The sequence below is a fragment of the Macadamia integrifolia genome, chromosome 6 (assembly GCF_013358625.1).
Source record: "Macadamia integrifolia cultivar HAES 741 chromosome 6, SCU_Mint_v3, whole genome shotgun sequence".
In the NCBI taxonomy this organism is placed as follows: Eukaryota; Viridiplantae; Streptophyta; class Magnoliopsida; order Proteales; family Proteaceae; genus Macadamia; species Macadamia integrifolia.
Genome location: NC_056562.1, coordinates 4,036,094 through 4,108,182, shown reverse-complemented (window position 1 = coordinate 4,108,182; position 72,089 = coordinate 4,036,094). Strand labels below are relative to the sequence as shown.

The 72,089-nt window shown below is 36.5% G+C and overlaps 2 protein-coding genes, 1 long non-coding RNA gene, 1 other non-coding gene and 1 pseudogene across 6 annotated transcripts; 2 read left to right on the top strand and 3 right to left on the bottom strand.

Moving 5' to 3' along the window:
- The window catches only part of LOC122081664, a 24,618-nt pseudogene extending 9,657 nt beyond the window's left edge, over window positions 1-14,961 (top strand).
- Window positions 14,962-25,173: 10,212 nt separating this feature from the next.
- LOC122082472 (digalactosyldiacylglycerol synthase 2, chloroplastic-like) lies at window positions 25,174-31,552 on the top strand. Of its 3 annotated transcripts, none has more exons than XM_042650068.1 (5): window positions 25,174-25,347; window positions 27,044-27,317; window positions 27,601-27,864; window positions 29,517-29,866; window positions 30,504-31,552. In XM_042650068.1, the coding sequence occupies exons 2-5, from the start codon at window positions 27,087-27,089 to the stop codon at window positions 31,024-31,026; spliced, it is 1,368 nt and encodes a 455-aa protein (XP_042506002.1). In that variant the 5' UTR covers window positions 25,174-25,347; window positions 27,044-27,086; the 3' UTR covers window positions 31,027-31,552. The 3 variants fall into 3 exon arrangements, with proteins under 3 accessions (XP_042506002.1, XP_042506001.1, XP_042506000.1); XM_042650067.1 differs by having other exon boundaries at window positions 27,019-27,317; XM_042650066.1 differs by having other exon boundaries at window positions 26,989-27,317.
- On the bottom strand, window positions 31,430-31,501 carry TRNAP-AGG. Its single transcript has one exon. It is a non-coding gene; the product is annotated as a tRNA-Pro (tRNA).
- A 7,679-nt stretch (window positions 31,553-39,231) lies between the features above and the next one.
- On the bottom strand, window positions 39,232-40,135 carry LOC122080911. Its single transcript, XR_006140956.1, has 2 exons — window positions 39,693-40,135; window positions 39,232-39,512 (listed from the first exon to the last, which is right to left on the bottom strand). It is a non-coding gene; the product is annotated as an uncharacterized LOC122080911 (long non-coding RNA).
- Window positions 40,136-44,285: 4,150 nt separating this feature from the next.
- LOC122081701 (CDPK-related kinase 1-like) lies at window positions 44,286-59,606 on the bottom strand. The gene is made up of 11 exons (XM_042648898.1): window positions 58,280-59,606; window positions 56,426-56,556; window positions 55,274-55,315; window positions 55,073-55,181; window positions 51,920-51,998; window positions 51,545-51,841; window positions 51,343-51,455; window positions 47,783-47,890; window positions 47,633-47,695; window positions 47,365-47,532; window positions 44,286-44,832 (listed from the first exon to the last, which is right to left on the bottom strand). The coding sequence occupies exons 1-11, from the start codon at window positions 58,769-58,771 to the stop codon at window positions 44,695-44,697; spliced, it is 1,740 nt and encodes a 579-aa protein (XP_042504832.1). The 5' UTR covers window positions 58,772-59,606; the 3' UTR covers window positions 44,286-44,694.
- Window positions 59,607-72,089: the final 12,483 nt, after the last annotated feature.

Here is a 72,089-nt window from a genome sequence, read left to right as displayed (position 1 = left end):
CCTATGAAAAACCATGAAAGAATAAGATACGTCACTTTGGTGGAATCCACATCACCTTTCATGGCTCCCTAGAAATACGTTATACAGCTAATCAAGTGTGAAAGCTTACACCCAATTTAATTTCAATATATTTATTCATCATAGGGTGTTCCAAATATGACATGTAAGCACAAAATGCCATTAATTTTCTACCTTTATCATTCATAAATAAATTTTCAATATCATGGTAATGATAAACCAATGTAGAAACATTCATAAATAAAAATACAATTTTAAAATCATTCTGGAACAAAGATAAAACACTATAGTTGTTCCAAAACAGTTATGAAATACAAAATATAAGTCTCATTTTTCTTGTTTTAAATTCAACCTAGTATATTGAACATACATCCACTGGTCGAACCATAAACAACATTTCAGAGTACATAATTACATCTTTCCACTAGTTTGACCAGTTAAGTAATTATCCACAACATCTCAAGTACATGATAAGTGACATCATGAAGACCAATGGTATTTTATTATTCACAAGGCCTTGGGACTCTCAATATAATTGTTTTAAATCTAAAAAACCTCATTAGACATTATGTGAAAATTAACCATTACCATATAAGACCATTTCAAATGATAAAATCCTTCACAATATTAATAACATAGTCAATTTTCAACACATTAATAAATGACCAATTGGTTCTATGACTAAATACAAAAATAAGAGATTTTTTTTAGCAAATACTTTCTCGGTTAACATCGGTCAATATTGATGACTTTTCCCAGTGGGTTTTTCGATAATCCATTGGAAAATCTAAATGGTTCAATTTTCAGGGTCAATGTGTCGGATATCTGAATTGACCAACCTGATCAGTTCAGTCATGGCACAATTTGGTAGAATCGATTCATCTTGATTTTGGGTTGGTTTAGGATTTAATCACTTTAAGGGGACTTGATCAAGACATTGGATTTTATAATTATTATTATTATTGTACCTATGACACAATACCAATGCCAAGTCTCAAACGATCAAGTGTATGATCGGTCTCAACCGATATTAATTCGAATCATTGGATTTAATCAAACAATACTTGAAACATACGTGTTCAAGATTATAGTGGTCTACAATCTAATTTGGTTTATCAAACTGGATTTAATTTGGTTTTTAATTCAGCCTATTTCAAATTAGGCCCATACGCCTCACCCCATTATTGTTCTGATTAAATGAAATCTCCAATGGCCCATCATTTAAAAGTTTTCAATAGACTTAAAACTTTAAATAAAACCAACGACGGGCTGGAACCCAATAGCCCATAACATTATGAAGTTTAACCCACGACCCTTAAGTATCCAAAATAAACATGACCCCTACCTGTGCTGAACATTGTGGCCCAAAACAAAATTAATAATGGGCTTAAAAAAAAAATTAGCTCATTTAAAACGAAAAAGGTCCAGCTCAAAGGTTTAATAAGCCAAAATTTCAAACAATTTAATAACTAATTGGATTTTAAAATGCCAAAACCCAAGCCCATTTCAAATAATATGAAAAACTTCAAATACTTAAGCCCAATAATTCAAGGCTAAATCCATCAACCAATTGCATTCCATTATTACAAGTCCTTCTAAATCAATTAAAAAAGTACAATCTTTCAGCAATTGAAATTGGAATGCATTTAGGAAAAAGAATGAGAAAATGTAAAATACAAATAAAGGTCCTGCCTTGTTTCGCTCTCTATTGTAATTACCTAATGAGAATTAAAATATTCTCATCATCAAAGGTTATTACTATGGTTGCTAGCACAAATATTTATTTATTTATTTTTCTTTACCTCTGATTTTGTTTAAGTCTTCAATTATTTGATGACTTCTCTGTTGTGTTTCAAGCCATTAGTTTTCAGTTCATAAGTCAAAACCAGCCAACAATTGGTGACTAAGTCTATGGTTCGACCTCACGGGTCAATCAAACTTTTTACAAGGTCGGAGCCCATCCCAGCCTGATATAGATCGACCAAACCTAAACTGCAATCAAAGATCAAGTTCAACCTCAAGTCACCCCATCCTCAGGTGAATTCATAAGTCAAGTAACTTAAAACCTGTAAGAACCAAACCCAAAATAACTTAAGACCTTAAAAAAAAATTAAAAATAAAAAAATAAAAAAATGACCTTTTAAAACCAAAGGCAGAAGTACCTTTCAACATTGGGTTTTTTTTTTTTTTTTGAAGATCAAGTCTATAGGCTAAGCCCATAACTCTTTACATAAAAGAGATGTTGAGTTTGAGTCCGTTATTTTCAGTTAAAGTTCTCATTCAGATCTGACCTATTAGATCTAATTAAAAGAAGTTTAATAAGTCCATTAAGAAATTTACTTAGCCTGTTAAATTTTACCTTAAAGAAACCACAGGTCCAACCAAACTAAAAATCATACATGAACCCAAACTTTATTTAAGATCTAAAGGGGTATAAATGTAAAACCACGTTATAATAATATCAAAACCCTAAACATTAACCTTTTTTTTTTTTTCATCACGCCGTCGTTCTAGCACTTAGTTTGCAAGATTTTTTTTTTTAAACAAATACCAAAAATCAAAAACCAAACCACAATGTGAATTCCAAAACCAGATTGCAAAAGAATAAGTTTTAAAAAAAAAAACTTGCAAAAAGTGGATTGCAATTTTTTTTTCTTTAATAAAAACCATAAGGTAACGTTTTAAAGTAAGCCAAAAGCAAAATCACCATTATATCCCATTATCTCACCAAACCAAGATGATAATAACAAATTAATTGTTCAATACGCATGTTATGCACAAAATAATAGAAAATTACAGTCCATCGTCTCCATGAACCGCTCTGATACCATTGATAGAAAATCTATGTAATTGCATGGAGATCAGATAAACATGCAACAACGAATATAGAGTCAGATCTTAGGCGTACATGAATCCATGACTGAAGAATTACAACTCATCAATGTCTTCTCGTATGCTCATTGTACAACACAATCAATGTTTGTCTGATCTACCCTCTTTCACTTTTGTTTTAGGTCATTAACCTTACTTAATGGGTCAGTGATAACTATATATAGGGGTGAGGGTAGGGACCAGCTCTGTAATAAAATTAAGGTTTTCTCCCCATTAAGGAAACAATACTTTAGGTCCAAATATAGTAATAAATATTTCATACCATTAAGGTATGCTAATAGAATCTGTTATCTCCATAGAGATCACTTACTATTATTGGATCATTTCTACTTATTTCATCTGTAGTCAACACCACTAAATCGGTTTTAAAATAAATCTTTGACTATGCTAACCCACCTAATTAGAAATCTTACACCGTAAACTATCAACTTAGCTTCTGGGATTTTGATTTTATCCAATTCTTAAAGAGTGATTACAAAGTAAGCACATTAACCATTTGTTCTTATTTTTCCTCCTTTTTATTTTATTTTATTTTATTTTTTTGGGGATTCCCCTTCAGTTTTGACTTTGTACAGGGGGGAAAGCCTATAAAGAGCAAAACCAAGAAATTGAAAGAGGAAATTAGGCATAAGTTTGATGATGTTGGAGCCGTGGCACAGTTAGATCTGCTCGAGTTGATTGATGACATCCAGAGACTTGGGTTACGATACTTCTTTGAAGAGGAGATCAAGAAAGCCCTGGACACCATAGTGTGCATGGAAGATATAAAGGAGAGTCTCCATGCCACAGCTCTTCGATTTAGGCTCCTTAGGCAACATGGGCATGAGGTAAACCAAGGTAAGAGGTCCCCCCCCCCCCAAAAAAAAAAAAAGGAATGATAAATAGAATCCAATAAATCTCTCTCTCTCTCTCTCTCTCTCTCTCTCTCTCTCTCTCTCTAACATAAATATATCAACTTCAAATTGTGGATTAGATATGTTCAATCACTTGAAAGAGGAGATAGGCAATTTCAAGGCTAGTTATATAGCAGATGCAAAGGGAATACTAAGTATGTATGAAGCTTCTCACCTTGCTACGGAAGGTGAAAGTATCTTAGAGGAGGCCAAACAGTTTACAAGGACAGCTCTAAAGGGAATGAAGGGTAATATAGACTCTAACCTAGCAAAACAAGTGAATCATGCTCTGGAGCTTCCCCTTCACTGGAGGATAACAAAGTTAGAGACTAGGCGGTATATGGACATCTATGAGAAAAAAAAAAAAAACTCAATTCCTGCTTTAATCCAACAAGCAAAGTTGGATTTCAACATTGTCCAAGGAATTCATCAGGAAAATGCAGCTGACTCATCAAGGTATATGTCCATATAATTACCTCCACTCTAAAATAAAATTCAGTCGACACCCACAAACCCAAAAAACATTAATTCTATTTATGTAATATTCATTCTTGTTTTTCCCGTCGATTTTAGGTGGTGGAAAAATTTGGGCCTTGGTGACCAGTTTGAGTTTGTAAGAGATAGTCTGATCCCATGCATTTTATGGCCAATTGGTTGCAACCCTGGGCCTCAATTTAGTAATTTTAGGAAGGAACTGGTTAAGGTTAATATGCTAATAACAGTGATCGATGGTACTTATGATGTCTATGGTACATTGGACTTTTTACTGATGAGGTGGATAGGTTTGTTAATTTGGTGATTCTATCTGATTAACTGAGATTAATATAGTTTTTTAGATTATATTTTATCTCTACTAACTCTACTGACCTTATTTCATAATTTAATGTTATAATTTCAGATGGAATGTTAATATAGTCGAACAACTTCTAGACTATATGAAGATTATCTTCTTGGCTCTCTTCAACACTGTTAATGAAATGGCTTAGTTTCACCTCAAGGAACATGGAATTGACAGCATACCTTTTCTTAAGAAGTCAGTATATATCACAACTTTAAATCCTTTGTTTTCTTAATCCTTTCACTTAATCTTTCCTAAAATCATATAACTTATTATCTACCACTTCAATTTTTTTTTTTTTTTTTTTGCTAAGAATCAGCAAATGTTTTGTATTAATAAAGAATCTGAACTATAAAAGAGATTACAAATGAAAACCATTGAGTTACTCTTCCACCATCGGCATTGCCATCAGTAGAAGAGAAACCCAATCAAAGCAAAGGGAATTTTTTTTTTTTACAATCTAAACCTGGGTCTCTGGTGACCATCCAAGACTACATCTGCCAAAATAAAATTAGGAGTGTCATCCTAGATAGTTGTTTGTCTTGAAGTAGTAGCATGTTTTACAAGCTTATCAGCCACACTATTACCCTCTCAGAAAACATGAGTAATCGACCATGAAGTATTTTGAAGGTACCTTTTGTAATATCTCCATTTCTGCTGAAAAAACCAGGGAATTTTGTTATTTTTAATGCAAGACGCTGCTGACTCTGAATCTCCTTCAATCCATAGGTGGTTGACATTTATATCCCTCGCTTGATAAATACCAGCAAAAAAGGCTGCAAACTTTCATAAATTGCGAAGCTTCTTTTTGGAGTTCCAGTGCAATCACGAAAAATTCCTCTAGCTCCTGTGTAGCCTGGGTTACCTAAAGAACATCCATCGATATTGAGCTTCAAGCAATCCGTAAGGGGGCATTGCCAAATTACTTCAATAATCCTTCTTTGAACGATGGGGGCTATTTTCACTTGAAGCCATCTTGAGATCAACAACTCTGTCACCGTCTTCACATTGACACCAACCTGAGTAGAGAAGTCCACCAAATCTCTCAGCACCACCTTGACTACCTACGAATGATGCCTGTGTAAATTTTCAAACCTTCTACTATTTCTTTCCGACCAAATGTGAAAGGGAATAAGAATCACCAAGGCAAGCCAAATCTTGCGAAGAGAGATCACCCTTGCCTTCCTTTTCTACCAAGAAAATAGTTCTTCTATACAGGGGAAACCATACCACTGAGAATCAAAGAACTGCACCACCTCAGACCACACTTTAGTACTGAAATCACAATCCAAGAATAAGTGATGAAGAGACTCCTGATTTCGACAACAAAGCTCGCATCTGGAAACCATTGGCACCTATCGTCTTGCTACCTTATCATCAGTAGGCAAGCTGCCATAAGAAAACCTCCAACCAAATATAGAGAACCTGGGGAGAAGGCCTTTCATCCATACTAAATGATACCAAGGTTGGATTTCATTCTTCACCTTAAGACCTTCCCAAGCAAACCATACTGTGAATGGTCCCGACTCCATGAGAGACCACACTCACTTATCTGGAAAAACAATTGAAGGAAGCTGTTGAGCATAGACATTATCCCTAATCACTGCCATTTGTGGAGAAGCAAATAAGGGGAAACACCACAGCCCATCCTTGATAAAATCTGAAACCATGGCTGAAAGTCTTCTAGGGACTTGAATATCATTTTGTAATCAGATCTACCACCCTTGAACCCCCCAACCAATGATCATACCAGAATTTTATAGACTGCCCATCTCCCACAATCCATCTATCTGCTTCACTAATAAATCTCCAAATCTTCCTCAGCCCTGGCAGAATTGAAGATAATATAAAGGATGACTTAAGAGAACCATCAAAAGATACCAAACGACCTCGGAGGAATGCTGAAACACCCAAAGAGTCTAATTTGATGTACCATCCCAACTTCGCCAAAAGGGCCAGATTTAGCTCCCTTATCGACGAATGCCCAACCCGCCCTCCTGTTTGGGCTACACAGATTACTTCATTTGACTAAAATTGCCTTAGACGAATTAACCTCCCCACTCCAAATAAAATTTCTAATCCATTTCTCCATTAAAGTAATAGAATTAGAAGGCCACAAATACACGGAGAAATTATGGATCATAATGCTACTCATCACTGACCTCACTAGCTCTACTCTACCAGCCATTGAAAGAAAATGCCCCTTCCACCCTGCAAGTCTTGACTTGAACTTGTCCATTAAAGGCAAAACCAAGTCTCTTTTCACATGACCTTTGAAGATCTGAACCCCCAAGTAACGAGCTAGGAAGCTACATTCAGGAATCTGAAGCACACTCTTAATTCAATTTTTCCTTGCAACCGATATCGAACTAAGATACATTTGGCTTTTATCCAAATTAAAAGCTTGCCCCGAGTAAGCCTAGTATTTATCTAAAAAACCTTTAAGATTCTTCACCCCTCTCAACTCCGCATTTATAAAAACGAACAAATCATCAGCATACAATAAATGAGATGGGATAAAAACTCCTCGTGGGCCAGACATACGTTTAATGAACCCCCTTCTGCGAAGTTCCTGAAGCCCATGACATAAGACTTCTTCTGCTAATATGAATAACATTGGAGAAAGAGGATCACCTTGCCTCAGACCCCTCTCCACACCAAGGAACCCTGCAGGACCTCCATTGATGAGAACAGATAATCTCGTGGAAGAGAGAATTTGATGAATCCATTCCACCCACTTATCTTTGAATCCAAACTCCTTCAGCGCATCAAATAAAAATTGCCATTCCAAAGTGTCATATGCTTTTTGAACATCAAGTTTCAGCCCCATATTACCTCCAAAACATTTTGAGTGCATCATATTTGTTAATTCTGAGGCAACATTAATATTTGAGAATATGACCTTTCCTTTCTGGAAGGCTCTCTGCTCCTCTGATATTAGCTTTGGTAACAATACAGATAGACGAGTTGCAAGAATTTTTTATATAAGTTTAAAAATAAAATTACCAAGACATATTGGGTGAAATTGACCTATCTTTCTTGCATTTTCCACCTTAGGAATCAATGTCAAAAAGTTGCAGTTGATACCCCTAGCAAGGATTAAAGTATCGGTATCGGTTGTCGTATCGATCGGTCAAAATTAAGATACGTATCAGAGGGTATAATCTCGTATAAGAGATACGCTAAGATACACTAAAGATACGCACATAAATGGATAGGGAACACATTTTTATACACTTCTGCATAAAAAAAAAACAGTTAAAAAAATTATATATAACATGTAGAATGTATAAATACTTAAATAGAGGGTATCGTATTGATAGACAAATATATTGAGTTGAAAATGTTCAAAATGATGAAGTTTCTTACAGTTTTTTCTTTCCTCATTGCCATTGCCACTATGATGAGTGCCATAAAGAGTGTCATGGTGGTTCAAATCCTTAACTAGGACCTTCTTCTTCAGTAGGAGCAACTAAGATGATGTTCTGCACTTGTCGAATATAGTCACAATATTTACCCCAATCGAAATATTTATGGTAATGGGTCTCTCATTCATTGTAGAATCTTTTGTACTACTCAGGAGTGGCCAATGTTGGTCCTGTATAAGTCCCATATCCATAGTCTGAAAAAGCACTTGAAGATATATGATGTCCATGTCCGGATGAGGAACCAGCAAGATCTGAACTTCTGTACTACTCTGGATTGGCAAATGATTGTCCTACATAAATCTCATATCTATAGCCTGAAGATGCATCTAAAGATACATGGTGTCCATATCCGGATGAGGAACCAGTAGGATCTGAACTAATGCTCATTGACTCCATGCTACTCATCAATACATCAGTAGCATTCGGATTGTGGGATCGCCTATCCCTCTGACTATAAGACTTTGATTATGTATGAGCACCATGATGACTATCTTGGGTTACATATGTAAATGCAACCTCCTCCGTGAAATGTACTGGTACATAAGTTTGGCCACCACCACCATCATCATCATCATCATCATCAACAGCAGCAGCACCATCCTTGTCTTGGTCATCATCATCACTATCTGGTTAAGTTACACTATATGTAGCACCTGATCTCGTCCCCCTAATATCGCCATCATTGGAGCTATCATCATCCTCTTCCATAGCTGATGGTGCTTGGGTTTTATCCTCAACAATATTTTTAAAATCTTCATTTATATCTTTAATGAGGTCCTCTATAATGGGATCAGGTGTAGTTTCTCGTCGATCTTCAGATAATTTATCCAACACTAAAACATTTTCAGTCTCCTCAATCCATCCCCTAACTGGATCTTCCTCGTCGAGTATATGGGTGATGTCAATTGGGTTGCCATCAATATCATCCCCTGATTTCTCCAATTCTAAATATTTCATCTTCAATTTCATGTTGTAGTGCATATACACTAGCTTCTCCAACTTCTCATAACTCAGACGATTTCGAGGTTTGGTGTGTATCAATCCGAATGTACTCCAGTTACGTTCGCAACCACTTGAGGATGCCGTGCATGATAATATTTTCATTGCAATTGGCCTCAAGTTTGGAGCGTTCCATCCATAGTTCATCCACCAATCAGCTATACAAAGATAATTGCAACATTAGGAGTTTGAAATAAATTTGAAATATAAGGATAGCTGATTAAGCCTAAATTACCAGGGCGTTGTGATCCTCTAGCATGGATAGCTAAATGATCAGCAAACCTTTGAGTGGCCTGTCGGAAGTACTTCACCTATACATGTATTAACATATTAATATGCCACTCAATGTATTAAATATTAATCAATGATTTAATATGTAAGCTTAGTAGACTACTAACCTCTTTAACTGCATCTTTGGCCGAATCAATATTAAGAGCTAACTTGTTCATAACATCCTTTAAAGATTCCATCAAATCTTTCCTAAACCTTAAATTGCGCTTATAGTGTAGATCCGGATTCAAATAATAGGTTGCACATTGACATTGTTACATATTACTTATTGTTAATGGTTAAGTATATTAAATTACTAATAAAATTACTTATAAATTTAATTGAGAAAATACCTGCCCGATGAAGGTCTTGAACCAAATTATTTTCCCATCGACGATTTATAATCTTCAAAAATGCCTTAAATGACTTTGGGTTCACCGCTTCTATTTTTTGTTTGACAACTTCCATACAATGCATTATATTTTTCATCGTCTGTGCCTTATCACCATCAATCACTTTAAATATCACAAATAGTGGTTGCATAATCTTAGTAAATCGGTATATCTTTTCCCAAAATTTTATTGAGGTGATTAGGTCTTGAATAGTTTTTTCAATTTCAATGATTGCATATTTACTACTGAACCACTCATTAGAGGTGAATGACTTAATTAGCCCTTTATTCCATTTTTGAATACTATCAAGTGTAATATAATTTGTTATAAACCTTGTTGCTGCGGGGTTCACCAAGTCACCTTTTGTGTACTTTCTCATCAATACCAATACCCAGTTGTGATTGTAGATGAAGTTGGTGATCATCTTGGTATCAGAAACCAATGTCTGCACTTCGTTCATTTCATCAATGTCCTTGAACATCAAATCAATACATTGGGCTGCACAATGTGTCTAGTATAAGGTGGGATACTTCATCATAAATAAAGTACCAACCTTTTTGAAATTGGAGACATTATCAGTCACAACCTAGACAACATTATCTGACCCAACTTCCTGAACAACTTCATCCATTAATTTAAATAAATACATTGAGTCCTTGATATCTGAGGATATGTTGAAAGACTTATAGAATATTATTTTTCCATCACACATGGAAAAATAAATCAGAAAATTGATGATGGACATCCTCGTCGGTCCACTCCACCCATCACACATGATGGTCACTCTATATTCATACCACTTGTATTTAAACTCTTCAATGTATTCATCCACCTCTTTCATAATAACATCTAAGTATGGCCCTGTAATTTCATGGGGTGTGGATGGCTTCACATTTTTCCCACATATCTGAATCTCCTTGACCATAGCCTTGAAGTGCGGATCTTTAGCTTTGTGAGATGGAATCATAAAACTGTGGAACCACCTAGAGATTGCTTTCCCAATTTTCTTACTCAATGTTTTTGATTGGAAAGCCTCTTCAATCGTTTGTTGCCATTCATCATGATGTTTATATGGTGTATCTCTCATATCTTTAATTTCTAGGCTCCTTTTCCCCTTACCTTTACCATTGGAGGCAAATTTGTCAAACATGCCCTTCACAGTGCCTCCAATATCTATACTTGGACGACTTCTAGAGCTAGAACCTTGTTCATAAATCATCGGGCCACCACGCTTAGGTCCTACAGATTGACTTTTTCTCAGTTGTTCTGCTATCTATTGTTTTTCTTTTGCTTCCTCCCTTGAAATATGCATTGTTCGTGCAAGCTATTGATCTTCATCCTCTGCCTTCATATCAGATCCTTCATAATCCTCATGATCCCTTAGATTCTCAACCAATCTATCATCTTCTTCAACAACTTTTTTTTGCTTTATCTCTACTTTCCCTTAAGTGTTTCCTCATTGCTTTGCTAAATTCATCTGGCCACTTGGTACATTTGGCAATATTAGAAAATCCTCCAGCCAAATATTGTTTATGTCTGGTAATTCTACTTTCAATGTGGATAGTATCACAGTAATTGCATTTTATACACAACCTATTGTCTTGTACTTTCTCGGCTATAGCCCATTCAATATCCCTAAACCGTTCTTTAAGCGTCATCTTCCCACAAAGATACATAATGAATCTTAATATGCATATTTATTGATTTAGTATTTAGTAAGTAATAGCATTTTTTTAGAAGCTAAAATGAGATGCATCCAAAGAAAAAAAAAAATTTGTAATTTTCCAAATTTACATAAACTTGAAATGCACACTTTTTTTGGAAAAAATTGTGCATCTAATTTCACATCATGGTCATTGGCCAACTAAATTATAATTTTTTTTAAAACTAAAATGAACTGAATTTTCTAAAAAAATTTGTATTTTTTAAATATTTTTCTTAATTTTTAATTAATTTTCAAAATTAAAAAAAAAAATAAAAATACAAACTATTTAGAAAAATTAAATGTTTTCTATAGAAGTTGTAGATTAATTATTTTTAAAGAACATATAAAAAATCAACATAGTGTGGACCAATATATTTGAGTAGATCTAAGAAATTAAAAAAAAAAAAAATTTGAAACCCTCACTTTTTGGGGGAAAAAATGTGGGTTTCATTTGAAATCATGTATTTAGTAATTATAAGTTATGAAATTATTTTTAAAAGTTGAATGAACTAAATTTTCTATTTAATTAATTTTAGAATAAAAAATTAAGAAAATACATTTTTTTGAGAAAAATCAAAATTTTCATGGAAGTTGTAAAACACTTGTTTTTACATAACATATAAAAAATCTAAACATTTTTAACTATTGAGCATGAGTAGATTTAAAAAATTTGAAAAAAAAAATTGAAATCCTCATTTTCTTTTGAAAGAAGTGTGTGAATCCTTATAAATCCAAAGATTTCATGTAATAATGATGCACAAAATGTGATTCTAAGTATGATGAACCTTAGATTTGTAAAAAAACTTAAAATTCTAAGGTTAAAGTTGAAAAAAATGAGTAAAGATTCAATAACTTACTATTCAAGACTTTCAATTTTCAAGTTCAAGGTTCTTCTTGGACTATGATTTTCTCCTTGTTTGAACCATTCACTTCTACAATGTTTCTTCAATCTACCATTTGAGTCTCCAAAAAAGTGTGTGAATCAAAGAGAAAGAAAGAAGAGAATATAGAAAACTGTTGGTAAATGGTAAGAGAGTTTGAAGTGTTTGTTTCAAACAAAAAAGACACATTCCACACTTAAGTAGTCGTATTGTACCGTATCGGTACTTATCGGTACGATACTGTGCGATACGGTGCAATACGTACCAATACGGTACCGACACATATCGATACGGTACCGACACGTGCCGATACGGTACCGACACATACTAATACTCACAAGAATTTTTATGTTTTCAAAAGTTTGTATCGTATGTATCGGTATCGATACGGTGCGGCACGATACGATAATACCGATACACAAAGAGGGGCCAAAAATTCCCTGTAGCATATCGGTATGTATCATGCCAATGTTTACTAATACCGATACATATCGATTGATACGGCACGATACGCACCGATACTTAAAACCATGACCCCTAGTGACTACACCTTCTCTGAAAAAGTTTTGAATAGCAAAGCAAACATCATATCCCACAATATCCCAACAAACTTTAAAGAAAGTTCTTGGGAAACCATCAAGGCCATGAGCACTAGAAGAATCCAAGTCAAACACTGCTGATTTTATTTCCTCCCTTGAATGAATAGCCGTCAACATCTCATTATCTTCTGAAGTAACCAGCTTTGGAATAACTGATAAGATATCACCATCCCTCACTGAAATTCCTCGCCCGTGAAAACTTTCAAAGTGATTAACTTGTTGCTCAATCTCTGAAAATTCCGTGTACAAAAATCCCTCGTCTGATTGAAGCTCCCTTATGATGTTCTTTCCTCTTCTTAACTTAATTGACAAATGAAAGAATTTAGAACAACGATCCCCATGCTTCAACCATCTGTTTCCAGACTTTTCAGCCCGTAATTTTTCTTCCATACACTTGTCAAGCTTCACTTTCTCGATCAAAAAGTTCATCACTGAATCCATCTATCTCCATGTGGCGTTGTATCTCCTCTAGGCAAGCCAGAGATCGAGCCACCTCATGATCTACATGAGGAAATGCCGTTCTAGCCCAAGCACATAATGGCCCTTTTTGTCTCTTCAGCTTCTGCGCCACTCTAAAAAGAGGGGTTCCCCTGATGGGCAGCTCCCATGAAGAACGAACCACTTCGTGAAATTCAACATGATCAGCCCAAAACCGATTCATACGAAACGAAATATTCTTTGGGCGTGGCACATCTTTACAATCAACTACTGTGGCTGAATGGTCAGAGTAACTCCTAGCAAGGACCCTTTAGAAACAGCTTGGAAAATTTTCCAACCAAGCCTCATTGCACAAGCTTCGATCTAGCACAGCTCTAACATTTCCCACATTCCTATTATTGTCCATGTGAATTTAATACCATTGGAAGGGAGAGAAACCAGAGAAGATGAATCCATAAAAGTAAAAAAATCCTTCGCCCAGCCCACATTGAATCTACTTGGACCCCTCTTCTCATGAGAAAAAAGGTATGTATTAAAATCACCTAGCACCATCCAATAGCCAGGCGACCATTATCATGACTCGTTACTGACATTGGAGCGGTGGCAATCGTAACCGCATCCACCGTAGATGTAATCGGTAGCACCACTTCCAGAAAGCCCATATCAACCCTGGACGGGTTAATAGCCGAACCCAAAACCAACTCTTGTGCCTCCACCAAATTACCATCCAAGCAATTAATTAAATTACAACCATGCGAGCCGTCCACATGAGCCATCTCTCGTGGAGAAAAATTGGGCCGATCAACAACTGAATTTACCATACCACCAATCCTTTCTTCACTAGCATTGCACGTCACATGGGGAATAGAGTTCCCCTCTTGGTAGGTTTCTTTATTTAAATTATCTCTTTCAATATTTTCTCCTTGATCCTCGCCAATCACCACTTCAAATTCTTATTCCAGTGGCTTGATCTTTGCAAATCATACTTAATAGAGGCAAAGTAGTATTACACAACACTCCAGTAGTACCTAGACAATGGAGTGATTTCAGTAGGATGCAATGTAGTACTCATTCATTCCTTTTCGCATTGCGACAAACTATTCAAAAGGAGGCATTAGACTGCGTATCACAAAATTTGAATCTTTCACATTGGTCATTGTTGATAGTTCGATTTGCTGACGGTCTTGGTACTTCAAAGGTATGTGAGCTTCATTTTTTTTTTTTTTTTGTTAAAAGCAGATTATATTGAAATGAGCCCTGATCCTCTCCATTTGGCTGTATAATTTAAATGACATGTACCTTGTTTTTTTTTCCCATGCAAGCTGAATTAGAGAGAGGTGATCTATTGAAATCAATCCAATCATACGTGTATGAAACTGGTGCTTCTAAGGATATGGCTTGTGAACATATGAGCCATATGATTGATGAAACATGGAAGAAGATGAATACAGATACAATCAATAATGAATTTCTTATGTCTCAACCTTTTATCAAGCCGGCAATAAATCTTGCTCGAATGTCACTATGCATATATTAATATGGAGATGGCCATGGAGCTTTTGATGATGAGAACAAGAATCAAGCTGAATCATTGTTGTTTGAACCTATTCCAATGTTGATGGATGGTTAAGGGCCTTCTTTCCAAGTTCCTTTCTTTTCTTCTCTTTTCAATCTTCCTCTATATCAAAAAAAGAAAGAAAGAAAAAAAAAAGTAGTGTTACAAGCAACGAATTTGAATGAAAATCTGCATGTTGCAAGGAACTTGATGGCATATTGTAGAGAGGAGTATTTATCTTCTATCTATTGTACTCTTTAAGTGGTTCTTATAAATTTCATGTTTAATCTTTTTGTTTTTGGTGGATGATAAATTTTATGACATTTTCTCCGTATCACCTAACAGTAACTTCAAGGGTTAATTATAATCACTCCCTTGCACTTATTCTATATTTACTTAAATTCCTTTACTCCATACTTCTTGTGTTGTTCCCCCCTCTTACAAAACAAAAGTTCCTTTCTAGCTTTTTCCTCCAATAATTAAAAATTCTTTAATTACTAACAGGCAGCCCACCTGCGACCCACTATCCCCTCCTTGCATCTCCCAGCTCCCCTACCTATCCCCCCTCTTCAACTTCCTGCACCCCTTCTTCCCAGCAACTCCCCAGTCCTTCCCAACTCCCCACCCACTCCGCCCTCAACCCCCACACCAACCAAGTTAAGTTTTGTAACCATTCAAATTGGATCCTAAACTCTCTTTTTTAGGTAAAATATCTGACCCTAAACGGAGTACTAAAAACACCCAAATGTAATATATTTGTGAATATTGCTTTTGATTTTGGAAATAGTAGCAATACAATGGGTTAGTATACCATTCCAACAGCGTCTCCAAAAATAACAAAACATAAGCTAGATGCCATCCCACCACTCATGCAAGTGAACCTTGGAAAGTCCTAAGTTATGATACACCAAAATATCATTTCACTAATAAGTGTAAGTCATGTGGCATCCAACCACAGATCAAAGGGTTCTTCACAACTTAAAGAACCTAACTACAATGGTGAATAAGGTATTTCAACCCATAGGGGGATTAGGGCTTCATGTCATCTATCCTATAAAAGAAAAATGAAGTCAATCTCTCTCGGACTCTCTCTGTAATACCCCGTCCCAAGATTTATTAATAAAATATATTTTATTATGGACCTTATAGGGTCAACACCAAAATTTCTCCATTTCGATGGTAATGCGGGATTTTGTGAGGTGTGGATAACATAGGTAATTGAGAATGGCCCTTATGTATTCAATTTAAGTTTTGTATAACAGTGTGTGTACATTATAGAATTGTCAAATGCTTATATCAATAACGGTTATAATGGCCCAATGGTTATGGTTGTTTTTATGAAAACTAAGGTTGTGGGATCAAGTCTCCTTGAGTGCCTTCCACCGATTTTTTTATTTTATAGGTTAGTGGTGGGTCCCACATTTTAATTTCAAGCCAAGCTAAGGGCAAAGCAGTAAATCCACATGATAGGTGACCACTTGATGGGATGACAAGTTTCATCCATACATTGGCTCTAGAAGAGGTGGTCAAGGGGGTAGGAATGAAATTTCACAATTTCCAATCCATTGGTGTAAATAGTTGGACATAATGAGGGTAAAATGGATAATTCGTATTAAATATACTATTTAAGGGTACCATGAGATCAAGTCTTCTTGAGTGCCTTTCACCGATTTTTTTTATTTTATAAGTTAGTGGTGGGTCCCACATTTTAATTTCAAGCCAAGCTAAGGGCAAAGCAGTAAATCCACATGATAGGTGACCACTTGATGGGAGGACAAGTTTCATCCATGCATTGGCTCTAGAAGAGGTGGTCAAGGGGGTAGGAATGAAATTTCACAATTTCCAATCCATTAGTGTAAATAGTTGGACATAATGAGGGTAAAATGGATAATTCATTTTAAATATACTATTGAAGGGTACCATGAATAGTGACATGATAGTGACAATGTGACATGCAATGAACCCTATTGGTAATGAAATAGGTGGATAGTGTATTATGGTCATTTCACCCAAATGGGGTGAGTTGCAATTTTATAAAAGTTAGAGGGTTTAAAGTGAATAAACATAACATGTAGAGGTACCCAAGTCTAAAAAAAATATAAGAATTTTCTTTGGCTTAGGTGGGTGGCAATGAGGGGTAAAATAGATCTTTCATACTTAATTTCTTATGAATAAAAGAAAGGAAAACTCAGATTTGTTCTCTTTCACCTATGTTTGTTTTGAGAGAGAGAGAGAGAGAGAGAGAGAGAGAGAGAGAAGAGGAAGGAAATCAAGGAGAAGAAGAACGGGGGGAGAATAATGAGGAAAGAGTGCAAGTGTAGGAACTTTTCCATACCTTGTTTTGAGGTTTGGAGCTCTATCAAGGTGGGAGTTTCTATTTACCTAACATGTAAGAGATTTTGAAAGAATTAGAAGAGAAAAGAAAGAAGTGGGAGAAGTAGTTGGGATGAGGAGAGTGTATATCTAAATGGGGAAACAAGAAGAGAGTTGAAATCTCATTTGAGGTGGAAGATCTAGTTACTTTTGTTTTTATTTGAGTTATATAACCTATATTCTCTTAATTAGGGTTGAAGATAGGATTGGTGAAGAGATGAAGAAAAGTAGGAGAATTCTGTTTTTCCAGAATATTCTTGGGCACATATCCCATCTTCAAGATGATTTTCAAGGTCTTTACAGTGGATGTCTAAATATAATTTGAGAATAAAAGTTGTATTATGAGTCATTGAACCTATGGATTTTGAAGTAAATCATTTTGACTTGTATCAAAGAAGTTATGTTCGTTTTCTAAGACTACTTAAACCTGAATTCTGTGGACGGCTTGTGCAAATACACTGATTTCAAGCAAAATTATGAGACTCTTACAGTGTATTTCAGAGAAACTAAAGTTGTAGGAATACGAAATAGTGAACCTTTAGCTTTGGAAAGAAGTGATTTCAATCTATGTACAAGAAGTTATGATCATTTTCCTAACCTTACCTGAATTTGTTTATTCTAAACAGACCTTTCTTTAGTGAACTTTAAGAGAGCTAAAGACCAATTTATAATTCAATTTAAGGCCCGATTATTTTGTATTTAAAAATCAATAATTTACATAAGAAACACTGTAAAATTCAATTTCAAATGGAGTTTGGAAATGAAGACTTGTAACATAAGATTTGGGGCTACTCACAACATATGCCCAGAAATTTTGAACCCAATACTTTGGGCATGAAACAAATAAAATCATATTAACTAAATAATGGAATGATCCTATGATGGAATTTAGTATGGAATAAGTATTAAAAAAAATGAGGCCTTAATTGAAATAAGAAGCAAGGGATGCTAATGATGCTAATGCAAATGAGGGTAAATTAGAGGACTTACTAAGTTACTGTTATGAAATGGTAGACTGTTACAAGTGTCAAGTAAGCTTGGACAGTGGAAAAACCTTATTAATTATGATGTTACTCCTATGTAGGACATCTCCATTGTACAAGTGTTATCGGACTTTTGGAATATGCAACTGTCAAGAAAACTCAAGGTGAGTGGGACTGACCTAGTTATCCGTCCCAGTTATATGATGGATGTGTATATGTATTACTTACTATATTGATATGATAAATATCATGATGATAGCCTTTAAGACTATTTATTCATGTATTATGAAATGCTTGCATTTGAATTGTAAAATGTGACGTTGTGATTGAGGTTATTATTATGAGATGAATGAACGTTTGTGGTGATACATTGTGTCTATGAAACAAGAAATGCAATTGTGTCTACATTGTGAAATGATGTGCAATTATGAGTTATGGTTCTTTTTGTATTGAGAATGTGGTTAGGTTATGTACCTGACCTAGTGGGGGATGAAGGCATGAGTGTACGATGTAATGTGATGTGGTGTATCTCACCTAGCGGGGAAAGAAGGGGTGAATGCACAGTGTTGAGATATTGCTAGAATAATATGATGGATCATTGTAGGATCATTGTTTTATGACAATGATATGCATTGCTTGATATACACATGTAAGATGGTATAAGTATAGATATTATAATATTTATTATTATGTATGCTAGTGTGAGTATACATAGGGAGGTTTCTCTCACTGAGTTGTCAAGCTTACCTCATTATTATATATTTTTTTCTACAGATAAAGATCAAGGTTATAAGACCAAGAAGGAACCAACAATGTGGATGAATATTTCATGTGTTAGCTAGTAATTGTTGATTTTCTTATAATTAATAGATGTTTTGTATTTCTCAATAGAACTATACGGTTCTAAGGGAGTTGAATTGTAGTATTGCCACTAAGGGAAAATCTGGACATACTGATATAGTAGAATTTTATATAATATTAACAAAACAATTACATTTTAATGGAGGATATTATGGTTTAGATTTTTTTATGAGTTGTCGCATTTCTTGATCATATGATCGTCGCCCGTGAGGGTGTAACCATACCCTTATCCCGGGTTTGGGGTTGCTACACTCTTCACTGCTCCAACAATTTATTTAATATCTGAAACTGACTTAAGCATCTGAGCCTCTTGGTCAGAGCACCTCTTCGGCCCTTTTTTTGTAGGTTTCTCTCCCAGAACGACAGTCGGATTTTTGCACCAAGAAGTTATAATTTTAGTTTTCCTAGAGCCCCACCTCTTCGACCCGACCCAAGTCTTAAATAATGAAAAATTATATTTTACAAGATATAGTGACGTCTAAAGGTATTCATAAAAAATAAAAAATAAAAAATAAAAATAAAAAAAAGGACTGAAATTGCCACTTATTTTTCACCAACAATGCCTAGAAATCTTTCAAGTTGCTTACTTCATTGAATAAATGATGCCAACTCTCTTTGATCTTATTATCGTGCCTCCGTAATACGGTAATCACTAAAAAAGGTAAGGTTTCTTGAGCTCATCGTTCAATCTCTGTCTCTGAATCATGCTTTTTAAACTTGGATCGGCTTGATCGGTATGGATCAGAACGGATTGATATTGGCCTTGAATGATTCTCAATCCTGATTGATTCAATCGGATCCCAATACACAGGTAAGATCCAAGGGTAAAAACATAATAAATAACTGATTTGAATAAAAAACAGTGGTAAATATATCTGAAAGGATCAGATCCAAGCCAATCCACATCAATATCATATTGAGATCTGCCTTGATGTACCCCAAGTTTTAGAATCTTGCTCTGAATTCAGTTTGTACTACTGTCTTAAGAAAATGAAGGGTTGTTGATCACTTGCCCATAACCTTTGAAAATGGTTGTTTCTCTGGCACGCGTCATAGAAAATGAGGTTTATTATTTATTTGATGATGAGGTCTTTTATTATCCATCTGATGTAAGCTAATGCCTACAGGCTACAGCACTTTATCTGGGAGAGTGGTTTGCTTCACCCATCCCCTAGTCAGGATGACCATGTCAATGGTATATGAGACAATCTATTCGATTTCCATTCCTTGTTTCTGAATAATATGTATCCAAACCTTGTACTTTTCATATTTTCTATCTGAATGAAGTTTCTTATTATCCAAAATAAATAAATAAATAAATAAATAAATAACCTTTGAAATATAGATATCCTGATTTATTTCTATACTCATTTTTTTTTCTTTTTCACATTCCCCAACTTAAAAGTATAATTATTTGTTGTTACCAAAAAAGTACAACTTTTAATGACATTGCACCATCACCCCCTTCACCATTGATGAACAATTTTTTTTTCCTTTAATATTCAGAAAAATATAATTAAAAGATAAATTAGATATAGAATTTACGTCCAAGTATCCCTAGACGACATAATTATAAAAATAAAAAACTACAACCCCAACCTTCAGCATTGCCATCAATAGTGGCAAACATACAGGAATTTCCCACAAGGCCATATTTTTTTCGCTAGGAGCCACTTTTCAACATGGACCACTCTAAAGCAATTACAACAGAGAGAGAGAGAGAGAGAGAGAGAGAGAGAGAGAGAGAGAGAGAGAGAGAGAGAGAGAGAGAGAGAGAGAGAGAGAGAGAGAGTTTTTTTACTGCGCAATAGAGGTAACAGCTCAGATCCAATGCCCTGGAGCGTCTTGGCATGCAACCCAACACATGGGCACATGCCTCGACGTGCTCCAAAGTGTTGGATCTGAGCTGTCACCTCTATTGCGTAGTAAAGAAGCACAGTCTGAGACTAAGAGAGTTTTCACACACTAATCAAATTGAGCCAATCTAAAAAAAAAAAAAAAAAAATTGTGCCAAGATAAGCATAAGAGATTTTTTTTTTTTTAACTGAATTTCATATTTAGTCTCATAAAATAATTTATTATATTTATTCTGACAACGGAAGTGTCCTTTTCTTTAAAAGACAAATATTTCTTGGTCGATTTTTCTCATTTAAATAAGAGAAATAAAAGTTAAAAAAAAAAAAAAAAAATCACGAGACTCCATGGAAGGATGGGTAGAAGTGAGAGACGTAGGAGGAAAGTGAAGGCTGAGTACCATCCTCTTTCCTTAAAGCTCGAATCTGACTACGAAAGTGTTTCATCTTCACAGAGAAATGAAAGAATTTTGAGCTGCGATCACCTTTTTTCATCCATCTTTGTTTTGCTTTCTCATACCACAATTTATCTTGTAATTGGGAGGTCTTTAAGAGAGCAGTTTTTGCGTCTGCTTCTCGGCTAAATAGCTCATTAGAAAAATCGACCAAGAAATAAGAGAGTAGCTTTGCGTCTTGTTATCTTTCATTTTTTTCATTCTTAATATATATTGATTTCTAGCCAAAAAAAAAGAAAAAATCCATTGGCAAGGAGAAGGAGAAGCCAATTTTTGGCTAGAGGACCACCTTTAGTATTAGCATTAGTAAATCCTTTAACCTAAAAACTTAAAAAAATGCTATCTCGCACTACATGAACTTATATCTAGGTCTATACTGAACATCCCAATTGATTTAAGAGGAAACAAAATTAGGAGAGTTAGGCCAAAATTAGGAGGAAGATATTTCTAAAGCATATGAAATATGCATGATTGTGAATGATTGTTGAACAATGTTAGTTTAGACATCAGTTCTGTATGTATTTCGGTTCATTCAGAAAAAAAAAAAAAAAAGTAATCATGCAATGGTGGTCACATGGAATTATCATCTACTAAGCATCGTGATGGATTTGTCACTGGCAAAACTTTCGTTTTAAACATTTGTACAATGGAAGGTATTTTAGGTAATTGAGATGTCCAACTCATGTTACCGTCAAGATGGTGTTTTCTATAATGGTGCTTTATCTTTTCTAGATAGCTACTTGTAACTAGGGCTACTACAACAGACCAGATTGAGTTGGGCTTTTTAAAATTTTAGTCCAACCCTAAGTCCTATTGGATGGGACCAAGTCCATCCTGAACCCTGACTCAAGGCCTAAAATCTTCAATTTAGGCCCAATTCTGCAAGGCTCAGCCCCGCTTGATTGGCCTTGATTGGATAGGGCCAGGTCGAGATGTCCTTGATTGGTCCAGATCCTAGTTTTCCATTAAGGGTTGGGTATACCCTGACCCTGACCTTAACCCTATAAAATGTGAAATAATTAAAAATGCATTTGATTGTGCATCTAAATCCCTTGGAATTGAAAAGTAAAAAAAAATTATATATATATATATATATATATAAATAATTATGGCAAAAAAATCAAGGTCATACTGAAGTCAAGGTTGAGCAGGGCCAAAAGTCAAGGTAGGGCTTAGGGTGGACCGGGCGGGCCATAGACATCAATCCTTACCTGCCCTAACCCTAACTAGGTCAAAAAATTTCAAGGTCAAACTGGCCCTCAAGGCTAGAATTTTTGGACCTAGCCTTATGTGGGCTCAGGGCGAGTTCAGGCTACCAAGGCCAAACTTTCACCCCTACATGTAACTAGGCATGATCGCTATAAGAAATGGGTGCATCAGCAGAAAGGCAGATGCTTACTGACGGTATAGTTTTTACTGCTGCTATATCACCAATGCATACTATATATAATAGGGGATAAGATATTACTACTATTTTGTATATATAATCAGTGGTGGTAATACACCCAAAAAAAAAAAGTGGTGATAGCATGTTAGCGTTACTATATATCTAAAAAATTTATTATATACCCTATATTTATTGTGACGGTAAATTTAAGGTGGTTTGCATCAAAATCAAAACCATGGCTTTCAATCTCCATATCCTGTCTATCCCTTCCAACTAGATGCGAAGGGAATATACTAAGTATGTATGAAGCTTCTCACCTTGCTGCAGAGGGTGAAAGCATCTTGGAGGAGGCCAAACACTTTACAAGGACAGCTCCAAAGGGAATGAAGGGTAATATAGACTCAAACCTAGCAAAACAAGTGAATCATGCTTTTGAGCTTCCTCTTCACAAGTGGACATATATGAGAAAAAGGAGAACTCAATTCCTGCTTTAATCCTACAAGCAAAGTTGGATTTCAATATTGTGCAAGGAATACATCAAGAAAATGTAGCTGATTTATCAAGGTATGTCCATATTATTACTTCCATTCTAAAATTGAATTCATTCCAACACTCATAAACACAAAAAACATTAATTCTATTTATGTATATTCATTCTTGTTTTTCCTGTCCTGTCTAGGTGACTTGGAAAAATTTGGTCCTTGGTGATCAGTTGGAGTATGCAAGAAATGATCTGATCCCATGCTTTTTACAGACAATTGGTTTGAACCCTGAGCCTCAATATAGTAATTTTAGGAAGGAACTCACTTAGGTTAATTAATATGCTAATAACCACGATCGATGATGTTTATGATGTCTGGTATCTTGGAAGAACTTGAATGTTTTAATCATATTTAGTAATGATACTTTGTACATGTAATTTTTATTTTATATATTATAGCAAAGGGTTTTGGATGCAGAGTGAGTGATTGTATAAACTAGTTAATTTTCTAACCATATTTAATAATGATACATTTTACATGTAATTTTTATCTTACATATTATAGCAAAGGGTTTTGGATGCAAAGTGAAGTAAAAATTTATAACTAAATATAATATGATTTGAAGTTAATGTTATAGTCACATTGAGTAATGATTACATACATTTCCTTTTATGAGCTTGAAAATTTTATTTCCCTTCCCTTTAGATTCCCCTTCCAACCAAACAGAGCCTCAAGGTTTAATTACAATTACTCTCCTACACTTGCTCAATAATTACTAAAACTCTTTTACTCCAAACTTCTTGTCTGATTTCCTTCAAAAAGAAACTTCCTTCTCCCTTACTCCCGTGATAATTCAAAATTCTTCGACTATCCTAGTCACTCATATCTCTCCCCCAACAGCCCACCTTCAACTTGTTACCCCCACCTTGCATCTCTCTCCCTGATATTGTTTTAGAGCATGGTATTGGAATGGGTATCAGTCATCCCCAAAATCGTTACAATATTGAAACGGTTCAGTATCAGATTGCCCGTATCAAATCGATATACCCTGCTTTACCTTAAAAGTGATTTTTTTTTATCCCTAATCTGTACCATTCAACCAATATAATATCGACCAAATATCAGGATCAAACACTTGCTAAACCGATACAGATCATCCAATTCGATACCAATACTTAGAACCATGCTCCCATCCTAGGGGTGTCAATAGACCCTAACCCAACTCTAAGGTCTCTAAACTCAACCCAAGTCCTGCCCAGCCCCAGTTTGGGCTGGGATATCTCAGCTTAGGCCCAACTCTATCGTGTTTAGCCCAGCCCAGCCCACTCCTACTGGACCTTGATTGGGCCAGGCTTAACCCAATCTAGCCCAGCTCAGTACTATAGGTTACTTGATTATTTGATCTAAATGAATTGCAAAGGCCAAAGATCAAAGTTTTTGTATATATGTAGATTATGAAAAACAAAAAACTTTTTACAGGCATTTTTTTACAAGTATCTATTTATAATTAACATATTTATATTATTACATACTCAATATACGAGGTTGGTATGAGTTGGGTTGGGTTGAGACTCAACCTCAACCCAGGCCCAATCCAACGCGGCCTTAGGCTTTAAATTCTATCTTATTCCACCCTTTGGACTTAAATCTTGGCCTAGACCCTGTTTGGGCTCAGGATGGGTAAGGCGGGTTTTTTGACACCCCTATCCCAACCCATACCCCACCCCAACCCACCCCACTCTTATAGGAGAAAATATTCTCTTCTGTGTTTCAGCTTGTGTACTTAACTGGATAAGTGACGCCAGCTAATAGAAGGCGTGCAGAGAAAAGTTATCTAATATCTATCCTCTAAGAATCACGTGCCTTGTGGGGATTGAATCATTCATAATTCTCACCTGTTAAAAAACTCCCCGCCCTTGCCCGAAACGACGACTACTCATCGTTCTAATTTTTGAACCTCTCCGTCCAAATTCTTTCCTTTAATCCCTTTACCTGTTTTCAATTCATCAAAAGAGCGAGTTGCAGATTCGATAATCACCGAAAAGGTGAAGTTTCTTGAACACATCTTCCAATCTTTCTCTTAAAATTTCCGTCTCTGAAATCATTTTCTTTTTTTATTTATAAATAATCTGAACTGCTTAGATTGCTTTCTTATGTTATTACTTTCGTATCCAATTCCACTTCGTTTCTTGTTAGGTTTTGTTAAAGTTTCATGAAAAACCGATACGTAATTCCTCAAAAGTCATATGAAAGTTGAATTCGAATGTTCTACTGTCAACTCCTCTGAGGTTTTGAGGCAGCCTTTTGATTTTCACAACTAATTCATATGCCTTGAATTTCATTTTTTGTGAAAAACTGTGTCCGTGAAATTGTTTCTGATTTGGTATTCTTTGTTGATCTTCTTGATGGTTCTTGAGGGATTTGGGGTTCTCGTTCATTACTGGTATAACAAGCAAAAGAACTACAGACCTAAAGTCATGTCAAATGTCAGAACATTCAATTAATACCATGGTTTTACAGGAAATTAAGATGAAGAATGATTACACTCACTAGGATATGCAACCTGTGGTCCGACATAATTTGGGTTTGGATTTCAGTTGGTATGAAGCATTCTATGTGTAACTTCTTCAGGGGATGTGAAGGAGTTCTTTCTCATCGGTTCCTCCTACTTAAGCTCTGTTCTTGATTTAGAACATTGGTTTGCGCTGAATTCTTGGTCCATTGCTTCTGCTTTTTACATGGTTACTTTGTTCTCGAACCCAATTAGAATGTATCTTTTGTGTTATGAACCACTCTACAAATAGTAAGTCTGTTACCTACTTAAATGCTTGTACTATGTCTTTCTTTTGAAAATGAATGGTGGTTGATCACTTGGCCATAATCCTTGGTATACAGATCCTGATTTATTTTCATAGTCCTTATGACTTCTATTTCTTATTTTATTTATTTATTTATATTTTATAACAGCTAGCAGCATTTTAGAATAAGCATATATGATGTTTATACATAGTAGTTGGTTCACCTTTAATCATCCTCAATCCAATTAGGCTAGGTGATAAGTGAATTTGGATGCTGAATTTACATTGATAAACCAGATTAAGTGAAAAGAAAAGGAGAAAAGTAGTAACCTGTGCAGCAGTTCCAAGAACCCAACAAAAGTAGCAGCTCTTGAAAACCCACCATTGGCAAGAAAAGAAACTTTTGGTACCTAATTCAGAACCTTTCCTCCCAAAATTTATCTAGAGGAAGTGAAAATTTTGGTACCTGATGGTTGGTTACTAATCCTCTGAAAGGATGGGCTTACCTGTCGAAACCCAAAAAATTTCAAGCCTTTTATTAAAATTTGGAAGATTCCAATTTGCTTAGTTGGTAAAATCTGTGGAACTTTGTAACATTGATATGGTCTCAGAACCTGTCTTAACTTAATAGCTAGTTTCTTATTCCTTCCCACACACACACCCCTCCAAATCCAAAAAAAAAAAAAAAAAAAAAAAAAAATAGAAGAAGAAGAAGAAGAAGAAGAAGCATACCAGTTAACTTCATACTTTCATGGTTATATCAATGAACTACGCTTTCTAATGATTTCTTCTGTATTCTGTCAATGCAATGCAAATATCAACTTGTGGTTCTCTTCAAGATTTGACTTTCTAATTGCGTACAATTTCCCTTAAATTACAAATTATAAGGTAGCTGACAGGCACATAGCCTTCACACAGTTGAACCTGATGATTGAATGGATAGGAAGCAGCATATTGCAATATTTACTACTGCGAGTCTTCCATGGATGACTGGAACTGCTGTTAATCCTCTATTTCGTGCTGCATACCTTACAAGAGATGGAGAGAGAAAGGTTACTTTGGTGATTCCATGGCTATCTTTAAAGGATCAACAGCTAGTTTACCCCAACGAGATCACATTCAAGTCTCCTACAGACCATGAGGCTTATGTCCGTCAGTGGGTTGAACAAAGGACTGGATTTATATCTGGATTTAATATAAACTTCTATCCTGGAAAGGTAAATTAGAGCTCCACATCTTTTTTTGTTTGATTACTTTTTTCAAGATAAACCTATCATAAATGGTTAAGATTCATCAAATGTAGGAATTTTTTGACATTTGAGGTTTGGATTCAGTATAGTTCCCAGCCATTCTATATACAGTTTTGTCCTATATTGCTTCTTTAATTGTTTTGTTTGCTAGATAAAGGACCTACGAATTTGCCTTTGCAGAATCTCCTGCTTGAAGGGTCCTTTTTCTTCTTTCTTTTGTTTGACATTAAGTTATTTTATCAACTTCCAGTTCTCTACAGATAAAAGGAGCATTCTAGCTGTTGGGGATATTACGGAAATCATTCCTGATGAAGAGGCAGATATTGCTGTCTTAGAAGAGCCTGAGCACCTGACATGGTACCATCATGGACGCAGATGGAAAACAAAATTCCGATTAGTCATAGGGGTTGTTCACACCAATTATTTGGAATACGTGAAGAGAGAAAGGAATGGGATGCAAGCTTTTGTTTTGAAACACATCAATAGTTGGGTTATCCATATCTACTGCCACAAGGTACTTTTCTTTTTCTTTTTTTTTTTTTTTTGGGGGGGTGGGGGGGTGGGGGAAGAGGGGAGTTTCGCTAGGTTCTGTCTATAAAGTGATTAATGCTTTCATACTCCTACAATTGAAGCACAGTAAATTACTTAACTCTATGATTGAGTTTAGTCTGCAATATGTGTTAGTTTTTTTTGGAATGCATAAAGGCGACATCAAATTGTTACTTCTTTTTATTATTATTATTATTATGGTTGGACTTTGGAAACAGCCTCTCCTGAGAAGAGGGGGCAAGGCTGCATACATTGCCCCCCCCCCCCCCGACCCTGCAGTAGTGGGAGCCTCGTGCAGTGGGTTGCCCTTTTTGTTTCAAATTGTTGCATATTGTATTTAGTATGTTGATACCTTTTTGGTATACTGTTATTTATTCATGTTCAAATTTTCAAATCTGTGCTCCTTCAGTTGGTTACTAGGAACTATTACATGATGTGTCTTATAGCTCATTGTTGGAGAACCTTTCACCATTGTTATACTCTTATTTTTACTAGAATTACACTCCATAATCTATATATTCTATCCTACTTCAGCGTTTGTCTTTTTTATAGTTTGTCTCACTAGAATACAATGTCCATATGAGACATCAAAATAAATTAATAAATGAATTCTTTGGTAATGGTACTGTGTTAGTAATTGGATCTTAATTTTCTCAAATCAAGTTATATTGGGGGATCTTGGATTGTTTCGTACGTAATTGGAATTTTCATGATACCAAAATTTAGAGAAAGAGGCAAGTATGGCCTTTACCATTTGAAATGGACTGAAGTACAGACAACAGACAAAAAAACAAAAAAACAAAAACAAAAACAAAAAAACAAAAAAACAAAACAAGACAAAACAAAACAAACTAAGTTTGGACCTAAATTGAAAATTTAATAGTAGCAGCATATTGAAATTAATTTAACTCAAATTTGGAATCTGAGAAATATTAAACACAGAATATACAAGTAGTCTGTGAGACCTCAAAAGAAGATATTTAGAATTGACCTAAAAATATAAACCCAAGTAGTTTGGGATGGTTCTGACATGTGCGAGCAATACCATTGATTTATTTAGTAAGAATATGCGATAGGATGCAAGCTAGAGGTGGTATAAGAGGACCAGGGAAGTCCAAAGATGGTATGAGTTGAAGTGGTATCAAAGAGTTGATAGTCCCAGGACAGGTTTTGTCTAAGCCCGCCTCAAGTAGTTTGGGATAAGATTATTGGGTGGAGTTGGGGTAACCATGTCTTTTCATATTAAATATTTTAAAATGTACTCTTCATCCAGAATAGTCTTCAAAATGATACCAACTAATTGCTTTCACAGGATTCAATTTTCTCTTTGTTGTTAGATAGAATTCATGGATTCCTTGTACTGTTCCTGATTACCAACCTTGACCTTGCTTGACATTACTTTCTTTGCTGGGATTTTCGAGCTACGGTTTCTTCCTCGTCATTCTTGGACTGTTTTCCATAATGATCTCTTTCACACTTTTGGATGATTTATTCTCATATTGGTTGGTTGACAATCATTTTTGTTGAGGAAACCAAATGGAAGACAAAATCCACATATTTCCTTCGGTCCCCCTTTTGCTTGATAATTGACTTACAAAGTAGCTCCTTCCATGACAGGTTATAAGATTATCTGCTGCAACACAGGATCTTCGGAAATCAATCATATGCAACATCCATGGAGTCAACCCCAAGTTCATTGAGGTTGGTAAGAAAAAGCAAGAGCAGCTGAAAAATGGAAACAAAGCCTTCACAAAGGGTGCATACTACATCGGGAAAATGGTGTGGAGTAAAGGCTATAGAGAGCTCCTCGAACTACTTAATGATCACCAAAAGGAACTGACAGGCCTTCAGGTTGATTTATATGGAAATGGAGAGGACCATGATCAAGTTGAAGCAGCAGCCAGAAAATTAGAACTTACCATCAAGGTCCACCCAGGCAGTGACCATGCTGACCCTTTATTTCATGAGTAAGCCCTGAAAACTTCTGATCTTAACTTATTCTTAGCACACCTCCCTTCTCTCCTCTCTTGGTGAAAAGTGGACAGGAAATTTAACTCTGTTGTTGTTATTGTTTCTGAGATATAAAAAGTAGGAAATTTGAAGCGCACACACAATGCGCAGTTTTTGTGATTTAAAGGACAGAATAGAGCTTTCCTAACCTGTGCTCTTTGGTTTGTGTCCCAACTGATTGACGGGGTCCTGCTTATGAGATTATACCCACCCACAGTTAGAAGTCAGTCCTATAGAAGGTTTAAACATTCAGTCAGTGTGCTCAAGTCTTCCCCTCTTGGGAAGTGGGGTTTTTTTTTTTTTTTGGGGGGGGGTGGGGGTGGGTGGTCAGACCATTATGTAATTTGATTGGGTTGCTTGTTAAGCAAAGCAATCTCCAACCTACACACTCAAAATGGTGGTCAGCTCCACAGCGTCTATTCTTCTACCAGTGTGTGTGTAATATTATTTCCTTGCAGGAATACTGTGGAAATAGTCTTAAAACACTTTTTGTGTGTGTGTGCTAACTTTTCTTTAAATTAGATTGCTTTATCTTGTATATCAGAATGCATGAGGTTGGTATTTCTAGTTCATTTTCTTTATCTTTTCTCTCAGTTATAAGGTGTTTCTAAATCCAAGCACAACAGATGTTGTCTGCACAACCACAGCTGAAGCACTGGCAATGGGGAAAATTGTCATTTGTGCCAACCATCCCTCAAATGAATTCTTCAAACAATTTCCAAATTGCCATATATATGATGACGCTGAAGGATTTGTCAAAGTGACACGCAAGGCACTGGCTGAAGAACCAGTCCCCCAGACTGATGAAGATAGACATGAACTCTCGTGGGAGGCTGCAACAGAGCGGTTTCTGAAGGTAGCTGAGCTCAATGTGGCCTCCACAAGAAAACCAGAAAAAGCCCCAACAAAGAATTTTATGTCATTGTCATTGAATTTGAGGAGGAAGATCGAGGATGCTGCTGCATTTGTGCATAATGCAGCTTCTGGGATTGAAGTTGCACGTAAAGCTTTTGGTGCAATTCCTGGAAGTCTAGAGCCAGATGAGGAACAATGTAAAGAGCTTGGGTTGGCTGTTTCCAAAGAGAAGCATGGTTCAAAGCGTGGTTCAAGACACTGATACAGTGGATGTGCTCTAATGCAACTTAAAAAATTAAAAATTAAAATTCATCAGGCACGCTGCAGAATACATGTGTATCAATCTCCCCAGGAAATTCTGTGTATAGGAAGTTTCAAATGTGATATCAGGTATGAAAATGTAGGACTAATGATTGTTGTGTGCAGGTTGGTGTTGCTGTAATTGATCATACTACTTGAAGTGATTAGGGCATTTAACTGTAATTACATGTATGATATCCTGATCATACTGTGGCTGAGCTAAGGTAAACCTCAAGGCCCCTGGAAGAAAATTATTGGTCTGTGCTAGTAGGTGAACCTCAAGATCTGGGAAAGTAGATCTGATTAGATACATGTGATGGCTCTTGTATGAAGGAAAAAATCATTAAATAAAAAAGGTGGTAAAGGGGGCATTCCGAGAATTGAACTCGGGACCTCTCGCACCCTAAGCGAGAATCATACCACTAGACCAAATGCCCAACTTTGATTTGATGAGAAATATTATAATACTAATCTTAAATATTTTTTTTTATTAGTAGATCGTCTCCCTTCGCCGACTATGTCGAGTCCTATAAATTATTAATTTTCTTAATTTGGATTATAATGTCGCCATTGATGTATTAGGAAGAACAACACAAAACATGAGACAATTAACTCTTTGAGCATTCATGACAAAGTTTCAAAACTTGGAATCAAATCGGTCGATTGAGGCACTTCCGAATAGGTCAAAGAAAAAAGAATATTTTTTTTTAGCCATTATCTTCTTCCTTTGATCACCAAAACACATACAAGTGAAATAATCCCAATAGTATGCCCCACAAAAGAGTGAAAACAGGCCATTGAGAAGTGCAAATTGCCAACCAACATAATTTAGAGGGCCAAAAAAAGGTAGACCTTAATCTGTGGAGGACTACAGACCAATTAGCTTTTGTAGAGTAGCTTCCAAAATTATATCAAAGGTTATGGCTACTTGTCTTCAAGGTTTGCTCTCTGATATCATTGACCCTTCACAATCGGCTTTTGTTCCAGGGCGATCAATTTCTGACAATGTCTTCTTAGCCCATGAAATGTACCACTACATCCGCTGTAAGAAAGAAGGGAAGAAGTGTATTATGGCTCTTAAGCTGGACTTAAAAAAAGCATATGATCGTCCTAAATGGGAATTCATTGAGCAAGTTCTTCTAAGACTGGGTTTTCATGAACACTGGGTTCAGATGGTTATGTCTGGCATCTGATCTGTTAGTTTCAGCTTCCTTCTTAATGGGACGATCAATGGCGTGACTACTCCCACAAGAGGAATAAGACAAGGCGATCCTCTGTCCCTGCCATCTTCTCTCTCTGCTCTTAGGCTCTTATCTCTGTCCTCTCTAATGCTGAGCTCAGTGGTCTTACCAAAGGAATTAAAAAAAGGAACAGAGGAACCCCTATTTCCAATCTTTTATTCGCCGACGATTGCGTTCTTTTCACGGAAGTTCACCCTGATCAGATTCACAATCTTAAAGGCTGCCTGGAGCTTTTCTGCGAGGCAAGTGGTCAGTCTATTAATAGGCATAAATCTTCAGCTACCTTCAGCCCCTACACAGCTCCTAGAATCCGACGATGGCTCTCCCGAACTCTTCATATTCGTTGTGGAATTGGACCCCAAAAATACTTGGGTTTGCCTTTAGAATTTGACGCCTCTAAGGCTTCCCTCTTCAAGGAAATCCGAGATAAGACCTTTAACCGAATTCAGGGGTGGAAAGAACGGCTGCTAACTTATGCTGATAAGGAAATTATGTTGCGATCCGTCGCTTTTTCCATGTCAAGCTACGCATCCTCTCATTTCAAGCTGCCTCAATCTCACCATGACTTCATTCGTAAGGCAGCTACCAGGTTCTACTAGGGACAGGGTGAAGATGATTCTAGGATTGCTTGGATTTCATGGGAAAGGCTCTGTCGCTCCAAATCTACAGGAGGACTGGGTTTTGAGAATCCCAAATTTCAGAACAAGGCTCTTTTGGCAGAAGTCGCATGGAGAATTTGAGCTGAGCCTGAGTCTTGGTGGTGCTCCCATCTCAAAGCCATTTACTTCCCTCATTGTAGCTTCCTTGAGGCTGGAACAGGAAATCGCCCTTCGTGGGCGTGGCGGAGCATTTTGGAAGGCCGTGAGCTGCTTTACAAAGGTCTAATCTGGATAATTGGCAAAGGTGATCAGATTCGCATTTGGGAGGACAGATGGATACCTTCTTCTAAGGATTTCAAAATTCAATTCCCTCCTTCTCCCCATTGTACCTGCCACTGGGTTTTCGATCTCATTGTGGAATCCTCCAGAAGTTGGAATTCATCTCTTCTTCAACAATGGTTTCACCCTTTGGATGTGGCGGCAATTTTGAAAATTAAGCTAATGCTTATTCCCTGTGATCGTTTGGGTTGGGGGGCCTCCAAATCTGGGAAATTCACTGTGAAGTCTGCCTATCAGATCCTTTCCAATGAGCAAGCTGATCTGGGCGCTAGCAAGGCTTCCTCCTCCAGACAATCTATTGCTCGGAATGTCCAAGATAGCACAAGGAATTTCATTTGGAATTGCCGACCTTACCTAAAATTTGCTCTCTGTTATGGAGAATGTGGTCTTATGGCCTACCTTCTGCTGAGGGCCTTCGAACTAGACAAGTTCCAGTAGATCCATCTTACCAACGATGTGGTGCTGCTTCTGAGACTGTTGAGCACTGCTTTTTGTACTGCCCTTACGCAAAATCTGTCTGGTTTGGCTCCTCTTTGTGTCACCGCACTCCATCTGATGAGCTTAATCCAATCCACCTTTGGATGCAACAGTGATACTCTGATCTGGGCCTTGACAAAAGGCCTTCCAGACTCTCTTTCGCCCTCTGTTCCTTCATTTGTTGGGCGTTATGGCTCTCTCGCAATGATCTCATCTTCAACCATAATGCCTGGTCTCCCGCGGAAACTATTGATATGGCTCACTCTTTATCACCAGGAATTCCTTACTGCTCAATCCCTTCAATTCAAGGATGCTTCGCCTGTTGCCCCTTCGCTGGATGCTACCCCTACTACTAAATGGTTTGCTCCGCCTCTCGGCTTCATCAAAATCAACACTGATGCTGCGTTTAAAGCTAATTTGACCCTGGGGAGCTCTAATGGAGGTGTTGGTCTTATTTGTCGCAACCACGAGTGCATTATGATTTTAGCTGTCTCGGCTCCAGCTTATTTTCCTTCTGCCCTTGTGGGTGAGGCCATCGTTATTCGCGATGGAATCTTCGCTGCTCTGTCTAATGGTTTCTTCCGTCTTATGGTCGAGTCTGATTGCCTTGAGATCATCCATAGCCTTAACAATCCGCTGCATGGAGCTTGTGCTGAAGTCACTCCCATTTTGGAAGATATTCTTTTCATGACTGCTAATCTTGTAATTTGCTCCTTCGCTTTATTGTCATTTAGCCTAACATTCTTTTGTCTCATTTCCAAAAAATCATAAGAAAATGGATGCTAGTTCTTTTTCATTTATGCTTGTTCATTCTGATGTTTGAGGTCCTGCGCCTATTGGCTCTAGATGTGGCTACTCTTATTATGTGACATTTCGTTTATTGATGATTTCTCTCGTTGTACTTGGATTTATTTACATTCTAAGGGCTGTTAACGGCATTGCCGATTCCCTTGCCTGAAAAGGTCGATCCTTAGGTTGTAGGACTGTGTGGCCTTCTTCCACTTCATGGCTCCTCAAGCTGTGTAGCTGAGGCCGCTGCTTTTTCTTCCCTTGGATGAATTAGCATTTCACCAAAAAAAAAAAAAAAATTAAGAGGGTGGGTGACCTCTGCCAGGATACGTGGCTCCCTTGCAGAAAGACACTAGGAAGGTGGAATGAACATCCCATCTGCATGAGCCTGCCCCTATTGGATGCCTGTACAGGTATTCCTATTGGCTTCCATGCTAGCACAATGCCACTTAATCAGGCAGCCCTTTTTTTCAAGCGGAATGTGTCCTCTGTCCTGAAGTGCACCCTTGCGCCTAGACACAAGGGGGTGTGAAAGAACCATAGCACCTCTTTTGGTCGATGCCCATGTGAGAACTCTCACTGACTGGGGCGCTCGCTTAGGGGGTGCACTCCTGGACAGAAATCAGTTTCCCTGAAGAAAAAAAAAAGGAGGAGGCAGGTGAGCCACCAATTCACTTGAGGCTAGCGGCTCAACCAATGGGAGAGATGGGATGGGAGGGGTAGTGGAGACCTTTCCAAAGGGAGGGGAAGAGAGATAAACACAAAGGTGGTGGTTTAACCTCCCTATTCCAAATGAGCTAGGCAACAGTAATTCAAGTTTGATCTCAAATGAGCTGGTTTACCCTACCCCTATATGGGTTTAAATAGCTAAGTTGTGATCACTTTTGGAATTATATGGTTGTGAATGGTATATAATTAGTAGTTTGTATTATCTAAAGTTTAAGCAAATATAAATAATGGAGGTAATCAAAGAAAGATTTTTGGATTGTTATTAATTGTAGGAAATGCTATTTATGGTATCAAAATAGGTAGATGGATTTACCCAAAAAAAAAAATAGATTAAAGAAAAGATTTTATTGGATTTGTGTGGTACGTAGATGCTATGAAAGGCATGGATAGATATTTTTAGAAAACTTTTGTTGTAGGCAAAAGAATATTTCTCCTTCTTTCGACATAATTTCAAAGATCAAATTTTCCTTCAGCTACACTGAATGAGAATTTATTCTTGACAAAGTTTCAAAACTTGGAAACAAATAGACTAATTTAGCATATTTAAATAGGATTAATGGGTGTTCATTCCAATTATCACCAATTCTTTTTCTTTCTTTTTTTTGGTACAAATTATTATCACCAATTCACTAGGCAAACTAAATAGGTAAAGATCAAGAAATTTTCAACTCTTTTTTTTTTTTTTTTTTTTTTTTTTTTGGGGGGGGGGTGGTGTTATCTTCTCCTCCATTGATCCCCCAAAGCATATACAAGGGAAGGGAACAATATTTTCTAGTAAAACTCAAATTTTACATTCAAATTCAGATTTTCTTGAGCTAAAAATCCAAAATTAATCTAAGATCTAAAAGAATTCTTCACTTCTTTTCCCCAATCCTTGCTTCACATGCTTTATCATGAAGTCAAAAAGCCACAGGGGCAAAAGGTACATCAAAACAGACAAGGTCTGTAGTTGGAAAAGAAACAAAGGATAAACTTTAAAGTGTGTAGTCTCAACCACCCACTTAAAAGAGAAGATCCTGTTCATCACAAATCACAGACCTAGGTATTGGTTTTTTTTTTTTTTCTCTCTCTTTTCTTTTTTTTATGAAATGCCATGAACAGTAATTCAAGCTTGATTTCAAATGAGCTGGTTTACCCTACCCCTATATGGATTTAAATAGCTAAGTTGTGATCACTTTTGGAATTATATGGCTGTGCATGTTATATAATTAGTAGTTTGTATTATCTAAGGCTTAAGCAAATATAAATATTGAAGGATAATCAAAGAAATAATCTTGGATTGTTATTACTGGTAGGGCATGCTATTTTGGGTATCAAAATAAGAAGATGGATTTACCAAAAATAAATAAAATGGATTAAACAAAAGATCTTATTGGATTTGAGTGGTAGGTAGATGCTATGTAAGGCATGGATTAATATTTTTAGAAACTTCAACTTTTGTTGTGGGGAAAAGAATAATTTTCCTTTTTTACACAAGGATCGAGATTTCCTTTGCCATGATGAATGAGAATTTATTTGCTATATTAGGAAGAACAATACAACACATGAAACTATTAACACTTAGAATCTTGACAAAGTTTCAAAACTTGGAAACAATTCGACTGATTCAACATATTTAAATAGGATTAATCGGTGTGGATTCTAATTATCACCAATTCACTTCAAAGGCAAACTAAATAGGTAAAGATCAAAAAAATTTCAACTTTTGCGGTGGGGGGGGGGGGCATTATCTTCTCTTCCTTTGATCTCCCCCCTCCCCCGACCCCCGAAAAAAATACAAGTGATGGGACACAATATTATGCCCAAATCTACAAATTTCTTGTGCTAAAACTCCAAAAGATCTAAAAGAAATCTGCACTTCTTCTCCCCAATCTTTGCTTCACGTGCTTTATCATGGATTTAAAAAGCAACGGGCAAAAGATACATCAAAACAGACAAGGTTTGTTATTGGAAGAGAAACAAAGGTTAAACTTTAAAGTTTGTAGTCTCAACCACCCACATAAAGAGAAGATCTTTTTCATCACAAATCTTTGTCAAACCTGTTATATATATATATATATATATATATATTAAATTCAAGAAATTGAGTAATGATGAAAGATAAAATGCCAAGAAAGGATATATATGTAACAACATGGGTCTTGTGTGGAGATGATCACTAAAAGAATTTCCCCTTACAAAGAGATCAATGTTCATGGCATTTCATCAATCTTTGGTTATACTGAATAATTGATGAAGTGCCATGAACACGATCTGTTTGCAGTAATTCATCAATCTTTCTACGGAAGGCCATGAAGAGGATCTCTTTGTAACAATTTGGGTCTTCTGTGGAGATGATCACTAAAAGAATTATTCTTTACAAAGAGATCAATGTTCATGGCATTTCATCAATCTTTGGTTACACTGAACAATTGATGAAGTGCCATGAACACGATCTGTTTGTAATAATTCATCAATCTTTCTATGGAAGGCCATGAAGAGGATCTCTTTGAAACAACTTGGGTCTTCCGTGGAGATGATCATTAAAAGAATTACTCTTTACAAAGAGATCAATGTTCATGGCATTTCATCAATCTTTGGTTACACTGAATAATTGATGAAATGCCATGAACATGATTTGTTTGCAGTAAATCAAGGCTAACCTCGAATAAGCTGGTTTACCCTACTCATGTGTGGGTTTAAATAGCTAAAAATAGTGATCACTTTTGGATAATAATCAAAGAAAGATAGTCGGATTATTATTAATGGTAGGACATGCTATTTAGGGTATCAAAATAAGTGGATGGATTAAAGAAAAGATTTGATTTGATTTGATTTTTATTTTGGATTTTATTGGATTTGTGTAGTAGGTAGATGCTATATAAGGCATGGACATGTTATTTATGGTATTAAAAAAAAAATCTAACAAGGTAAGAAACCTTTACTCTTTCTTTCCCTTATTTTACCTTTTTTATAGAAAGTTTTTTGTTCATCTTTGTGTTCAAATTGTAATAAATATTCTTATATTACTTCACCCTTGTGTTTATCACAATCTTCTTAGATTGTACTATTAGCAATATGTAAATCATTTTCCTTAAAATGAATATACATGGGCTGTGAAAGATCTTTTTCTATTGTATTAGATGTAATCCATCTAGCAAAATATGTTCTTCCAACTGTCGGATAAGGTTCCTTTACTTCAGCTTCCACTCCTTACACCAAGGAGCAAGTTGGCATGTATATCCGAATTTGGATCTAGATCCTGGGAATCGTACATGTGAGGACCTAACACTTATCTTTTTTTTTTTCTTTTCTTTTATATATATCCCTCTTCACCCTTGTAATGATAGAAAGTGGGACAGGTGTTGAATCATCACAAGTGCAATCAGATGATCATACATGCAGCGGATCCAAGCTCTATAAGCTTGTGCTTTCTTAATCTAAATATACTCCCACACCAACACTCCCCCCCCCCCCCCACCCCAAAAAAAAAAAAAATAAAGACAGATGGCAGGTGGACCATTATTTGAACCAATGTCTAACCAAAAAATATCACCCCCGAAATATGGGATTTGGGATTTATAAATGGGCATTTATCTAATAATTCCAAGCTCCAAAGCCAAGGCCATAAACTTTTTTTTTAATGGGAAATAAAAAATTCATTAATTAGTTGAGATAATTTAGAACATCCACACTAGTTCTTTTGTCAAAAATTCCAATCCTCCTATGCATACAAGATAAGCAATGTGCTTAAATAGTAGCACAAAAATCGTTTGAAAATCTGAGAACAAAAAAAAAAGGAAAGTTTTATAAACATCCAAAAAAAGAGGGATTGTACTCCAAGACCACAAACAAGTGCTAGTATCTTAGATCGGGTTATAAATGTTCTCTGAATCACTCCAGACTTCTACCATGTTCTACCCTTCTTCGTTAGGCTTCTTTATACCATAGAGTAGGCTTCGAGATATAGCATCAATTCGTTACCAAAAAGAGACATTGCATCAATATTTTTCTTGCCATCAAATAATCTACACATAATAAAAAAAATTCTCTAAAAAATACACTGCAAGCCCGTTTGGAGCAATTTTCTGCTCTATTGGGAACACCTATACAAATCAAAATAGTGAGGTAAAAAAGGGTGGGAATGGGGGTTGTTTAATAAAACTTCCATGGATTGAATAGAGTCCGAAGAGTCGAAGCTCATGCCGATGTCAAGGAAAACTGATATCCATCTGTTTATGTTGGCAACGATGGTCACAAAATTTGGTTTTGCCTTGGAGTGGACAATTTGATTTCTATGAAACCAGATAAAGTAGAAAAATATAATTAGAATACCAAAAAATTGAGTTTTATCAGATTCAGGAAAAAAATATCTAATTGCCGAAAAAGAAGTACTAATAAGATTCTCAATTCGTAATCCCAACAAACTAGCAACCCAAATGCTTTTGGAGAAATCACAGGAAAATAAAACATACCAAAAAGTTTCACAACTGGAATGACAGAGATCATAAGTATAATCAATGTCCATCCATTTCCTTAAAATATCCTTGGTAGGAATGCCATCATGGACAAGTCTCCAGAAAAAAGATCTTAAATTTGGGGTAGAGTTCCATTTTCCAAAAAAAATCACCACCAGTGCTGGTAAACAGAAGAGCATGAAAACATGTTGGACAATCCAATAGAGTTAGTAGAATCGACCTGTTGCAGCAAAAATCGTCCTAGTGTTCTTCCACGCTAGACCTGCATAGAAAAACAGACAAGGGAGAGCCGGATCATTCTAACGGGAGACTCTCTAATGCCTAAGTTAGAGAAATCACAAATGATTCTAGATATCAGGAAATCGATCCCCATTTCTGGGGGTTTGTCGTAATAATTTATAGGAAATAGTTGATGCCTGTGGTGGTTCATAGAGAGTCCTTTTTTGGTTAGTGGTTCAATCTAGGTAGGATATCTCCCGGGATGAGCGTCCCATTAGGAAACCTATTCCTTGTTTGGAGAGTCCATGGTCGGACGAATCTCTTTGAGAGATTGCTTCCTTACGTCTCAAGAGATAAGCTATAGATAAGATCCATTGAATTGGATGGTCCTTCATATTCAGGACCACCCCCGCAAACGTTGGGATCAATTTGATCCCCCGATGACTGACCTAAGAGGTTGGTACTTTAGTGGGAAACTTGGGAGATCGGTCCTTCGGTGGGTGACCTGGGAGGTCAGTCCTTCAGTGGATAACCTGGGAGGTTAGTTCTTTAGTGGGTGATTTGGGAGTTTAGTCTTTCGATGGGAGACCTGAGAGGTCGATCCCTAAGAGGCTAGTTTTCAGGGGGCTTTATAGGGACCTTGCCACTTGTGAGCATATGATTTGCCCATTATTTGGCTCATCACGACTGAATAAAAAATTTGCAACTACTTCTGTAGTCAACGGATCCCTTATTTGATAGAAAACACCACCATTTGTCATTCATACAGGAAATATGAATTTTAATGATCTTATTAACGACATTCATAGATAAAGAAGAATTCAAAAGGGGAAAACTCCAAGAATTACATAAGGCCCTGTTTGTTTAATGGAAAAAAGTGGAAAAGGTAAAAAAAGGTGAAAAAATTGTACTTTGTTTCCTACAAACTACTACAAATATGAGTGTATGAATAAGTGGGGTGAGAAACTTACAAAGAAGGGGTGAAATGACCACTCTAACCTCATGGAAAACAAAAATCAGCAGTTGTTGATGCTTCCAGATGTGCTCCTATTGGTCCTCGCATCGGTGTAGCAACCACACTGCATTTTAGGAATCATCTTGTTATAATAATCTAAAAAACTTTTGTATGCGGGAGTGTCATCTTACCAAAATACATCTGCAATGCTTTTCCTATTTCTATAAATAGGACATGGTTTTACTTTAACCCTCCAAAAAAACAAGAATAGGACATGGTTTTTTAATCCAAATCGGCCTTGTGTGGAGAGTAATGTTGCGACATTTTTTTTTTGGAAATCACCAACAAAAGAATCACATAATAATTTTAAAATATGCGGAAGTGTCATCTTACGAAAATACCTCTGCAATGCTTTTCTTAGTAATGTACATAGGACATGGTTTTACATTAACCCTCCAAAAAACACAAGAATAGGACATGGTTTTTTAATCCAAATCAGGGTCCCAATTGGCTTTGTGTGGAGTGTAATGTTGTGACATTTTTTTTTTGAAATCACCAACAAAATAATCACATAATGAACACAAAGATTTACTTAATTTGGTAAGATTTTCTATGCCCATGATGAAATGAGATTCGGCTTCACTATCAATGGAGAATAGGGTTACAATCACTAGCTCATCCTCATACCTCTTACATTACTTACAGCGGAAGAAACCTCGTTACAAATATATAGCAAATCCTATACAAAAATTTACCAAAATACCCATATTGTCAAAGTACCACAACATTTCAAGATAAAGCATTTTGCAACTATAAAATCTATTGTTAAAGGTGATAAATCTTATATATTTAAACTCAAGGCCTCCTGGTGAGCATGGGTTTTTTGTGCACCATAATTCACCAACTGGACTAGACAAATGTTGTTAGAGGTGATAAACTTAATTTGAAACCATGTTCGATGAGGACTTAAATTTGGAATACCTCAAATGCATGTGTTAGAAGCATTTTAATGTATGCTCATTTGTCCACAAGACCTAGTATTACCTTCATAGTGGGAGTATTGGAAAATTCCATTAGGATTTTTTCACTTTGAAAGTAAAGGTTGTAGCATGCTATGAGGTTGTCTTTCAGGCATTATCATTAAGGTTATTTTTTTGGGGGGCTCACAAATCCAATTAATGGTTGTTCTATATATGGGGAAGCCCAGCAGCAGTTATAACAACATTTGTTCATTGACTCGACACATTGAGATAAAGTAGTTGTTAAAAAAAATTTCCAAATTTATCCAGTAGTAACATAGCATGTCGACACTAAGGGGCCGTTTGCTAACGTTTCAAGAAACGCGTTTCTTCCATTTCTATGTGCAGAAACGACAGAAACGGAACAAAAAGCGTTTGATAAAACTGTTTCATTTCACTAGTTTTCAAAAATAGAAATTGAAATTTCTACTTATTTATGGATCAAGAAACAACCCAGCCGTTTCTGGAAACGACTCGTGGCCATTCTTTCGCTGGTTACTATCGACTTCCAGAAACATGACTTATTAAACAGCTTCAATTCCGTTTCTATTTCTAGAAACGAAAATGTATGTTTCTGCCATTTCTTGAAACAGAAACGGCAGAAATGTTATCAAACGGACCCTAAGGGCCCACTTGATTTTGTTTCTGTTGTTTCTGTGTCTAGAAATAACAGAAATGGTTTTTATAGTTTCTATGCTAAAAAACTATTTTTAGAATTGCAAAAAAGTGTTTGATTTTTCTGTTTCCCAAAAAGTTTTCAACAGTGTAGTCGAGTTCAACAAGTGAAGGCACGACGTTGTAGGAATGCAATCCACGAGTGAAGGCATGACGTTGGAGTTGCAAGTATGTTTCATGGAGATGAACTTCAAAAGGATGAAGGCAATCCGAAATTGTGAGCTTCGCACAATCATGTTAGAATTGCTACATTTGGATAGCGAAAATTTTCAACAATGGGTTGGGGGTTTGGGTAGGTCGAGTGAAGTATCAGGTTTTTTACAATTTTTGTCGCTCCCACTTGTTTCTAGAAACAGAAAAACAAGTCCATTTCTATTTCTAGACACAAAAATAGGCATAAATTTCTATTTCTGTTAAACAAAAAAAATCAAATAGTTTTTGGAGTGTTTTTCCGTTTCTGAGCATAGAAAAACGGAAAAACCGTTTCTAGAAACAAAATCCAACGCATCCTAAGGAAATGATTGCTGACCCTTCTACAAAAGTATGTATGTATGCTCAAGAAACTTATGGATTAGGTGGATCACATAGAACCACGGTTTCAAGTATCGATATCGTATCGTTCTTATCATATTGATATTGGCTAAGACCGATCCCCGATCCTTAACTGATCCAGATTGGTTACTCGTATCATTTCAGGGGAAAAACAGTATAAAAAAAAAAAGTGCACATTTTAAAGAAAATCTAAGGGCAAAACCAATTGATACTCACTGATCCGATATCGATACTATCCCCCAAATCCATGCGTGGAACTATGTAAATCATTATGTGCCTGGTATTCGTTAGCAACAATTGCTATGCATGGTTGATGATTCCAACATCGAGTATTTTTAACATTAATTCCTTGACCATTATTAAGGAATTCATTTGCAGGAAGAGGTGAGACTAGAGAGTTTCAGTCAGAAAACTTGGCAATTACCCAGGAGTTCATCTGCAAAGGGCATCATTGCAGATGGGTCATCCCCAGACAGCAGTTCTTGCTTCTGCTGCTACTGATGATAAGTGGGCAATGGAATCTCCCACAGCTGAATAGTTATGAATGCGAAGCCATCGGAATCATAAGGACTGATTCCTGTGCATCTATTAATCCTGGCTCTGATTCCAAATTAAATGGAAGATGTTTCAATCAGACCTGTTAGGTTAGTTGGTACAATATATAGAAGTAAACAACATTGTTCAAACTACCTCTCCCTGGAATGGTAACAGCACTCACATGGAAGAAACGCCTAAGCTTTCTCCTGTACCAATATACTTGGGTGGAAATGCTGAAAAGGCAGGGACTGTACTAGATGGCTGAGTTAAAAAAGATTGTAGCTTAGAGAATGTAGTTAATTCTTCAGAACAGCTCCGTCGATCCCATGTACCTTGTACTTTTTCTCTGACCTCTCCTTTGAAAGAATGTGCTCACTTTGAATGTCATGTGGCATAACGCGAACCACTGAAGATAATTCCTGAGTCTTTTGTAGCAGTCCCAGAACCAAGGAAAACAGAAGCTCATGCACTTCCAAACACTTCATATCCCAAGATTACTTTTCACCATTTTTTTGTCCAAACTGAACTTCATTGCTTCTAACAGAGCCACAAGGGCCCAAGTCTGAACAAGAAGAAGAATTGGTGTTTTGATGTAAAGGAATATGTAATGTCAAAGCAACAGTTTATGCCATATATAAATAATTTGCTAAAGGAATTTATTAACAAAACAATGTAATGGGTACAGGTGGAACAGACACATGAAACACAAACTCTCTTCATTTTGGAACTCCCCATAAATCCTAAAACATTTTGATCCTACTCTCATCTGTACAATCCTCTAATAGCTTAATGCACAAAACACGGGAAAAAATAAGAAACAAAAAGTACATACTGCACATGAGAATATGCCAGACATGGCTTAAACCCCGGCTCAGGCAGGCATCAGCTCCATTCTTGACTCAGTTGTTCTCTCCAGCAAGCCTAGAGGTTAGACCCACATGCTTTTCATCGACTAGCACAAGCATGCGTCCGATTAGACTTCTCATCAAAGGAGAACAATAGGGTTAACATAATGAATCCCCGTACCAGCTGGAGTTCTATTTTAAGATTTCTGCAATGCTCGTGAAGACAGCCCGTGCAGAAGTCTGACAAAGCCCAAGAAACTAAGCTTCCCATCTGAATGTCTAATCCAGTCTTGGAGAACCACATGAACCGGTACTGATGGGCTCAGGCCAAGTTCCTGATGAAATATATTATAAAAGGATTGAGTTTGATACAATTAAGTGGGGTAATAATAGGGCTGATAAGGATTCAAATAAACACAAGAAAGAGGAGCTTTCCAACTCCATCAAACAAACAAAATCAGCATGGTGACTCACAAATGTTTAGGAAATTTCCAGGACACCATGTACTATTGTCCAATTACAAGTGGCACGTGGCTATTACTTCATGGAAGAACCATAAAATGCTGGTGGCAGCCCAATGGGCTGAAAATAAGCTTTGGGAAGTAATGGTATAGGTTGGGCATTTTACTTTCTTGGTTTTCATTATATCGGGCCTAATTTATATGCCCATAAAGTGGGGAATAAATATAGGATATCGGATTTGTAAGTAAGATAAGTGTTCGACTTAGATTAGGATACTTAAAATGTTTCACTTTTAAGAGCTCTGTTTGAATATATTTACTTTATTCACTATGTGAAAGTGATTAAAAGACCTTTCATGAGTCAATTTAGCTATTTCAAAAGGTATTTTATAAATGTAGGGAAAGATATCCCTACGCACAACGCCAGTGTAGATTCCATCTCACACCCTCTCCCATGATGAGCTGTGGGGCTGACACTAACACCCGCTTTCCACAAAAAGTGGCCCCTAATGGACGAAGCCGTGTCCCGCCCTCTCATTAGTGGGTTTCCCATTCTAGCATCATAGGAAACCACTGCCCATATATGTAATACACCCCCTATCAATTAAGGTTGTTTCAAGTGAAGAATGAGTTTTTTTAAAGGGTTTTGGGGTTGTTGAGCTGTGTATACGGGATAGGTATTACAGATCAGACCTCCTGCTTCCCTACTTCCCTACTTCCCTTCTTCTATCCTTCCACTGTCTAGAGATCAAATCAGCTAATTATTTCTCTCCTCTCTCTAAATATCAAATCATAGTTCAGGCTATATATCTGCTGAATAGGGCAGGCCTCGGCACAACGGTAAGGTTGCTTCATTGCGCCTAGTGGTTGCGGGATTGATTCGGTAAACAGCCTCTCCGTGAAACAAGAGTAAGGCTGCATACATATGACCCTCCCTAGACACCACAGTTGCGGGAACCTTGTGCTCTAGGTACACCCTTTGCTATATATATGCTAAAAATAAATTTCTTCTTGCAAATCGAAGTTTTGAAATTTATTAGATTACCCCAGATCTGTTCCATAGATTTGATCTGATTTTCAATATTTTGAGATCAATTGATAATCAATTCTGTCCATATCCCGATTCTATGAACTTCTATATTGATCCTGTTTGTAGTTCTTGCTTCTGGATTCCTTCCAGAACCTTGAACTGGATTAGCAGCACACCTTGACGCCCTTTTCAAGATAAAATAATACTGTTTGCCTTCATATATATGCACTAAACGGAATATCATACAATACGTTTGTATTCTAAGAACTACTTGATATTGCGAGTAACAAAACAGACAGCACAACACCAATACATACACCAACAGATGTACTAACTAAACATGCACAACAGTAAAATATACGCTCATGAATGGAATAACTTTCCTATAAACAACTAATAAACTAAATTATTTTCTCATATCTGTAGTAAGCAAGCAAGTTAAAAACACAGATTGATTTTGCTCCCTCACAGAGGTAATAAGAAGTTCTTAAACAATCAAAATTAGCATAAGACCCAAAAACATAAATATGCGAACTTATCTGTGAACACTGGAAAGAATCTTTTCAAAGATGTTTAAGCTTTTCTCCAGTTTTAATACTTCTATCTAATGATGGAGCAAATATCTTAATACAGTAATCAGAACTACTCAGTGCATTGGGGGGCCATTCATAGGCAATGTCCAATACCCTGTACTTGTCTGACTCCAGACAACCATGTTAATTTTTATTCCTGAGCTGACAAACAACATCAACTCAGCCTCATCCCAACTAAATGGGGTCGGCTACATGGATCTTTGTCCTCCAATCAGCTCTATTCAACGTCATACTTGATACAAGGCCTAAGCTATGTCTTTCCTCACCACTTCTCCTAAGGTCATTTTAGGTCTGTCCCTAGCTTTTTTAGATCATTCAATCTGAAGCAAACCACTCCTCCGTACTAGAGCATCCGAATGCCTCCGTTTAACATGGCCATGCCACCTCAAAACGACTTTCTCACAGCTTATCATATATTGAAACGACTCTCAAACCAACTCTAATATGATCATTCCTTACTTTATGCTTCCTAGTTTTGCAACTCATCCATCTCAACATCCACATCTCCGCTACATTGAGTTTATCTGCATGATGCTACCTGTTCAACATTCTGCACTATACATCATAGCCGGTCATATGACTGTTCAATAAAATTGATTATTCCTAACTCACATAAATACAAAAATTGATTATCCTATATTTCTTGGTTTGCAATCTTAAAGCATCGAAATAATGGTATGAACAGTAATTATCCTATATGCTTTTGAATTCAGTCACAGTGCCCGAAAGCAGCAGACAAACAAATGCACACTTGCATTCAAGCACCACAAAATTAAAACATACCGAGGCAAGTTCCTCAATCATGATTGGTCTGTTCCCATCCTTCTCAAAATGCTCATATGCAGAAGATGCATGTTGTTCCCAGCTGTCAAGTCCTTCCAGCTGATACACACTTATTGCAGCAGCGCAAAATTCTTCAAAGTCCAATTTTCTGTACTGAAGAGAACTGACCTGCAAATGAATGTCAAATGTTCAAGATTTTTACCAATTTAGGTGTGACCCACCGGCTACAAAGCAAAAGGTAAACAGCTGAGAAACCTGGGATCACTACCATGGTAATATAATCAATAACCCGAGAATCCTTCATGGCATCAGTGGAGTTCTTCATCAGGGCCTGGCAATTCTAGCATCAATTAGAATGACGTATCTAGGGAAACAGAGAAACAAGAAGACAAAGAAATGGACCAAAAGTAAGACTTACTGTCTTAAAGTTCTGCATAGAGATGAATCCGCTTTTATTTGGCCCCAACATTGTGAATTGTTCACGAAGATAAGTTAGCTGATCCACTGTCAATGTCTTTGAAAGAGCCTGTCAGAGTAGTTGAATTACATTCAGTATGACATTCTCCCCAGGATAATTTGAAGACTATTTTGTTATAAACATAAGAAAGATAAGATCCATAACCCAGTGCAAGTCCTGATTCAAGGGTGCTGAGAATAGTTGGTAAGTTCAAGTACAAAAGAAGGGGGGGTATGGATATGTACAGGTATTAAATGGACTAGACATCATTTTTTTTTTTTTTTTTTTTTTAAGTCAACACAAAAGAGCGGTACAGAAATAATACGGTATGCGTTTAATATGTATGTAACACGGTTTTCTGTAAACATCCGGGAGCAAAAATATGGGTATATATTCACTATGCAATAGTCGCGTACATCACCTGATAAACAGAATAATAACATATAGACTATGACTTTATCAAAGAAAGCCCGAAGCCTCACGACTGAAATAAATACAATATAATAGCTGACTACTTAATCCCTTGCATCCCATAAGATTATCATAAAACAACAAAAATGTGTCTGGCATATCATCCCACCAATAATTGTGTGACATTGTTGGAAAGCTCGCCTTCTACGCCACCATAAACCATATTTGGATCGAGAGGACTCTTCGTAGATGGACCTCCAACTCTAGTTTGTTTGACAAGGATGCCATCTATTTTGACATCTCATCCAAAATTGCATCTCAGCATTCCCCCCTATCAGAAATACCCCAAGGAACAGGCTTATTGTTGTATCCTGAGGCCTCCCCTCTACCATTCTTTCCCCCCTCCCTCTCCCCTTAGTTCTCCTAGTCCCTTTTTGGTTTGTTGCCTTTGTGCTTAGTTTTGTCCACCCTTCCGGCTTGTCAGGCTTGTTCCTTCTAGGTTTTCTCTCCCCCCCCCCTGCCTCTTATTTTTATCCCCTTGTATATTATTTCTCCTCTTGGTAATGAATTTATTTATTCATAAAAAAAAATAAAAAAACCCATGAAATCACACAAAGTATTAGACACAACAAGAAAAGGTATATATGATCCATCACACAACCCATGAAATCCAAAAACATATAATTCCTAAGTCATAGGAAGAGAAGACATCATTCGTTCACATCCAATGGTGCTTGTGTCTCTGAAGTCTGAACTAAATGGGAAAGGAGCACTGGCGATATCACACAGAATAAACTTTTATATGCAAGAAAGTGACCATTGACTCTATATACTGTGTGTGTGTGTTTTTGTGTGTGTGTGTGTGTGTGTGTGTGTGTGTGTGTGTGTGAGAGAGAGAGAGAGAGAGATAACTGGTTTTACTCTGGCAATTGAAGCCAAGTGACCAAGTTCCAAGAGGCGAAGAAAGGGAAGAAGGATTTGCATTTTGCAATGACAGAATCATGGGGATGAAGGGAGGCTTAGAGGATCTGGTTTTACACTTTTACTCTGGCGATTAGTGACCCATCAATTGCAGCAAAGGGGAGCTTGGTTTGAAGGAATGGAAGAGTTTGCAGTGGCGAAGGAATCAAGGGACAAAGGCCTAAGGGTTTTTAGTATTTGGTCGAGAAAAGGGTTGGCCGAAAGGTTTTTGGTCATCTCGTTTTTTTAAACAATTAAAGCGTGTGCATATGGTATAATATAAAGTGTGTGTATTTTTTTTAATACTTTGGAAATATATGGAAAAAATACATTTTTTTAATCTAAAAATATGAGGACACGTAATCCGCGTATCAAAACATGAATTTACTAACTATTGTCATAGGAGAGGTGGATAAGGATTGGTCCTAAACTTTGGCATGTTTTGCACGAAGTTACCACAAAGTATACATACCCTTAAATGTGGGAAAGAAGAATCATTTCAAAACCACCCTCAGAGAATTCAATATCCTATCGTCATTTTAAGCAGGTGGGTGGGTGGGTGGGGGGGGGGAGAGAATGTAGATATAACTGAAGATTCTTTGGGGGGTTTATCTTGGTTGAGATGTGAAGCTAATAGTAGAGATTTGTTTAAACAACACAGAACCCAGATGTGTAGCCAATTCACCCTTTCTCATGCAAAAACACTATGCAAATTTGGATCCAGCATGGGCAGGTTGAAGTTAAGGTCTACCATAAGCTCAAACCTTAGTTAAAAAGCCAAACCATAACCAATCAAATTGAGATGCTCAACCCAACCAAAATTGGTGCTTCAGCAGGCTAATCAGGTTATTTTGGATAATAAGTTCCTATGAAATTTAAATGGTAAAAAAAAAAAGGGAAAGAATATCTTAATAACTGAAACTCAAATTTTCATTCAAAGTTGTGTTGGGTCTTGGGTTTGTGTTGGGTCTTGGGTTACCCAAGCCCCAACTGAATCCAAACCCAAATTTCATACTTTCTTTCTTTTCATTTGTCACCCGCTCTTCTCCTTGAACACAATCCAGATGGAAATTACCTCAAAAAAAATAAAAATCTTACTTCCAGCAAAGAGCTCCCACCTACCAATAAAAATGCCTTCTGCCCCAAAACCCATGCTTGAAATCTTAAATCTGCCAAAGGGTTCCAAGACTAAGGTTATGGAGCAAGTTCCCATAGATAGCTTTTTTCATTCTCATACACCACTCTTCTTTCTCTACCCTTCCAGAACCAAGAAATAGCAGACATGGCTGGTACTCTGGCCATCTCAGGGAGCTGAAGAACCTTCTCAACAGCTCAGTTGGTGTTGCTAAACGAGGCTTCTTTCATGCCAGTTGTTCTTATTCTCCTCCTGCACATTCTTCACTTTCCATCTATTTAAGGGGCAGCCATCGTGGATAAAATTTTAGGGAATCAGGGCTTTGGTGCTATCTTCATTTTTAACAGCCATTTAAGAGTTGTGCTTGAGTACTTCAATTGATGGGTTGATTTCATCAAAGAAATTAAAGTAGAGCCTACTTATGAGTACCTTGTCTCTCTCTTCCAGCACTCCTATTTTGTCGACCCCACAGCGAGAAAAGAATAGAGGCAGTGAGAGAAAATTTTGCAGATATCAAGGCAATTTTTAAATTTTAATATTTGAATCTTCCATTGCAGCAGTGTAAACCAAACGGCGGGAAATTTTTGAAGAAAATATGTACGGTTTTCTATTCTTTACTTTTCTTTTCTTTTCTATCTAACCAAACACAGCTTAAATGCCATAAAATAATTTTTCCTGTTTCTGTCACATTAGAATGTCTTACATATTACAATGATAGATACTTACATATACACATACTAACGGAAACAGGAAAAAAAATATCAAAATGTTCACTCTTATTGTTAAGATGATATCAAACAGTACTGATGAAATCTCCACAAAAAAAATTCTTAGGCACACAAACAAATTAATGCAGCCTCAGTGAAACCATTTTTCCATTTTGAAAACATTTTCTTTCATGATATCTTTAAAAATTTATTACCAGTTGGAAGCTATATATTCTGGACACAATTTTCATTTCTTTCCTTTCTATAACCACATATGACAATTATTGCCCATGAACAGAGTGACATACCCTCAAAGCTGCTTTCCGGAGAGATGATGAGCATACATAAGCTTTCACAAGCTTATACACGAAAATATCCAAAGGGATCTTTACGTCTTGATGATTGGACAGCCATGGATGACCTAAGTGCAGAATCAGGCGGCATGCTTCAGAATTTCTGAACCTCAAGAATAATTTTCAGTGATTACTTAGAGTAGTAAAATTAACTTACTCAGAGCCTGAGCAGCAGTAAATCTCTTACGATAATCCTTGTTCAGCAATCTCTTAACAAAATCTTTTGCTTCAGATGACAAGGAAGGCCAGGGGGCTTCTTCAAAGCTGGGATCTGCTTTCAGGACAGCTCGGAAGATGCCAGATTCTGTTCTGGCCCAAAAGGGGCGGCTCCCACATAAAAGAATATAAGCAATCACACCAACACTCCACATGTCTCCCTCAGTGCCATATGATCTATGTAGAACTTCTGGAGCTACATAATATGCACTTCCTACAATATCATTCAATCGTTCATCTGCACAAGGCCAAAGAAGTCAGACAATAACTCAAATTCAGGATTAGAAAAGAAGAAATTCCATATAGTAAAACTAACCTGGCTTTACATAGTCTGACAATCCAAAATCAATGGCCTTCAGTGGAGACTCGTCATCTTTCATACTAAAAAGAAAATTCTGAAGCAGAAAATATAGTACCAAGTTAAAGATAAGTAGAAACATCATGATAAGAGGGCCAATACTGCAAGAAAGAATTTCATAATTATTTTCATGGAAGGAGGATGATATATGTAATTTTTTAGGATCACCAGTAGAAAGTAATTGTCAATTTGAAAAACTTTCAACTACCACAATTATTTGACAGGTACTAAGTGGATAAGGATAAATTCAGTATCGAGCAGTAGAGTTGAGTCCATAACATGGGAGTCAAAACACCCACCTATGTTGCCGGAGATTTCAATCCCTATAAATCTGCAAAATTCCCATGATGCATCTTAATGCACAGGATTCAACATAAACTCAAGCAATTCTTTACAGTTTGGGTCTTGAATCAAGGACCTTCTTCAAGGGATAAAAATCGCAATACGGACCCTAATAGAAGAAGCTTCTAGTGGAATTTGACTCAAGTAACCCAATAGTGGTGGAGGGCCCTTTAGGAGATGGGAAGAACTGAGATGCGACCAAGGGTTGCAGGGAGGGGAGGGAATCACACAAGAAGAAAAGGGAGAGGGGGTGAGTTTGGCCACACAGGTACTCACAAACACTTCACTATTCCATTCTTAAAATCTGAATTCTAGTTGCACGGTAACATAGTATAAATATAAAAGAAACCCAACATGAAAAGGAAACCTACTCTAATTTGGAAACTCAAATTAATTAAGAAACTAAATCCTAATAGCTATCCCCTACTTAAGCTAATAAAATAAAAGATTGCATGTTAATCCCAAAATAGAAAAGAAAAAAATCCTACAAGATCCTACTAGCCAAACACCTAAATTGGACCAGATTCATCTCCGTCTGAATACCCAAATGGGTTTGGATCGGTCAAAGGTTGTGCACCAGCATCGATTTCCCTAGTGTTGAGAAAAACTCGACCAAAAATTTTGTAGAATGGTAAAAATAAAGCTCACAAGCAGGGGTGAACTACTCCTTATCTATAACGCGAATAATATCCATAATATGAAGTTTTGGGGTTGCGTTCAGGTCTGGAAAATCATGGGGAAGAACTAACTCATGATGGAGAATGGCTTTCACTACACTGACTTCCATCGAATAATAGAAGGCTGAAACAAAAGGAGGAATGGTAACAAAAAGTAAGTGAATAGAAGTTTGAAAGAGGATGGCAGAATGGTAATAAGTTGAAAATCCTGTGAGAGTGGCAGTAATGTAAGTATAAAAATTCAACTTGAAAACACAAAAGAATAAAACAGATGAAGGTAGAAGGTTGTAAACATGGAAATAAATAAAAGAAAGGTTAATCAGAAAACACAATCGTAACATGAAGAGAGGAGGGAAAAATTTGGAAGCCAACAAAAAATAGGACAAAAGAGAATAAGAATAAAGTGGTGGGGGTAAATAGGGAAAAGAGAAAAATAAAGAATACTGAAATCAAGAAAAGGGGTGGGTGGGGTTTAATACCCATAGAGGAAGAATCTCTCCTTGTTGGAGACGGAACCAGCAAAGGTAGTTTCTCAGAGGAGTTCTCCAAATTGGAGTAGTCTTCTTTGTTGACCTAGAGGAAAACAACAAAAAAAAAAATGGCGGACGCTTGGGAGTTGACAACCAGCGGTGGAACCGTTCGGAGCTTCGACGACTCATGGTGGTCTTCTGGACCTCGAAGGCAGTGTTTATGATTGCAGTCGTTGGAACCAGGTATGAGGTTCCTTCTTTTTCTTTGTTCTATACCTCTCGCTCCCTCTGCTCTTCTCTCCTCTCTTTTTCTTATGGTATCTGGCAGAATCTTAGGACGAAGGGAGGGGACCGATTGAAGTTGTGGGGTGATAAAAGGGGGTCGGTGGGGTTTGCTGGGGAGGAATCAAAGGGAGGGTTGGGTTGAAAAAAGGTGGGGTGGGGAGGGAAAGAAAAGGAATCCTTTGGCTGCTGGTATCATTCGACAGAATAGTACGGGGAAAAGATATTTGGGAAGAAGAGAGGATGATGGGGAAAGAAGAGGGATCCTTTGGCTTTGATACCAAATTGGTGGAGGGCTGGTTAGGAGATGGGAAGAACTGGGGTCCGACTCAGAGTTGCAAGGGAGATGGGGAATTCCACAAGAAGAAAAGGAGGGTGGGAAGAAGATCACACACTCACTTTTGGTCACACAGGCACTCACAAACACTTCACTATTCCATTCTTCAAATATGAATTCTGCTTGCACAGTTACATGGTATATATAATAAAAGCAACCCAACATGAAAAGGAAGCCTAGTCTAATTTGGAAACTCAAATTAATTCAGAAAATATATTCTAATAGCCATCTCCTACTTAAGCAAACAAAATAAAAGATTGCATGTTAGTCCCAAATAGAAATAAATAAAATTCCCAAAGATCCCACTAGCCAAAGACCGAAATTGGATACCCAAATGGGTTTGGATCGGTCAAAGGTTGTGCACCTTCATCAAATAGCTTGGACATCTGGAAGAGAAAAAGAGTTGGGAGACTATCATACCAATATCAAGCACTTTTAGAAGCTATCATCTATGGGGAAGTTCTCAATCCCTAGGTTGACATTATCTTCTAGCTAAAGAGGTTTACAAGATTGATGTTGTTTAGTGATCCTATTATTCTATCATAGAGGTATCACTATCATTTCTGTTGAAGCCTCCCTCTCCTCCATTAATTAGATTATCTCCATTACCAATCAAAATAAATTTGATTTCAGTAAGCTTCTATTAGTTCAAGAACAATGGTGGAGAAACTATGTTGTACAGGATATACTGAGAGAATAGATCTAAAGTGGAGTAACAACGATGAAGTAGGAGAGAAATAAGCAGGAGCTAAAGAAAATTTTGTAGAAGCATAAAGCTGCAAGGATTTCTTCTATTACACTGTAAACAGTCTAGGTCACATTTGGTTGAATTATATCCACAATTAAAAGCCACACCAAGAAAGAAACTCAAGTACAAACATATTATGATATAAAGAAAATACGAATCATTATTTGGATAAGCTTGTAGCCGACCCCATTTAGTTGGGAAAGGGCTATCTTGTTTGTATTTGGATAGGCTAAAAGTCAAGCTATGGGCAGTTACCTCTGGCTTGAGGTCACGGTGAACCACGCCTTGAAGATGACAGAATGAAACTACACTTAGAATCTGAATCATGATAACCTTGGCATCTTCCTCTGAGTATTTTCCACCCCTGAAAATATTAATGGAGTTTTTATTTCACATTAGAAAGTGGTGGTTTTTTAGTACAAAAGTTTAATATCAACCCTTCACAACCAAAAGTACCTTGAGAGTATCCTATCCAAAAGTTCTCCTCCCTTGCATAACCTGAAAAATATTCGACAATAAGAGCTTAAAATTAGTTGTTGACTCCCAAAAATATCATTTAACTAATTCAAAAGCCTAAAAAATTGCAAGAATCATATTGATCTCTCACACTCCTTTGAGTAGAAGGGTCCAGAGATTCCAGGAAGTTAAGAGAAAACAGAGTGGACGGCTATGAAAAACATGAAAATTCAATTTACTCCATTCATTGGTTTTAACACAATTTATTTATAAATTAAAAAAAAAAAGTGTTAAAAAATAAATTCCATCAACACTTTTCAACTTGCCTTAGAACTGACGGGATCCCCATATTTCTTCATATTCCGTGAATTCCAAGAAGAAATAAGGTAAAACTCCAAAAAACAATTTAGTACCAAGATTTTATCCTTCTTTTTATTTTGCCTCTGTTACTTTTACTCTTTCTATATATTTTCCAATTCTAAGATTACACTCCTAGCTTCTCTCTAGTTTATTGTTTCACATTTCGTCTCAAATGTCTTATTCTATATTGCTTCCATTCTAATCACTTTGAAAAATAAATAAATAAATTTGGAATTAAATCAGAATCAAGATCCTCTTTCCAAAGAACATTCTCACTTGAGTCAGTATGCACTTGCCCAAACCCCTGCTGGCACATTGAGAAGTCTAAATCCCCTTGTCTTCCTTTTTTTCTTTTTTTTCTATTCTATTAATGAAGAGGAAGGGATTGATACCAACAGAATGGAAGCAGGACATGGTTAAAATTTTGAAGTTACTAATAATATAAGTAAACTAAGAACAATTAAGCAGAAACAGTAGAATTCCATCAGAACTGTACTCTTGATTTTGAGATAGGCAACTCAAAAGAATAGGCATTTAAAAATACATTTTTATTTTCCGTTTGCCAAGTCACAAACTGAAAAACCAAGTTTTAATCCTTGACAGATCCCTACGACCAGCCCTCCAACCCTGTCTCCTCTCTTTTTTCCTTTTTATCTTTTTTTTTTTTCTTTTTTTTTTTCTTTTTTTTCTTTAATATCATAAAATCATGGCATTGGAAACTTCTACGCCTAGGTCCTACAGCATCAAATTTAACTCTACAACAAGGCTGCGGCACTGAAAGAAAACACTTACTCCATCACTATGTACACATTATCATCATCCTCATAAGCATCATAGAACTGCACCAAGTTCTTATGACCTGTTAAAGCACGCAAAATTTTCACTTCTCTTCTTACATCCTCTATAGCAATAGCTGTGGTCATCTGCAAGAACATCACACACACCATATTAGTTCAAAGCTACTCAGGTTTCTTTCCCGATACACATTTGCAATAATAAGATGCATAGTAATAGATGGAAGGATGATGCAAAACGGGAAATATAAAAGATAATTCTCTCTCACTAGACAGAATAACACATAATTTTTATAATCTAGAATCTAGTAACCAAATAACTCAAATCTCACAAATACCTTATTAGTTTATCTCAACATAAAGGACACACCTTTAGTAAGAACTGTATTCAAGTATTAATGGTTAAAATAAATGGAAATACACCATTTAATCCAATAATCCTCCTACTCTCAACAATTGGATCCTGACAAATGCACAACTGAAACAAAACTGGCTACTGCAGAATCGATCTCAAACCAGGGAAGAACCAATGGGAGATATTGATAAACCAATATTGATAACAGAATTTTCTAACACTTAAAAAAGAGCAACCCAGTGCACGAGGCTCCCGCTACTGCAGGGTCCACTGAATTTTTTAACAAATTTTTATTAAATATGAAAGAAGAAATAAAAGATGAAGAGAAGAAAGGGGGAAGAACCGATATGACCCGGCTTCACACCTGGCCTGCAGGAATGAAACCACCACCATACCCAACCTATTGCTTCACCATAATAGGGATGTAGTTGCATCACCACAGTCCAAGCAACATCATCACCACTGACCCAATGAGGCAAATGCCAATTTTCTCAATCACTCAAAATTGTTGGAGGTTGTGCCTACTTTGCTTTATATATATTTTATAATGTATTGTACTACAAAATAAGCAACTCTGCTAGAAAGAAGATCTAATTGCTATTACACAAAATTAAAACCAAAATAGCAACTCCTAGATTGCTATTTACTTAGGAACTAAATCTATTACAGAATATTCCAGCCAGCAATCTCCTAGATAATCTCCTCTGCACGCAAATCACATGGGCTCCAAGCAAATTTTCATTCAATCTTCTAGAATATCGTCCATGCAAATCTCCTCGATACCTTCTAAAGCAAACAATAAACACCAGAAAATAAACTAACTACTTAATCCCATATAAGACTCAAATCCCTAATATTTGGGCTTATAGGATTGCCCGGCTCATTACAATAGTAAACCAAAAAATACTAAGCCCATGGCCCATATACCCCACTGGGCATTCAAATTAAGCCTAACTTAAACTTAAACCATAGGTTCAGTTAGACTCAATAAACTAAGCCAAATCCATCTTCTCTTCTTGCTGGAATTCCACATTACTGGCTAAATACAAAATTCCTCAATCTTGGAAGAAGACAACTCCCAAAATACATGACAGTACCAACATAATCCTAAACAGTTAGACTAAAATGCAACGCAAACACAAGCAACATTGGAGACCATTAGATTAATAGTCAAATTTAGGAACAAAGACCATGACGGCATGACCAGATTTTACCAAAACAACAAAATTATTAGGTCAAATCTTATCAATAGGTGTACAACAAAATAAAAACAATTCGAACAGAAAATTGGCTGGATGAGAAAATTCCCAACCAAAATATCTCAGAATAACAAACAACCAACAGGATGAACAGCAGCACTCAGAGTCTCTGAAGCAAAAGTCACATGCTCCCACGGTGAACCAGAAGAAATTCAATGATAACTTACATTGGGCATACTTTCTAAAACAGTAGATAAGATTACAGAGCAACATTAGAGTTGGGAAATAAAAAACAAACCTTTGCTTTGGGAATAACCTTGACCGCTACTTCTTGCCCCTTCAATTCCCCTTTCTTCACCTTTGCAGAACAAGTATAGCCGAAATGCCCACGACCCACCTCCTCTCCAAGCTCATATTTTGTGGAAACCTGCTTCGAGAACTCGAAATTCTTATCCAATCCAACTTCACACTCACTTCCTTCAGGGATTGTGGCTTCATTCGGCTTCACAGAGCCATGCCTGCGAGCAAGCAATGCTTTGATGTGCTTTGCAGGGGAAGGAGGAGGGAATGGTCGCTTAAAGAAGCGCAAAGGGGTTGAACTCACACTGGAGTTAGCAGGAGAGTTCTTGAATCCACTTGGCAATGGACTTGGGCTGTAGAAGGGGAACTTTGAAGTTTTTGTGGGTTCAGAATTGATGGGTTCAGAATTGGTACCAGGGACGGCATCTTCAGGAATTACAGGATTATCTAAATCGTTTTGAGGGATGGGTCTTCCATGACAGAGTCCCATGGAAGCGAAAAATCAACAGGAAGAAAAGAAAAGGTCAAAAAGCTCAGAAATCAAAAACCCAGAAAGGAAGAATAAAATTCTAGGTGAATATTTAAGTCAGTAAGAAGAAGGAAAAGAGGAAAACCAAGAAATCAAAAAAACCCACAAACGAGAAAACTTAAATTCGACCAACCCTAAGCTCCAAAGAGAAATAGCAGAGTGGTTTCCTACACTTAGAAATAAGCAAACACGGGAATGAGCTAAAATCAGGGGAAAAAATAAAAAATAACAGAGAAGAAAATATATAATTCAATGCCCAAAGAACATCAATTCTGCGAAAGAAACCTAGAGACAGAAAATACCCACTCACTAGAACTCCCAAAGGATTCAAATATTACAGTCAAAACAAGAACTTCGAACCAAAAGAACTTAAAACAATAGAAAAGATAATAGAATTTACTGACCAAGCTGGAAAAGCCGAAGAGAAGGAACCCAACAAAAATCTCTGATAAGAGAACCGGATTTAGTAGCAACAGAGACAAAAAAACCAGGGGCTGTAAGCAAGTATAAGGAAATCCAGAAAAAAGTCCACCAAGAAAGAAGTAAAAGAGATGCCTCAAAGGTTGGGGTGGGGGGAGATGCTTAGCAGGGGCTGCAAGGAAAGCAAATAAAGCAGGAAGGAAGCCCGAAGCTCCTTCCTTTTCTTGCTTTTTAGCTTTTCTCTGAAGGATCTTGGCCTCTTGGGTGGAAAAATTTTAGCTTTATTACAGCCCCTCTAATAATGTGAGCTTTGAAGTGGATGCTCAGATGCTCATCCAGCCTGTCGCTTTGATCCCAAAGAGAACCTTACTAAGATTTATATTCTATATACCTGAGAACATTTCACATTTATTGCTCAACCTTTATACGTCTCTCTATTCTCTCCCTCCAAAGTTTGACTTGCTTTAGAGCTTGAGAGGTCCTTTCTCACTTATAGGATTCCACTTCTAGTTTATGCCCTTATATTGTAGGGCATGGTGCCTTTGATATATAGACATTTAGTTGTTAAAATAAATTAATCATGATTTTTTTTTTTTTGGGTAGAGAAAGATTTTTATTCAAGCACTGTAGAACGCATGGTAGGAGCATAACAAAACTTCTGGATCCATGAATCGAAATTGATCAAACTATCGTACACAACACTGATAGGATCCTCTTAATCAGAGAGTCAGCCAAGCTAGTAAGGTCTCATTAATATATTATGAGAATGGTGTTCACTTAAAATAATTAATAATACATGTTTATATATTATAATTTAAATAATTTAATATGATCATCAATTTTATTAATTAGCAATCAACTACTCATGTTCTCTCCCAACTAATTAGATGTTAATAAATAGGGTCAACTGAAATAGGGTCACAAAATGCATAGCTAGGAGCTGTTTTTTCAAGCAGTATGGTGTGCTTTCCTGTGCAGGCTGGCAATTCACCCAACTGTTACGAGAAAATTGGGTTACCTACAAGAAACTGACAGCTTCGGAAAATGAGGCCAACCTAAACTCCTAAGCATATCTTAGCAAATAGAAGAACTTGCCAATGATTAAAAGCTGAATAATGATGACTCTTATGGTGGGTTACCTAATTAAGATCCTCAATGATTTGTGCTATAAGTTTGAATAGTAGTTGAAGTGTGCATTCTAATATGGAGTGTAGTTAGTGTAGTTATTATAGTTAAATTTTTTGTAGTATTCCATACAGTTGTCTATATATATATGCGGACCTCACCCCCCACTTCTCTTCTCAAACCCTAATTTGATGATTTGTAAGAGAGGTTTCCCATACGCCTGAATTAGTACTTAGGTTTCATGACTCTCCTTACGTATACATAGGACAGGGTTAATTTGCTGACCGGCAAACCATGGGGATTTGAGGACATGGGAGAGAGGAAAATGTACCAATTCTTCGTCAAACAGGGGGAAAAATATTCAATTTCTTTGGTCTTGTTCTCCAAGCCATGGTGTTAATTATTTGGCATGATTCAAAATTTTAGCAAAATATTTCAATTTAAACAATAGTCAAAATGAAATGACTATCAACATTTGTATGCAAAATTTAACTGAAGTAGTTTGATTTCAACATGGATTAAACTCCCACCAAGTCCGAAAATCTTTAATCTTGGCCATTATTGGTATCAATTAACATTGATATGGGATGATACAAGAATGTTGATTCCCCTTAAGCTTGGATCAATATATCATCAAATTTACGAAAGGAGAATGTTGATAATAACTTGACAGTGTCTATCTTGCTACATTCATCCTTTAGCAAAAATTTACTTAAGCACTGGTCTTTTAAAAATAAATATGCGGAATTAATAAGTGCATTAATGTTCTAAGTTCTGAGAAGTGCATAGAAAGTTCCCTTCAATGAAGCCTTTGTTATATATAATGCCTAGAGGTACAAAATTCAAAGTTCTACAAGAAATTCTCACACCCACGATTAGGGGAGAATAATCTCCACAGGGTATTGAGAACAATACAAGAATATTATCAACCTTATACTATAGAATAGGAAGCAAACATTATGACCATTGATGACTGTATTTTTCTTACAATCACGGTATAAGAGAACTTTTATCAAAAAAATTATTAGAAGACAAACAAATATTATATAAAACCTTCTCTAGCTATGGCCCTCATCACTAAATGGTGACAATTTGGTTGAGAGGGAAACTTTGAACCATATGAACCTGACCAAAGATTTTCTGCAAGGTCTTGTTTTGGCCCCACCAAAGATATGGACAACCTCCAAACCTTTTATTCTCAGCATTTAAAAAGTATGATGCCCCTTTATGAAAGGTTGACAAAGATGGGAGATAAGGAATACAATTCTTTGATCCCTTGTTCCATCAGTACTCCACCTTAGTTTTTCTTCTTCCATGGAATAAAGCTAATAATAACAAAGGGTGGTTGAGCATAAAAGAGGAAAACCATCTTTTGTAGGAACAGTTGTGAATAAAAAAAGATTTTTGTGAACATGCAAGAACATGGGATACAGATATTTTCATGCTAATTCAAGGAGAAATCCTTAACCAAGAGTTCTCTATAGCCATAGATGTCAAAGTTGACGCAAATCACGTTTAATGGCTGTCTAGCTTTCAATTACTTTGTTCTCCAAGGAGGCTGGAGTTGAAGAGGGCAATCTCTCTCTCTCTCTCTCTCTCTCTCTCTCTCTCTCTCTCTCTCTCTCTCTCTCTCTAACACAAGGTCCTATAAATTCTGTTGTAAACATAACAATGAAACTTATAGAGATAGACTTATCTTTACATCACAGAAATTACTGTAATCTATTGATGTTTCACAAAGAGTCCTGTACATGTCTACTGCAACCAGAAACTATTAATTGTTAGGAAAGAATGATGGAGGTGAGTCATGCCATTGGTCACTCTTTTAAAATTGTAAACACTTTCAATGGTGTAAGCCAGAGCATGCAAATTAGTCTCTAAGATGAAATAACCTTTATATGCTTCTTCAGTAATTGTTGCACTCACTTACTAGGACACATGGAGACACACTTGGGTTGCATTCAATCATAACAACAGGAATACAGATCCAGTTTTCAAAACGGTAAAAACTAGAGAGAGAGAGTTTAAGCGTATATGAGAAAGAGAAATAATGTAAAACACTCCTCTATTTATAGATGAGAGATGTCCTTAGAAAACAATTGTCCAAAAGAGCCTGAAATATGTCTTTCAAAGAGAGAATACAGAGAAAACTAACCTACTTATTTTCACACATGCCAAAAGTAAAAGAATATTTGGATAAAAGTTTGGCAGTAAGTGGAAAAAAAAAAATTCACACCAAGGCCATGCCACCCTATAACATGACCCAATTTGGCTTGCCGCATATGTGTGAAAATAAACCCGACACTCAATGCACAAATCTTGCACCAGAAAAAGTCCTATCTGATATTGATACTAGCCAAAGGAAAACCCAGATCGAATATAATATTTTGATTTAGAACAAAAAGACAATTGACACACTCTAAGCCCTGGTCTAGATCGGAGCACACATGTCGGAAAAACCTAGAGCCCATTGGACACAAGAGAGGAGAGTCTTCTTTTCAAGGAACTATACACCTATAACTCTCATAAAATTATATGAATTGTACGTTCTTTTATTTCATAAGCAATGTGGGACTAAATATTTCTCACACATTTTTTTATTATAAAAGCAACATGAGAGGCCATGGGTCGGAAGTGGAAAAAAAAAAAAAAAGGTAAATATAAAAGATTATTTTGAATTTATTTTTCCATTTGAAATTCATTTAAGACAACATGAGTTCAACCATTATGAGAGGTACAACACTACAACAATCAAACCCTTTTTTAAGAGGGATGGAGATATTTTGAATCTATATATAATTTTATTAACGGAGAAAGAATGCCGCCCTGTTGGTGCAAGCATACACCAGTGTTCATGCCAATCGAAAGGCACGCAGGAGCATCTTTAGTGTATAATTGATAAGGGTAGTACGGTCTTTCAATATCTTACTATTTCTAGACGATTCCTATGCCAAACAAGGTAGCATTCGTTTTCCCCTTATAAATACAGACAAGAGTAAAAATTGGGATCACTGGTGGCGTGCCCAGCCTGTGACAATCTCTGCTCCCTCCCCTTTGAAAATTTTTTTTCCATCCAGTGCCCCAATTTGTTGAGCCACCAGGCATCTCACCCATTCAACAAATTCATGTAAGTACACTTGCATCCATTTTTAATACACTTTTAATACAAATGAAGAGATGATGGGACTGATCGAGACTGTCCAACTAATAAGAAATGCTATTTAATTGGCGATGTGGCTGATGGCGTAGTTTCTATGAAGAAAATAGATAGCTTGTACTTTGGATAATAAGGTTTGTTTAAAGACAAGAGCATTAAAATTTAAGGAAAAATGTTGGGTATGCCACCGACATCAAGTATGCTAGCACCCATTGTGTCTATCTATCTTTTCCCTTTTTTTGAAATGACTTTCATATTCTTCCTGAATGATACTCCATCATGTGTTCCTATTGGTGTTATCCGCTAGCATACTTGATATCGGCGGCATACCTATCCCTCTCTCAAAATTTAAACAAAAAAAAATTAGAAATTTACAACATAAGAAAAGGATGATATGACAAATGTAGTCCTTAACAACTTTAGTGGTACTCCACATCCAATCATGTAAAAGGAAAGAGCATCTAAACGGTGTTTGGGTAAATTCATCATTGACTAATTGATACCAAGCCCACTGATTCAGATGAGCCCTTTGAATTAATAGATACTTATACATCATCTCTTAAGTTAATTAGTCTTTGACATTAAATCATGTAAAAGGGAAGAAAATCTAAATGGTGTTTGGTAAATAGTAATCTTTGACAAATTGATACCATATCATCACCGGCATATTCATTAAAAATTAGTTTGATCATTTAGGATACTTTCCCTTTCATGTGGACTTTAAGCTTCACAAAACCCTTTTTTTTTTTTTTAAACACAAGACTAATTAATACTCACAAAGAAAATCATAGCCGCTGCCACTTGAGCCACCCACAAGTAATATATTACTTTTTGTTTCTCCGCAAAACAATGTAAGATTTTACAAGTTTTCTATAACCCTTTATTCTAAGTATTGCACGAGACTTTCACCATTACAGAGTTTGGGGAAGGTCATAATGGTTGTAGTCTTATCCTTGTTTCTCAAAGAGACTATTTTCTAAGTGAAATCTGTGATCACTTGGTCACAATGGAATAACCTTATAATATTTAGATATCTAGACACATCAATTTAAATATTGATTTTTTTTTAATAATTATTTTATTTTAACTTGATTGGTATTGAATTGTGTATGAACCCACAATTATTTTTCCTTCTTTCAATGCTTTGAAACTTGCTTGCATTTCTACCCAAAACAGAAAACCTTGTTTGCGTGTGCTTATGTGCTACGGCTGCCTTGAAAAAACCTACCCTATGTGTCAGTAATGGTTATTGATAGCCCCACTTTATCCTTTATATGAGAAATGCCACCACTGTTACTTGTTAGGTGACCCACATGAGCCTATAGTCTATGGAGAAGGTCTGAAAAGGTCTAAGCTTTCTTTGAAGCAGTCTTCCTGCATCAATGGTAAAGGAAGAATTCTTTCACCAATGAGTTTGGGTGTCTTGAGATAGGCATTGAGGACAGTGGGATAGCATTATCCACTTTGTATAATAAAGGAGTAGAGTAATTATGATATTAAATGGGTTTTTTTTTTTTTCTTTTCACCCAAAATTTTCTCCAAAAATGAAAAGAAGTGCAGAGAGAATGAACTAGTGATGAGAGTTCTTGAAAATAAAATTACACCTTTTCTTGGATTGGGATCCATTGGGTAGTATACCACATGATCATTTTAATCGGGTAGTTCAACTATTCAAGTTGTCGGTTTTCTCTTGGTGCTATAAATGAGTAACAGAAAGGTAGCAAAATGTTTAGTAACCAAACTTTTATTTAGTTCAACAGTTATTTGATTTTCTCCTAACACTATAAATGGGTAACAATACAGTAACTAAAGAGTTTGATCTTCTCCTAACATCATAAATGGTAATAGTATTACTTTTTAGATTGTCGGATTATTCAATCCAAAGCTTTAAGACATAAATGTAGATAGCTTCTAAGTATACGAAGGCATCAAGGACAAGAGCCAACCAGTGTGGAACTATAATTCTATAACTCTCAATATCTAAATTCAAATACTTCTATAGAATATTGAATTTACCAATGGTGTAATTTTTATATGTTAATTGTATGCGATAAAGAGGTCATATTGATGGAAATGCGGAATTGATAGTAAACTAAAATTTGATCATCAAAAACGCGTCCTCGCATGTGTTAGGGTATTTATCAATTAAACATGGAGAGTGGTTAGGGTTACCTTTGTGGAGCTAAGGTTGTTGTCAACACTGTTTGTTGAAGCTGTGTGCTGTGGTGGTTGTTGCAACACATGGATATGGTTAAGAATAGCTCTGAGCTGAATGAACATGGGCTGATATAACTGATATAGTTGATCAGTTGTAGATGGGCTGAGAAGAGATGTGCTTGCATGGTTGAAACTTTTTTTCTTTATTTATTTATTTATTTATTTATATTTTTTTTTAAACATGGTATAGGTAGAGCACAATTGTATATTTGGACAATAAAAATGTAAAATCAGGTCAAGATTCATCATACATTAAAAGGATCTCAAAGTGATCAACATAAAAATTGAGGGCATTCAAGTCAACTATCAACATGATTTTGGATTCACTTTGATCAGATACTGAGTGTGGAAGATATGGCTCAAACAGTGAGCATTGTCTGTGCTGCATGCCCAAAACCTAGGGCCCGTTTGATAACGTTTCAAGAAACGCGTTTCTGTTTCCAAAAACAACAGAAATAAAGCAAAAAGCGTTTGATAAAACTGTTTCATTTTACTTATTTTCAGAAATAGAAATAGAAATTTCTACTTATTTATGGTTCAAGAAACGACCTAAGAACTTGTTTCGCCGTTTCTGGAAACGACTTGTGGCCATTTTTTCACTGGTTATTATCGACTTCTAAAAAAATGACTTATCAAACACCTTCAATTCCGTTTCTGTTTCTAGAAACGGAAATTTATGTTTTTGTCGTTTCTTGAAATAGAAATGGAAGAAACGTTATCAAACGAGCCCCTAGTTTTTATATATAACACATGTTATATAGCAAATATTAAGAAAAATGAAAATAAATCAAGACAGATCCACACAACACACAGAGATTTAACGAGGTTCACATACCGATCTGGTGTGCTACGTCCTCGGGCAAAGAAGAAAATGTTTCACTATGCAGAAAATATATTACACCCAACCCCTCTACTTCCACCACAAATCTCAGAAAATTTCTCATTCAGGTCGCCACCAAAATATGTCGGAGCGGGTCAATCTTCAAACCGGATCAAGAATTCGAAACAAACTTAACAACACATTTTCAAGGTCTTTCTCACTTCCTAGCTAGGTTGAAGCTCAGAATAAATAAGTTGGAGAGCTTCAAGTTTATTTTCATATGCTTAAAGAATCAGCTAAATCCGAGTCTGATAGAAGAAGTTTTGATCTCAAATGTGAATACAACAAACCGTGACTAGAATACTATTGATGCAAGTTAGTGCAAATAATTCACATTAAAATAATATAGAACGACAAATAATGGCTCACACCAATCAGCATACCTAAAATAAGTGTAGTGTGAAAAGTTTGACGAGTCCCCAGTAAAGTCACCATTGTGAGAATATTGTTCAAACTGAAGAGGCTTTGAGCCTCATTGACAAAGAATCAGTACCTAGATTAGTGTCTAGGACTACCATACATAAAACTATTGATTCTACTTCATATTGATCCAACCAAGGATTGGGTTCATGTCAGGTTGCGGAAAAAAGTGCTAGGAACCTTAGCCATTTGGTTGAACTGAACTTCAGTAACTTGTATACTAAACAGTCTAAATCATATATGCATTATGATAAACAAAAATGAGAAAGAAGGAAAGAAAGAGACTCACCTAAGTGCATCTGCAGTGCAATGTTAGTATATCAAATTAGAAAGAACATATGCAAAACTTTATGATCTAAACATAGCAGGTTTAGTGACATGCTGAAAATTACGATAATGCCATTACTCATGCAAATATGACATATCATCATAAGAACACAAGGGTTAGATCTCAAACATATGTTGGAGATGAATGACATGATGAATAAAGAATGACCTGAACAAAAATAAAATAAAAAATTTTAAAAAATTTGCGTACATGCAAAATTATCAAATTGAAAGAATGACTGTGACAAAAAAAAAAAAAAAAAAAAAAAAATTGTATTCGTGCAAAATTATCAAATTGCCCCTATATGCAAAACTAACATAAGCATATGTGAACATGAGAAAACAAAGGGGAAAGCGCAATCATGAAAATCAGCACACACATAAGGGTTTAGAAACTGTTGAGGCTGATCCCGATCTGATACCCGAGATTAGAATCCTTGATTGTAATAGACCTCATTAGATTTGGTGGCCTATATCAATTATATGTCCAATGATTTAGCATTTTTTACCTTGGTTTTTCAATTAATTTTTTTTTTATTATTTTAATTATCATTCTTATTTAGTTTGTTAAGTATGTCTCGAATTATTGACCCGTTTTTAAGAATGATCTGCTCCGACAAATTTTGGTGGCAATCTGAATGGGATTTTTTCTGAGATCTGTGATGGAAACAAAGGGTTGGGCCGATAGGCCCAAGCCTAAAGCCCAGCATTGATATTGTATGGGGGTACGGGGCCTGATCAACCGTGACCTGATGGATCAACCCACGATTTGGAGGAGTATATAATGTACTATTATCTTGTTCAGCAAGTAGTTGTAATTTGGGATTTTTCAGACAAGGGTTTTAAGGAGAGTTTTTTCACCGCTGTTTGGATGTAATCTCTCTTTTACATAGTGAAACTTTTTCTTCTTCATTCAAGGACGTAGCATACCACATTGGTGTGTGAACCTTGTTAAATCTCTATGTATTGTATGAATCTATCTTTATTTATTTTAGTATTTGTTGGTGTTTTCTATAACATGTTCTAACTCACTTCATATATAGATTTATTCTTTTATCAAACCTCTACGATACATAAACATACACAATGGATCTGGGATTTTTAGACTTGATAGACTATAATGTGCTCAACTTTTCACCAATTTTGGACCCAACTACACTACCATTTGGCAATTATGAAGGGCACAATGGTCCGAATGGGAGTGGGTTTTAGGCTTCTAGCTTTTAGTACCACTATATTTTAGGTTTTCTCTCTCTCCCTCTGGGTTTGGTTGGGAGGGGAAGGGAAGTGGAGGGTAAGATGCCATTTTCTCATTCTATATCTAGTTTGTATTCAAAATTTTGTTTAGTCCTTAAAATATTATAATCTTACAGTTGGTGGCAAGGAAAAAGCCAAGATTTTCACTGTTCTGTGCTTAGTGATCTATTGCCCAAGTGTTTCTATATTGCTGGGGTCAAATATTCAATACACAGAGACAAAAACTTGGGTCATGCTTAATTTATATTATATGGGACTCCATGATTTAAGGAACTGTGAGCATAAATCTATAATTAATTGTAAATAACCTATATAGCTTGTCAACTATATAAATATCTGATTTGGCTAATGTTTCATGGGACCCACCCCAAAAGTAAGGATTCCCCTTGGATTGGGAGTAAAATGCGCTTCACTCTTGTCTCTTTTAAGCAATTTGTGTTGTCTGAGCCTTACATCTACATGAGGCTTCTCCTTAAATTAAGAGCAAATGGTGATTTACTCTATCTCCTTTCTAAGCTGAAGAAAAGAAACATGTCCTTTCTAAGCTTAAGCTATATATTCCTCTCCTTTAAAGCTTTCCATACTATCTTTATAAGAGAGGCTTCCCCCTCCCCCTTTGGATTAGGAGCAAAATGTTCTTCATTCTATGAAACACATATCGACTACATTCTCTTTCTTCAAGAGTTTTAGCTTCTCCATTAATGGATTTGGTAGCATGTGAAAGCTTTGGTGTTGCTTCTTATGTTAGTGCTCCAACAAGTCCTGGGAGAGCTACTTTAAGCAGTGGTGTTTACTTTTATAGTGTACCAACTAGTCCCACTGGTGCACGGGGAGGCGATGTTCAATATAATTTGGAATCAGAGCCGAAAGATCTCAAAACAGGCATTGGGATCATTTCTTCAGATGCTGATGGCTTCGAATTCAGAACTAATCAGCAGCTACAGCAGCAGAAGAAGAAAGAACACAAGTGTGGGGAAGATCCTTCTCTTGCTCACAAGACACACAACCCATGGAAGGTGGATCCCATATGGGGACAGTCCCCACGTGGGGAGAGAATCCGGACTCGTAATACCGTGGCCTTTGCAGATGAACTATTCTGTAATGGTAAAGTACTACCACTGAAACTCACTCCCCATCAAACTGAAGATGATAAACTCTTTTGTAACAGTCAAATACCTCCATTGAAACTCCCTCCGCGTCTTCAACAAGCTGAGAAGGTGAAGGGGAGCAATCGAAGCTCAAGTAGTAGTACTTCTTCCCCTAGATCCCAAAGTTCACTTCTAAGATGGCCCCTTTTGTGCTGTAACCTCAGGAATGAAGATTTTGATCCTTTCCTGGCTGCTCTAGAGCACGTAATGGAGGAGAAAGAAAGAGAAGTAGTAACATCCACTCAAAAGTGTACTAAGAGCTTGTCAACACCAAGAACTTCTCCACAAATCATCCAGCATCAAGCACTAATTTCGCGAGAGCCCACAGAGATAGTGAGATTGGTCTCTGCTAGACTGGTTGGGAACTCAAGGTCAAGCCATGGTGGTTGTACCAAGGCTACCTTCAGAACATTTTCTGCTTCAACAGAGAAGAACAGTACAGAGCCCCTTGGCCAGTTTGGAAGATCTCATCAGAAGGCAAAACATAGAATCAAGAATTTTCTTTTCAGTTCCTTTCAAGGATGGGTAGGCAAAAAGGAAAAGCTAAGAGATCACAATACCACAGTTCTAAGAAAATCCAATTACCTCAGGAGATTCAGCTTTAGATCTATTTAACCAACTCATTACACTGCAAAGAAGGGAGTCTATGAGAAGCTTTAAAAACCATCAGACCTTACAAGCTTGGGTGTTAGTTCCAATGTGATGAGGTGAATGATTGGATTGAACTCATTGGTTGATTTGTAATGGTGCGTGGCATTTATTATAATTAGCCATAACCTGTTTCGTCAATCATTCTGCATGGATTCTTGTGTTTGTCCTTACTTAGAACCTCCATGTAGCTGACCCCATTAAGTTGGGATAAGGCTTTGAATGTTATTTTTATTGTTGTTGATCGAATTGAATATGTTGTAAGAACAAGGAGAATTCTCTTAGTATTGTACTCTTTTTATATATATTATGACTGTAATTTCTACTATTTGGTGTATTTTTTTTTATAAAGCTATGATTACACGTCTCTCTCTCTCTCTCTTATAATGACAATGATATTACTAGAGTTTTATTGTTATTTCAAAAAAAAATTAGAAGAAAAAAGGGGGAGGAGTCCAGAGATTCCAATTTTATGGAGATAGGAATTTCCCAATTACCTTTATATAATATTCTTTGCTTCTCAAACTCAAAAAGCGGCTCTATGGACATTAGTTCCCTTGGAAAGTGAATCACCGCTCCAAATACAAAGCCCAGCAAATAATAGAGGTACTCTTACAATGAAAGTAACTAGGATGTGATAGCCAGGAATACAGCAAGTATCAGACCCATTTAGGAGATTGGTGAAATATCCCTATCAAGAATACAACAAGTGCCAGGGGGTTTGAGAGATCAATGAAGGTGTGCAAATTTTAGTTCCACGTCGCATAGGGAGAGATTATTTGACTAGTTAATAACCTCTAGCCTCCTTAACATAGTACAAACACATTTTAAAGTCTTAAGGCCCATGGACCAAAGAAAGAAATCAAGTAGGTCAATTCTGTGAGATTCATATGACTACATATCTATTGCTTTACAGCCTAGATGAAGCCCTTCAAGTGTTCCATGAAATGCTCCAATTCGTCCCATAAATCACTTGTACCAATATGTGATTCCCTAATTTTTCGGAATTCTTTTTCACATTTTTTTTACTAGTTTATGATTTTATGTAAAAATTAAGTACAAAACATGATTTTCCCTAACCATGTTTGACTCATTTGAATCACATGGTTTTGAGAAAGCGAGTCAGGTTAGAAAACTAGAACGACATCCTCTTAAGTGTGCTAGCCCCTCGAATGCACATTGGAAGGCTAGCAAGCACTTGGGGTGCAATGCCCTAGGGCTGGTACACTTAAGAGTCCTGATCCTAGAAAACTTGGTTTTTCAACTATGATGAGAAGTTGATCAGTTTCCAACCATTTATCATATGCTGGAATTAGATTTTTGATCATTTCATCATAGCCTCTTGTAACAATCATAGTAGGAGGAGCCAAACCTATCAAAATTCATAGTAGGAGGAGCAATAAAATAATGGAGACACCACATAGGTGTGTCATGTCTAGGCCCAACTCGATTATAATTAATTGTATTTGGTGCAAGGGCTGATTAATATCCCTACTTATTAAATGTGTTATTAATCCATTTAAGGCCTAATTATTGATAGCCCGAATAAAAACTGGTATTTGTCTCCTTGTTTATAAATAGAGCCATGGTTAGTATATGGGTTACGAATGTTGCGACCTGGTGGTCAAACTGTCAAAACAGCCTCTCAACATTCTCGGCTATGTAGATCTCGCCTCTTGA

Coding starts and splice junctions, on each gene's coding strand:
- LOC122082472 (XM_042650067.1), top strand. CDS start 27,036: ATGGATAGGAAGCAGCATATTGCAATATTTACTACTGCGAGTCTTCCA. Junction 27,318..27,600: donor TAAACTTCTATCCTGGAAAG/GTAAATTAGAGC, acceptor ATCAACTTCCAG/TTCTCTACAGATAAAAGGAG. Junction 27,865..29,516: donor TCCATATCTACTGCCACAAG/GTACTTTTCTTT, acceptor CTTCCATGACAG/GTTATAAGATTATCTGCTGC.
- LOC122081701 (XM_042648898.1), bottom strand. CDS start 58,771: ATGGGACTCTGTCATGGAAGACCCATCCCTCAAAACGATTTAGATAAT. Junction 51,842..51,919: donor GTCAGACTATGTAAAGCCAG/GTTAGTTTTACT, acceptor GGCCTTGTGCAG/ATGAACGATTGAATGATATT. Junction 51,456..51,544: donor TACTGCTGCTCAGGCTCTGA/GTAAGTTAATTT, acceptor TTCTGCACTTAG/GTCATCCATGGCTGTCCAAT.